At 36.7% G+C, this 67,801-nt stretch overlaps 1 protein-coding gene across 1 annotated transcript; it reads right to left on the reverse strand.

The window, feature by feature from the left end:
- Nucleotides 1–29,300: 29,300 nt before the first annotated feature.
- LOC131155550 (glutamate--tRNA ligase, chloroplastic/mitochondrial) lies at nucleotides 29,301–58,379 on the reverse strand. Its single transcript, XM_058108772.1, has 14 exons — nucleotides 58,067–58,379; nucleotides 57,218–57,509; nucleotides 56,817–56,935; nucleotides 44,592–44,713; nucleotides 43,303–43,485; nucleotides 34,865–34,983; nucleotides 34,662–34,710; nucleotides 34,424–34,525; nucleotides 34,250–34,352; nucleotides 34,063–34,126; nucleotides 33,577–33,691; nucleotides 31,555–31,655; nucleotides 29,735–29,891; nucleotides 29,301–29,593 (listed from the first exon to the last, which is right to left on the reverse strand). The coding sequence occupies exons 2-14, from the start codon at nucleotides 57,484–57,486 to the stop codon at nucleotides 29,363–29,365; spliced, it is 1,734 nt and encodes a 577-aa protein (XP_057964755.1). The 5' UTR covers nucleotides 57,487–57,509; nucleotides 58,067–58,379; the 3' UTR covers nucleotides 29,301–29,362.
- Nucleotides 58,380–67,801: the final 9,422 nt, after the last annotated feature.

Below are 67,801 nucleotides of genomic sequence, written 5' to 3' on the forward strand. Positions count from 1 at the left end.
GTGTATTCCCAAGAGGGGGTTGAATTGGGTATTTAAAAATTTATCTCCTAGGTCTAATTAACCAGCAGTAGTATTACACACACCTAGGGTCTTTCTATATAATAATAAACCCAAACAACACATGTACAACATATAATGAATTAAACATAAAGCATACATGTGCTAAAAATGAAGGCGCGAAAAATAAATTACGAAAATATAAAGTACACACATGATATGTTATCGGGATTCGGCCAATACTGCCTACATCTCCGCCTTGAGCCACAGCTCAAGGATTCCACTAGTTGCTCACTTTATGGGTGGAGCGACACCGTTTACAATACCGTACCAAGATGATGCACCTAGTTCTCTTAACCGGGTCTGAACCAGTCTGAGACTATTCACAGGGCTAGTCTCCCTCTTTTGATCATATGTTGGGAATACAACAAATAATCAAAATAAAAATTTTGTACAACCAAATATGCTTTTAATACAAGAAGATGTATACAACAATAAGCACAAATACACTCACGTATGATATGCAAATAGGCTCAATGTGAGAATGTGATTTTCACAAAAGTAATCTTTGTATAAATATGTATATGATGAGTGCTCAAAGATTTTATGCCCAAATAATAAATTTCTCAAAAAATATTTCTCTAAATAAAGTGCTGGAGAATCTAGGGTTTATGGCTCAAAAATATTTTTGCAAGTACAAGCAAATGAGCCTTTGAATCTTGCAATGGATGTTCAAGATCCACAAGTAAATAATATTAACTACCAAGAATATTGATCAAATGAAATATGTGGGAGAAACTTGAATAATACTCTCAAAATAGGATATGAAGGATAAATGCAATATGAGAGTAAGTAGATTTTTGTTTTGTGAAAAAAATGCCCCAAATAAATAAAACACTCTCTTGAAAATGATTTTTCAAAGTAATAACAAAGAGAGGATGAAAAAATAAGCTTAGAAAGATGAAAATATGATATCAAAATTTGAGAGGATTTTCAAACTAATCATCGTACTAATTTTGAGTTATGAGAGGGTATATATAGACTTTGGAAAATTTATGACCGTTGGGGACACGCTAGGTATTTTTGAAAATGACTAAACATGTTTAACGAAATTTAACCCTATTTAACTGCGGTAAAAATTTTCCCAACCCGAGAGGTTTGGTCGACCAGATTTGAAGCTTGGTCGACCAGATTACTAAGTTCAGTCGACCAAGGCAATTTTGAACTGAGGTTTTGTTCAACCATTTTTTAGGCGATTTTGAACCTCCGAGGTTTCATTGACCAGATTGAGTTCGGTTGACCAAACTTGGGTGTTCGGTCGACTAGGTCACTTTTCTACTATAAGTTCGATTAACCAAGATGTTGGGAGATTCCCATGTGCCAATTCGGTCGACCAGGGCGTTGACGTTCATTTTGAGGTCGATCGACCAAGTGGTCAACTTTTTGACCCTAAGGAGGTTCAGTCAACCAAAGCTACTATGTAGGTTCGGGTTCGGTCGACCAAGTAGTCAAACTGTTGACTCTAGCAAGTTCGGTTGACCGAAGCTTTTATATAACTTCGGGTTCGATCAACTAAGGCCATTCAAATTGTGCATTTAAGTGCGGATTTCTATCTTAAGTCGCCCCTTCTCACATAATTCTTATTTCTATGTTATAGGGGACTTTTCGTATGAAAAATTAGGACCTAAAGTCAATCTATGGTCTTTGAGCAAACCCTAAAAATCTAGCGTCGGTCGACCGAAGGATGCCCTACGGTCATTTGGTTCCCTATGGTCAATCTACGATCATGTTAAGCTTATCATTCATATCATGCATGTCATGAATTATTACAAACCAAATATAAAACAAAATGCATTAAAAATTAAAAATATAATTCTTATTCTTCATCTTTGCTCTACAGCCTTCTTGGAATATGCTAGATGATGTGAGCTTTCAAGTTCTATTATGTCTTCCATTTTTCCTTTCCTTATGTGTGTTGAAATTTAAGATTGTTCACATACTAATTACACACATAAGATACTGGTGTTTCATCAGCATCAAAACAGAGATCGGACTCAAAAAGTCAACATAAGCTTTTGATTCTCTTACAAAATAACCCATGTAAAAATGTTTTTGTTTCAAATTTTCCTTTCCATTAAAACCAAATCCTTCTTTATCAAGGGAATTTCTTTGTGCTCCAAGGAGCCTTTCAAAGTTACCCTGGTCCTCTGTGAAATTATAAATAATTTTAGAATTGTCTTTCAATTTTCTTTCCAATTCCTCAATTTTTAAATCCTTTTCTTTTATCACAGATGCATGGGACTCATTTTGTTTTTCAATAAGCTTTGAGATTTATTTTACTTTACATTTCAAATCAAAAATTTTCTTAGTTTTCTTCTCAAGCATTTTAAGAGTGTACAAGTATTCCTGTTGCAATTCAATATAATAAAGCATGCTATTTTCATTTTCAGAATCACTAGAATAATAAGATGATGCTGAGAAATATGATTGTACCTCAAGGTCATCATGTGCCATTAGACACAAATTGGCTACTTGATCATCACTGGACTCAGTGTCTGAACTGCTTGTGTTGTGCGTTACCCAACCGACTTTTAAAGCCTTCTTCTTTTTCTTAGAGGCTTTCTTTAGTTTAGGACATTCAGGCTTTATGTGTCCAACCTCTCTGCAGTTATAGCAAGTTGGTGGATCATCCTTTTGTTTCTTCTTACTTGACTCTCCCCTTTCTAACTTCGAGTTCCAGAATTTTCTATCAAACTTCTTATTCTTCTTTAAGAACTTTCCGAACATCTTTGTTAACAAGGTCATGTCATCTTCTGATTCTGAGTAACTTCCTTCACTAAAGCTGCTAGATGATGCCTTAAGAGCTGCAACTCTTTTTGCTTTATTCTACTCATTTTTCCACTCATTTATTGCTAGCCCATAAGTGATGAGTGAATCGATTAGTTCATCAACCCACATCTCTTTTAGACAAGAAATAAATCCTACGTGTGTGAAATTCCGTAAAAAAAGCCTAAAGATCAAAACTTTATTAATTAACTAAAGCATTCAACCTTAAAATTAAATGTAAACTAAACAATTGAACTTAACCCACGTAAACAAAAATTAAACTCAACCTAACAATAGTTTCACCGAAATCAAAATTGACTCATTAACAACTTAAGTAATAAACTAGAACACAATAATAACTAAGACAATTGGAACCCAACAATTATTTAAATTCACTAGAAAGATTTAAAAATAAATAAAAAATAATAAACCACACTTGAACAACCAAACTTAAATAAAACAAGTATTTAAATTTCAACAATGAAACCTTAAATAAAAATGAAATTAAAATCAAAATATAAATAACTTAAACAAAATCTTAAATTAAAAATAACTAAACTCAAATCCAAGTAAACATCAACTAAACAATTGAACTAAACATCAACCTTAAACAATTGAACTAAACTCAAATCCAAGTAAAGCATTCAACAAGGTATATTAAAATAAATTAAAACAACTAAATAAAAATGTGTGTGTGTGTGTGTGTGTGTGTGTGTGAGAGAGAGAGAGAGAGAGAGAGAGAGAGAGAGAGAGAGAGAGAGAGAGAGGGAGATGGGAGAAAAGCGGTCGTGTGGAGTAGGAATCTGCCGCTTGGAGCAGCAGGAACAGAAGCAGTAGTGGTCTTCTCTAGTTTGCAGCAGGTTGAAGGAGGAGCAGCAACAAGAGTGGAGGAGAGTAGTAGCAAAAAGAGTGGAGGAAGCTTTGTTTTCAACAATTGCAGCAGCTACGAAGGTTCTCAGCTGGTTGTAGAGCAGCAGTAGTAGAGGGCTTCGGCTGGTTGTTCAAGGGTTGGCAGCAAGAAGAAGGTGAGTATGGGTTCGGGTAGGTAGCAAGACAAGAGAGAGGGAGAGAAGTAAAGGACAAAGAGGAAGGGAAAGGGATAGGAAGAGTAAGAGAGCAGAGAGTGTGAGAGAAGAGGTCGGCTGGGCCGAAGGGTAAAAAAAAAGAAATATATAAGCCCCCCCCCCCCCCCCAAAGACCTACCAGTGCACAAGGATGAAGGACCCGGCTACATGGCTGGGTCAAATCAAGGTAATTTAATTTTTTTTCTCTTTTTTTTTCTTTTATTGTTTCTTCTTCTTTTCTTTTCTTTTCTTTTTTCTTTTTTTTTTTTTGTTTCTCAACGCACAAACATGATTTCGACCATACTAAAGCATGTGTCTCTCAAAACTTAAAATATGAAAGTCGTAGATAATTTTCTCAGCTTTCCACAGCATTTTGAATCGTCTCAACCAGAGCTCGGACGATAAAATTACGTATATATTACAAAGTGGTGTCGATTTTAGCTTCCAATAATTGTTCTGCGATAAAAAATATCAAAAATTCATAAATTACTCAATAAAACCCAAATATTATAAATAGGATACAATGTTAAATTATTGAGAGTAATTAGATATTTAATTAAAAATATACGCCTCAATGCATAGATTAAAACACCTAATTATGCAATTCAAGCGCGTAATCACACCCCTCAACTAATGTTTTACTAGTCTCTAACAAATAACATGAATGCAATCAAACTAGGAGAGTAGCAACTAAAATTCTCGTACTCTTTAAAACCACATGCCATAACGTTTTGCTAGTACTCAAGTAAGCCAAAAGCTAAGAAAACTACCAAACCCTATCTACCTCCTCTTTCACAGGAAACATGGTTGCATTTACCAAATGCAACAAGGCTTTAAACCCCTAGATCGATCCTAGTGGACGAGTTGTAGTCTCATGAGGGTTTCCAAGGCGATACCCACAAACACCAATTCCAATGAATATTCAATGAATGCACATGCAACACAAATATACCATTTCACATACAGGAATATCACTAGATTACACACAAGCTCATACAATTCACGCAATTCTAAAGCAAGTCATTCATGCAAGTTTCATCATTATGTAGCCATTAAGAACAGTATACTCAAGTGAAGTTAACTAGCAATACAAATACGAGTTAATGTAGTTATATAAATCCTAGTATAAACAAGCAAAATCTCGAGGTATGTGTAATGTGTATAACTCATTACACCCAAGATACCAGTGGACACCTACAGAATGGTCGTTTTGACTCAGCCTAACTGTCATACCCTCAAAAACACTCAAAAAAGATGGGTTCACTCGTCATATGTGAGGGGGAGTGCCGTGATCAAACATCCCACATATTGCAAGGAACAAATGCTAAATGTATGGAGTGGAATAGTCTGGAAAGGATCTAGCCTATTTGTGAGGTGTCAAGTCCTTCACCCTAGCATCTTCTCACCTATTCATCAAATCCAACCAAGACTACCCTAGATCAACTTATTCACAAACCAGGCGTGAATACATCTAAGACATTAAGCGATTGAAGAGTCCTCATATGTGGAGAACATGTGTCGTGTCCCTGTATTTTTTTTTTTTTTTTTTTTTTTTTGGAGCAGGTATTAATTTTTCACCCCATTCTGGTGCATTTCTATTTCTTTTTTCTCTTTTTTTCTGCTCATTCTTCAATTTCTTTCTTTTCATTGTCAATTACGACAATAATTACACTTCTTTTATTGTCTTCATACCACCAATGGGAATTAAACCCGAACATTAGTCTATGAACTAAGTCTATCTCTAGGGGTGGCTCAACCTTCATATCTTGAGTATGCTACAAGACCTAGGTTTCTATCTCTCCACTAGATGCCACTTCTAGGCTAGCACGTCAAAAACAGATACTAGTGTACAAACAAGAAAAGAGAATTAACTTTCATGAATTTTGATTTGATGTTAGCACTCAAAAGGACGATAAATAACTCAAGGATACCTCACAAGGTGTCATAGTCACCACGGGTGTTCTCCTAGTGCTCACAAGGAACCCTAAGTGCAATGAATCACGTAAATGTGTCTATATAGGCTCATAAGATATCATGTTAGTACAAGAGTTTATATAACCAAATTAACACGAATGAACTACCAATCAACCTTCATGAAGTTACAAAGTCATATAAAGAGAAACTACCCATAAATGACTCGAGTGTGTAATTCTTAGGTTATATGCAAGTATGTGAAGGGTATAAGTCAGTGTTAATCATGGCATAATCATTTATCTTCAATACTCTTTATTTCTTTCTTTTTGTCTTCTTTTTATTTAATATAAAACTCAGAAAGTGGACGTGCACAGTGTCATATTCAAATTATCATCCCCCCCCCCCCGCCTAACTAAAGTGCAACATTGTCCTCAATGTGAAAACGTAGGGGAAATAGAAAAAATGTGCACGAATGAACAAACTACTAAAAAAAAATACAGAAAATCACTACCAATTAATGCAACAGAAAAAGAAAAGAGAAATGCAAATAAAGAAAACAAATAAAATAAAAATAAAAATAAAAGTAATGAGAGAGAGAGAGAGAGATGTTAGAAAACTCCCCTAGGGTCTTGTAGAAGCAAGACTTTTTTATTTGGATCGAAGGGAGTCATGATAGGCTTGAGCTGCTATCCATTGACCATGAAGCTATTACCATTCTTTGGATCCACAATGTCCACTATGTCGTGAGGATGAATGTGTTCAACAATATACGAGCCACCCCATCGGGGCCTCAATTTCCCGGGAAGCATATGTAATCTAAAGTCACAGAGAAGATCTTTCTGATTTGGGAAAAGTTGTTTGTCCTTAATTTTATGCAGCAACTTCATTCACTTCTTCACTAAGCGAGTGTTATCATAAAATTTCCTTTTGGGTTCTTTAAGCTCACACACCGGCAAATTTCTCAAACCTATGGCATTATCAAGTGAAAATTTAATCTATTTTATAGCCCATAATGTAGAATACTGAATCTCAACAGGTACATGACATGCCTTACCATAAACCAACCTATAGGGAAACACCCCTAAGTTTGTATTGAATGCAATTTGGTAGGCACAGAGTGCATTAACTACTTTCTCAAAACCAGGCATTTCGATTAGGACAACTCGTCTTCTCAAGTATGATCTTGATCTCTACAAAGAACTGATGTTTATCCTGCGTTATCCTATGTTCTGGCATTCAATCTGTGGCAAGGTAGTTCACTATATCATCAAACCAAGGGCCGCATGACATGTCGATGATAGGATAGATGATGTCAGAATCTAACATCTTCAGCACTTCTTTCTTTACCACCTTCTTCACAGTTAGGTTCAATTTCCATTGCGCATCACAGACTGGTATTACATCTATCTCTGTGGACTGCCCCTCTGATTCAAGTAACTCTCTAATCAATGGAACTTTTTCATCAAATACCTCAGGTTTCTTGGGAGCTTCATTCTCAAATGCACCATCAGAACCAAATGGCGACAACAGTTCTAACATATCCAAGTCATCTACCACATCTACTGCATGTACCTCTGAATCATCACACTCAGTCGGCGTCTTATTAAACACGTTCATCTCCAATGTCATATTTCCAAACGTGAGCTTAAGTACTCTGCTTCAACAATTAATCAAGGCATTAGAAACAGCAAGGAATGGTCACCCAAGAATAACAGGGGCCTGATATATGGTGGAAACAGGCTACTGCATGTCCAGAACAACGAAGTCCACAGGGTAGTAAAATTTGTCAACTTGAACCAATACATCCTAAATAACGCCTAGTGGACCTTTTACAGATCTGTCTGCCAATTGTAGCATCATAGAAGTTTTCTTTAGCTCACCTAAACCCAACTGCTCATATATCAAATATGGGAGCAAGTTCACACTACTTCCCAAATCAAGTAAGGCTCTCCCAATACAAGATTTACCAATCATGATAGAAATCGTGGGGGAACCAGGATCTCTAAGCTTCTGAGGAGTCTGACTTAATATTAACACACTAACTTGCTTGGTCAAGAAATCTTTCTTCTTCACGTTCAATTTCCTTTTTACAATGCATAGGTCCTTTAGAAATTTTGCGTATGCAAGAACTTATTGTATGGCATCTAGAAGTGGAATGTTGATCTTCACTTGTTTAAAGATTTCTTGAATCTCAGTATGATACTTATTCTTCTAACCAGATGTCAACCTCTGAGGATAGGGTACCACAGGTTGATACTCCTTAACAGTCTCATCCTCCTTTTTATCTGACTTCTTTGAATCTGAGCATGCTTCGTCGGATTTTTCATTTCCCTCGTCTGTCTCAATTGCCTCTTCAGGTTTTGGAGTAACTGTTTGTTGATCAATGGACATTTCAGGATGGGAAACTTCTTTTCCACTTCTCAAGGTAATAACCGCATTTTCAATTTCAATAGAATCCCTTGAAACAATATGCACTAGTTGCTGTTGTTGCCAATATACCTAAGGATTAGGCTGATGTTGTGCAGGAAATTTCCCTTTTTCTAAGGTATTCAGCTGTGTACTTATCTTATTCATGGTGTCTCTCAGTTCACTGATGGCTTGAGTATTCTGACTGTTGGTCGTGATGTGAATCTGTATGAATTGTTGAAACATATTTTCCATCTACGTCATGCTATCATTAGAAGATTTCTTTAATGGAATAGGAGCTAAATTTGGTTGAAATCCCATAGGTGTGTAGTTCTAAGAGACCTGTTGCAGCTGATACTGCTGTTGAGGTGCTGCAACTAAGTGATGTAGCGGCTGCAGAGGTTGTAACGACATGCTTAATTTATCATATAATAAAACATATTTAATAATAAATCACCTGAACTCGTGGGTGGCGGGGTATGCCTGACATACACAACGGAAACCTAAGCAGCAGTAAATATAAATCACATTCTCATAATCACAAAATATATAATACCAAAGCTTACTACATTCCCAAAATACTGTATTTATATACAATCTCCAAATATAAAAAAATAGTTACATGTTTAGGAACCCATAAAAAAAAATTCCTATCCCTTGAACAAAACTTGCCCTCCAAGCAGGGTATTATCACACTATCTCAACGGCGGCCTCAATCTGCCGGTCTTTCTAGGTTTTCTAAAAATTATTTAATGCTAGGGGTGAGACACCTCTCAGTAAGGGAAAATAAACTAAATACAACTGTACGACAACATGAATATTTAATGCTAATATAGATATACAGTACATTTCGCATAACAGAAAACATTAATCATTTAATAACTACATAAACATATACTTTCATATTTCTAATAAATCATACTGTTCATAAATTGTCTGGTATAGCTAATAATATTGAAAATTTACCTAGGATGTATAGCTAGCTGATGTCATGTATTACCCCCCATGACGGGTTGTGCGGCTCGAAGGCTAGACCAGACAATGGTTGGCCAACCACTACAGAGTCAAAAAAATCTGTAAGTACGATGGGCTTGCCACACCCTGGTCTGGACTACCAGGTAGACGTCTACAACTCTACACTGAAAGTCACATCGACTATCCATCTCCCACCCCTTTGTGGGGTGGTTAGCACAAGTCTGAATATAATATTTGATCTGTACAGCTACAGTACCGTGCTCCTGTAACTGAACTGATTTATCATCCAGGTTTTGATAACATATAATACATGATAATATATTTGTCTAACATAAATAGATTGATAGCATTTTCTGAAATAACATACATACATATATGGCCTTGCACCAGTTTCTTTCATATCTGCGGCCTTTCATCGAACATTCATAAATATGGCCTTGCGCCGAAATCATACATATAACACGGCCTTACGCCTATTATCAATCACGGCCTCGCACCGAATATTTCATTCATATCATTCTAAATAAATAATTTGTTTATCATGTACTACATTTTTTCATAATCTCTAAAAATATGCTTTATTCGTAAAATTGTCATAACATAATACTTTTCATGTAAAATAATATTCATGCCACACAATGCTGAATAAACCATACATTCCATTCTAAAATCATAGTTCTTGACATTTCATACTAATATATATACATTTCAACATAATGGCAGTATTTTCCCAAATATGCATTTTCTTAGTAAGGTACAAAAATAATACATACTTTCCTGAACATAATTCTTTTAATTAATAATAATTTTCATGGAAAAAAATTACTGCTTTAGTTTATTTCCTTACCTGATACTAAAAAGAAACCCCCTAAAATACCGATTCTGCACTCGCAGGATTCCTTGTTCAACTCCCTGAAAATGACAACTCCCAGAACTAAACTTCAGTATTTTTTCATGAATAACACTTCCTATAACTATGGCAAAACCAAATTTTGCATAAAAAGTCTTACCTTAAACTAGGGATGAATTTCAACTCAGTCCCACCAACGATCCGCTCCAGCAGACTTGGAGAGAATTTCCCCAGAAGCGTCGTGGTGGCCTCAAATAGTCGATTCGGTGAACGACAGAGCCAAAATCGAAAAGAGAAGAAAGAGAAATCGTAGAGGAGAGAAAGAAGGTATTTTTCTTGATTTTTGTTGTGTAAAAACTGAGTTTTAGGCTATTTATACTATGGGATTTGTCGACGAGCCACATCAACTCGTCAACAAGATCAAGAGGCAATTCGTCGATGAACTCTTCCCTTCATCGACAAAATTCAGAGTTGCCCAAAACCTCCTCTCAGTATCTTCTCGTCGACCAAGCGCACCCTCGTCGACGAGCCCAAAGTGCAACGTCGTCGACGAAAGTAAGTCTGCTGCCACCTTTTCACTATTCCCATTTTCCTCTCTCTTAATTATTATTTAAATACCATTATTCCTTGGGTCATTACAGAGGTGGTGCATAAGATTGAGGAAATTTCTGAAACTATGAAGAAGATGGACCAGACTGATCGTTCCTCCATGATAAGTTTGGACGATTCCTCCATCCCGGATTATAAGTTTTTTAGAATGGCTAATTTTGAGATTTGTTGATCCAATTTACTGATTGCATCTGATTAGATCCATTCTCCTGCAATACTGGTAAAATCGGATAATCCTCCTTCGATTTCATAGCTTTCACTTTCTCTCACTCCATAACCTCTATTTTTTTAGACAAAATAGCAACAAGAACCTGTAAATTAGTTTCATCTTTGACCTCGTATCTACCTCCACTACTGATAGCTCTGAGAGGTTGTGCTGCCATTGGTGCCCAGTCATATCGTGTGTTCCATTGTTGGGCACTTTCAGCTAAATAATCAAAGAATGATATAGCCTAATCCGGTTCCTTGTTGAAGAACTTCCCGTTGCACATAGTCTAAACAAACTGTTTACATTCAAGGGTAAGTGCAGTATAAAAATAATTCACTAACCTCCAAGATTCGAATTTGTGATGTGGACATATATTCATCAAGTCCTTGAATCTCTCCCAGCAAGCTTGGAACGTCTCGTCACCTCTCTACATGAACTGACTGATCTGCTCCTGCAGGTATTGAGTTCTCTAAAAAAGAAAGAACTTATGTAATAACTCAAGCTACATTTCAGCCCAACTAGTAATAAAGTTAGGTTACAGAGAATTAAACCAAATTTTTGTCTTATCTTTCAAAGAAAAAGGAAACAAACGAAGTTTGATATACTCATCGGTTCCAGCCCTATTAATGAAAGTGGTACAAACCAACTCAAAATATGTCAAGTGCTGGTATGGACTCTCAGAATCCATCCTATGAAACTGGGGTATCACAGATAACATATCATGCTTAATTGTGAAGTTCGATGCATCTTATGGTAGCACAATGTAGGAAGGTGTAGATGTGCATGTAGGCTGTAGAAAATCCTGAAGTGTACGTGGTGCAGGTGTAGCCATAACTTCCTCAAAGAATTCTTCAAACAGATTACTCAAATCAATTTCAGAATCACTCGTAAAAGTAACAGAAGAACAATTAGATTTTGTACTCTATGTGTCACTACTGATGCTAAGTGAAATTTTGGACAGTCTATTCGAAATATCCTGACCCAAGGCATCAAACATCAATTCAAACAGCAGGAATTCACCAACACAGCAGCAAACAAGTATGATCAATTTTTTTCAAATTTTTCAATTTTTTATTATTCTTTTATTTTTTATTTTTTTCTATTTTTTTAATTTTTTTAATTAAAAATCAAAAATAATTGAAAAAACACAAATTTTGAAATTGAAGTTGGCACTCCCCGACAACGGTACCAAAAACTTGACTCACTCGAAAAATGAGTAGCTCGGAAGCTATCCCAAGTATAGGAGTTCAATCGTGTAATATTTAGGCCAAAGGCCAGATCGTCTCGTCAGGGAATGCAGTTTAATTCCAAATTTTACATAATTTCAATTAAAAAATAATAAACAAAAGATTTACTGAACACTGTTCAGATTCATATTTTCTGGGATGTTTGAGATTTTTGTGATTAAATTAAAACATAAAATAAGAACCTAATACGCGAAGAATAACAAGAAATGAATGGTGGTAATTAAGTCCTATTTAGACAAGAAATAAATCCTACATGTGAAATTTTCGATAAAAACCTAAAGATCAAAACTTTATTAATTAACTAAAGCATTCAACCTTAAAATTAAACATAAACTAAACAATTGAACTTAACCCACGTAAACAAAAATTAAACTCAACCTAACAATAGTTTCATCGAAATCAAAATTGACTCTTTTACAACTTAAGTAATAAACTAGAACACGATAATAACTAAGACATTTGGAACCCAACAATTATTTAAATTCTCTAGAAATATTTAAAAGAAATAAAAATAATAAACCACACTTGAACGACCAAACTTAAATAAAACAAGTATTTAAATTTCAACAATGAAACCTTAAATAAAAAAAAAATTAAAAATAACAATATAAATAACTTAAGCAAAATCTTAAATTAAAAATAACTAAAATCAAATCCAAGTAAACATCAACTAAACAATTGAACTAAACATCAACCTTAAACAATTGAACTAAACTCAAATCCAAGTAAAGCACTCAACAAGGTATATTAAATAAATTAAAACAACTAAATAAAAATGAAAGAGAGAGAGAGAGAGAGAGAGAGAGAGAGAGAGAGAGATGGGAGAAGAGCAAGTCGTGTGGAGCAGGAATCTGCAGCTTTGAGCAGCAGGAACAGCAGCAATAGTGGTCTTCTCGATTTGTGGCAAGTTAAAGGAGTAGCAGCAGCAAGAGTGGAGGAGAGCAGCAATAGCAAGAGTGGAGGAGGCTTCATTTGCAGCAGTTGTAGCAGCTACGGAGGTTCTTGGCTAGTTGCAGTGTAGAGTAGCAACAGAAGAGGGCTTCGACTAGTTGTTTACGAGTTGGCAGCAGGAAGAAGGTGAGTATGGGTTAGGGTAGGCAGCAAGACAAGAGAGAGGGAGAGAAGTAAGGGAGAGAGAGGAAGGGAAAGGGAAAGGAAGAGGAAGAGAGTAGGGAGCGTGAGAGAAGAGGCCGGCTAGGCCGAAGGATAAAAAAAGAGAAATATATAAGGCCTCCCCAAAGACCGACCAGCGCACAAGGATGAAGAACCCAGCTGCATGGTCGGGTCAAATCAAGGTAATTTTATTTTTTTTTTTTCTCTTTTTTTTTTTCTTTTCTTATTTCTTCTTCTTTTCCTTTCCTTTTTTTTTGTTTCTTAGCGCACAAACACGATTTCGACCTTACTGAAGCTCATTTATTTCAATACTTAAAATACAAAAGTTGTAGATAATTTCCTCATCTTTCCACAGCATTTTGAATCGTCTTGATCGGAGTTCGGACGAGAAAATTATGCACATATTACGAAGTGGTGTTGATTTTAGCTTCCAATAATTGCCTTGCAATAAAAAATAACAAAAATTCATAAATTACTCAATAAAACTCAAATATTATAAATAAAACACAACGTTAAATTATTGAGTGTAATTAGATATTTAATTAAAAATATACGTCTCAATGCATGAATTAAAAAACCTAATTACGCAATTTAAGCGTGCAATCACCTACTATATTTTACTCCCTTAGTGCCTTCATATGCTACTTCTAATTTTTCTCATATCTCTTTAGTAATTTTACAAGCCATCACCCTATTAAACTCATTAACATCTTGTGCACAGTATAGAAGGGTTATTGCAGAAGCATTTATTTGAACAGATTTCCAATCATCCTTTGTATATTCATCTTCAGTCTTAGGTACATTTACTTTATCAACTACTTTCATAGGAACATGATTTCTTTTAGAAACTATTCTCCACACCTTCCAATCAATATTTAAAAGATATATACTCATCCTTCGTTTCCAGTAGGTGTAATTTACACCACAAAAAATTGGTGGTCTAGTGGACGAGTGTCCCTCACCAAATGGGGTTACACTGATGTATGCCATTGTGATCTTATGCAAAAATAATGGTTAAGTCTATGTAACCTCTCTTTGATACCAAATTTGAATTTCGGTGTTAACCTAAGAGGGACGTGAATTAGATATTTTAAAAAATTAAGACCTTCAAGTTCTAATTTTTAAAACTTTCAATTACAAACTTGCAAGCTACTTACAACTAACTCAATGTTTTTCAATTAATCAATCAAATGAGTAATTTTGTCAATCAACCAATTCTTCCCAATTACTTTGCAGACCTACTATATATTCAAAACATTCACAATATTCACATAAATAAATATTACGCAAAAATTAAAAGAAGTTAAGGGTAAGAGAGATGCAAACACGATTTTATGAGGTTCAGCCAACCCGGCCTACGTCCTCGCCTTGAGCAACCCACTCAAGGATTCCAGTAGTCCTTGCTCCTTTAACTAGGATGGAGCTTCCCTTAAAATTCTGCCACTTACAAGAGACGTAGCTTTCCCCTCAACCCCGATTCACAACCCAAACTGTGAATACAATATAATGAATACAATTTTTCAAAACTCAAAATGCTTTAATCAAATAGTTTTTGCAATAACAGTATATTAACTCTTTGAATGAAAATCAAAACTTTAATATCAGCAAATATTCAACCTTTAGAAAAATCCATTCTCAAATAAATTTTTCAAGTAATAACACAAGGATTTTTCTTCTTAATAAAAATAGTATGTAGAAACCCGAACCCGAAAAATAAGGAAATAAATAAGAAAAGAAGAAAAGGAAATTTAAGAATGGAATTTTAGTAGGCTTCGTCGATGAATCCCCTATTTTTGTCGACGAAGGCCCTTCTGTGGTTCGTCGACAAAGTTCAGGGCGTCGTTGACGAAGAAATCCCGAACGACTGGAATTTCAGGTTTAGAGTTCATCGACGAATCCCTTTTTTTGTCGATGAACGTTCTTTTACAGTTCATTGACGAAGGCGTCATTTCATTGACGATGGTGACCAGGTCAATGGCTTATAAATAGGATTTTTGGTTGCTTACTCATTAAGAAACTTAAATTTTCTCTCTCTCTAACCCACGCCCTAACTCTCTCTTTCTCTACGATTTCTCACCATTCGTTTCCAGATTTGACGATCGGAAGTTACCATGAGGATCTATGAGAGATTCTCTACAAGTCTAACAGAGCGGATTGTTGATCTGAGCTTTTTAGGAACTACTCCAAAATTAGGGTAAGTGAGATATTTTAAGGCTTTATAGTTGTTTTGCAGTATAGGGGGCCCAGGAAATGTTAAATGAAGGATATTCTGGGGTTTGTGTTGATTTATCTAGGAAAATGTGATTTCAGGATTTTGAGTTGCAAACGTTGTAGGGCATGGATTTTGAGGTTTTCAATGGGCTTTCTTGTAAGCCAAGTAAAGGGATTATATTATGTCATCTTTTTGTGAAATATGGAGTATATGTTTTGGGGAAAATTATTACGGTTGGTTGATCATCACCTATTTTCTATTAAATATGTATTTTGAGTTAAATAAAACCCTCATGATGTTCAAACCCTGTTTCCAGCAATTTCTGTTTTTTTCCCAGTTAGGTTATTTTATTTTTGGTTAACAAATGAAAATTGTGTGGCATACAAATGGTTTTAAATGTCATATGTGAATAGAGTGTTTTAATTGATTTTGACATTGTATATCATATAACGGTCGGAGGCTAAGTTTTGATATAACGGCCGGAGGCCGAGTTTTGATATAACGGCTGGGGCCGAGTTTTGATATGACAGCTGAGGGCCGAGTTTGATATGATGGCTGGGGGACCGGGTTTTTATTGAATTACAATTTTATATGAAATGAGTTATAATACAGTTTTTATTACGTAAATTGTCATATATGATTCTAGAACCCCGTGGATTTGTGATATGTGATCATATGAGCACGGTACCGTAACTATACGTGGTAGTGAATGCAATCACATGGGTATGGAAGTGTGATAAGTCGATTGGAGACCTAGGCCGTCGTACTACTCCGAGGTTTTTGCCGAGGGGGCCAACCGTGGTATGCCAGGTGACCATAGGTAGGCGCAATCGTACTTCAATGATAGTTTTGACTCAGCTGCGGAACCGCCGGCTGCGAGTTGAGTCCAACCTTCGGGCGGCACAACCAGTCATAGGGGGAAGCATGTCGTATGAGTATGTGATAGCGTGACGACGCTACTTTGACAGTCCAAGTTGCATCTTTTATGCATATATGGGCAAATTTACTATAAATTGGCTATATTGAGCCTATCATTATTTTTGATAAATTATGTATCTTATGATAAACAGTATAGTACGGTTTTCTTTAAAATGCCATTTATATATATATATTTAAATGATGGAATTAAATTTCACACGAGAACCCATGCTAGTCACACACTGATGTTAATATAATTCGTTGTACTGAGAAGTGTCTCACCCCATTATACAAATGATTTTTTAGGTCCTTCGAGGAACTGTTCCTAGCTTGCCTCGGGGCGGGAATTGGATTTTTGGGAGAAGTTATCAGTGTTGGTGAGATACTAATTATCCTATTTTATTGCTTTAAGGATTATAATATGTAGACGGATAGTGGAATGTATATATTTGGGGAATAATTAGAACTTTAGTAAAGAATGTTGATGTTTTAGTAGTCTTTCGTTGTATGGTATTATTTCCAGTATTGGCAGGTGCACCCAAGATTCCCTGGTTAGGACGGGTTGTATTCCTTTATATCTGTGTATGTGTGGTATCAAAGAATGTTTATTTATTTTTCTAGCACTCCAGGCCCACCTGGCAGGTCGAGGCGCTACATAGTAGATATATGAGCATGAGAGATGAAAAATCTTTGAGATATGTATATATTGAAACAACACACCAATCACTTATTTATCAAACCTCAATCACCAAGGATTGCTTGCAAAATGTGTAGATAAAATCCCTTTGAAAAGTTAAGAAGATTTGCCTAAAGAGTATGAATGCAGTATAGTATTGGCAAAATCTTTGAATGGAGGCACACTTAGGTCAAGATATGAAAATAGGTCTCTAGAACTCTTGCTTCTTGTGTTTTTAGGGTTTTGGGAATGCTTAAATAATGTTCTCACCGTCAGATTAATTTCTGGTCATTGGATCATGGAGATTAAACGTTAATCTGTCAGTATTTTCGTTGAAATGTTGTTCTATGCCAGGAGATCGTCGACAAGAGAAACGCGTTCATCGACAAGTGATCAACATCAATATGAACATGAGTTCATCGACAAAAGCACTGTTTGAACTTTTTGGGCTCTCAGAATTTTATCGTCGACAAAATAGAACGTTCGTCACCGAGTGGCCTTCGTGCATTCATCGACAAGGCCATGGGGTTCGTCGACGAAGCCTCTAAAATTTGCCTCTAAAATTCATTCAACCTAGAACCAATGTAAATGAATCTTTCATGAAATGCATGAGTCCTAAGGTCTATATAGGGTATATTTGAGCTTCTAATTATATAATATGATATATGTAAATATATCCAATTCTAAATACCCATTCCAATTGAAGATCTTGAACTTGAAGCTTGCTTCTTCATCCTTTTACTCGTCTAGTTCCATGGATTGAACCAAGTGATATGTACTTTAGGTTCCTCATGGCTTCCATATCATGCTTACCATTCGTGCATTCTAAATCATGATCTTGTTCAAAAACTCAATTGCAAAGGTCAAATACCAAGTGATTTGTCATTATCAAAACAGGATTAAACTCATAGAGTCAACAGAATGTCTATTAATGCCGCTTCATAACTCATTTCCTAACTAAAGATTAGATTGAAAATTCTTTGTAAATATTTTTTTGCTTTATTTCACATACTCTCTCATATTGAAGCACACTTCATTCTCTTTCTCATATTCTTTGTTGAATCATTTTAGAAAGAGAGCATTGATTCCCTATCTTCACTTGCAAAATTATTGCAACTTGAAGATTGTGGTTGAATCAATATTTTAGGCATTTATTATATCATTCAAAGCACATACTCTCATTCATTCTTTACCTTTAAAATTAATTTTTGAGAGTAGCTTAAAGTTTCTCCCGATTATTTTTTGATAAATATTTTTGGAGAACCTTTTTTTTTTTCTAGCTGGTGAATCTTTTGCACATTCATTGTAAGATTCAAAAGCTCACTTGTTTTAACTAGAAAAAATCTTTTTAAGCTAAACACCCTTGCTTCCCTTGAACTATATTTTTGAATATCATTGTTAGGAATATTTCTTAAGGGTATAAGATGTTTGAAGTATTTGTTGCATATTTTTAAACCAAAGAACATACATATTCATTTGTGCAAAAATCCCTTTGAGAGCAAACCCTAAGTTCTCCTACACTTTTTATTGAAAAGCGTTCTTTGGAGAAATTTATTTGGGTTTAATTCTTTGTAGAGTTTATCATATATATCTTACTCAAAGATTGCAACAATTATATTGAGAAAAACATACACTCTACTAAGCTTTAAGGTCATATCATATGAGAGTGCATAGAGCTTCAATTTGTACATCCCTATTTATTTGACAAGCATTTCTTTGTACGAAAAATATTATCTGTTGTATTCCAGACGTGGCCTGAAGAGGGAGACTCACCCTATGAAGAGTCTCGGTTTGGCTCGAACCCAGTTAGGTGAGTTAGGATTTGCACTATCCTGTAAAGTGTGGACAGTTTGGCTCAATCTGGTAATTGAGCTGAGGTGTCTCCGCCTCGTAAGGATAATTGGTTGTGACTCAACCCCATAATTTGAGCTGAGGTGTCTCCGCATCGTAAGGAAAATTGGTTGTGGCTCAGCCCTATATTTGAGCTAAGGAGTCTCCACCCCGTAAGGAGAGTGTAAAAGGTGTCGCTTCGCCCGTTAAGTGAGCAAATAGTGGAGTCCTCTAGCTAGTTAGCTTGAGGCAAGGACGTAGGTTGGTTTGCCCGAACCTCAATAAAAATATCGTGTTCAATTTCTCTTTCCCTAAACTCTTTACTTTCAATCTTGTATGTATATGATTAAACTGGTTTGAATGTTTTATTTGCTTTAATTATCTGCATACATTAATATATATATGTGGGAACTGAAATTGCTTAAAAAAGTCATAGGTTGTGCTTTACTGATTTTGGATCTCTAAATAGAGATAAATTGACCTAGGAAGTTTTAAATTTCCAATTCATCCCCCCTTCCTCTTGAGATTATACCTAAACTCACATTTTCATTATTAATATTGTTTTTTTAATTTTTGTAGCAATAAATATTAATATTATTGTTATTGCAATTATTATTATTTGTTTATGTTTTCAAAATATTTTGTGTTATAAAATGATTTTGGCTCCATGTGAATAAAGAAGAATCCTAGTCTATATACGCTATACGATTCCATGGGAATGAAGATAAATTTCACCTTTTGCAAGAATCATATTACAACTTTACCCTTAATTCCACAAAACGATTTCATTCTTGAATTTGATTCAATTTCAAAACTGATTTCGCAAACCAAATAGAAAGTAATTGATTTATTGTGAAATTGATATGACATATATGATTTGAACCAGGAATCATAATAATTGTGATATACAAACTTCTTGTAAATGTGCATCAATAGAGACTTTAATGTGGATGATAGTATCATTGTTTGCATTAGACTAAATGTTATCCAAGAATTCCTTAAAAAAAGTTCATGCATGTGCCATCGGCTTTGTCTCCATCCTTGACGAACGTATACCTAATGTACTTATTTACTTAATTTTCCTAGTCATATGATCATTCATTTAGTTTTTAATGTGGAGGATTTGACACCTTATCGAGACACCTTTAACTCTCCTACATAGTCATCTATGGATTAACTTCTTTTCAAGGTAATTTTCGACAATATTTGGTTTAGTAAAGAGGTTACCTCGCTTTAGATGTTGTATGGCATGCTAGTGATGTTGTTCTTGAGAGTAGTTTTGAATTGTTAAGAATCATACTTATAGTTACACTCTTGAGAGTTGCATTCCTTTCAATCGAGGGAGTATAATTGAAGACCACCTACATCATCTAGGTCACCTATTCAGTATATTTATTTTCAACATAGACTTAGGAAACTATGCATGTATTAAATCTATTGAGATTTTTAAGCCAACCTTCCATACTTATCTAAACCCTTGCTACTATGAACTATCTTCTATTTAGCAACACACACTTGTTGTTATAGCTAAACTACAAGGACGATGAACTCGGCTTCTTCTGTCCAAGTAGAAACTAAATTTTGTAAGGTTGTAAAAATGTAAGCTCCTAAAATGCATCATGTTGTTGTTGCATAAATTAATGACGATCGTGCAATGCAGCAATTACGATGAACAATGCAAAAACACATAGATGATGGAAACAATAAACGACACAAAGATTTAACGTGGTTCGGTAGAATGCCTACGTCCACGAGAGCAAGCAGCGACTAAAATTCACCATTTATCAAAACCAGGGTTACAACATTGTTTTTATGCTAACCCTACACGTACAAAGGGATTAGAAAATTCCTCAAAAACCCTTGTATCAATCTCCAGAGTATTTGCCTCTGTCCCCAACCTATTGATCTTCCCAGTTCAAATTTCGAAAACAATGCTGAACAAAATTATTGACGGTTTTCCTTCACTAGAGAAAAACGTCGATGTACCTACATCAAGCCATCAATGGTTTTCTTCCTAATTTGGCTTCTACCTGAAACCGTCGATGTACCAAGTAAAATAGTCGACAGTTATTCTACAAACTAGCTCCCTTGTTTTCTTTAGTCTGCTTACTCTGCACATCTGTTCCACTCGATATAAGTCACATACTACAACAATCTCCACCTTGGTGAATATTCACCCCTTAGGAGAAAAGAAAACATAACCTAGAGCTCCACCTGGGATAATAAGTTGGTACGCCTCCCATCTAGCATCTGGAGACGTTAATCAAGTCCAAGCAGTACTTGAACTTGTCCGTGGTAATAGGCTTTGTCAACATGTCTGCTACATCCTCAAAAGTGTGAACTTTCTCAAGCAATAGTTCACCAGAAGAAACCAATTCCATGATCCTATGAAACCTCACATTTATGTGCTTGGTCCTCGCATGATACACCTAGTTCTTCGCCAAATAGATGATATTATGACTATCACAATGCAGCTGAACTCCACCTTACTGAATACCCAACTCCTTGACCCATCATGTAAACCACAACGCTTCCTTAGCAGCCTCAGCCATTGCCATACACTCTGATTCAGTAGTAAATAGTGTAACTAGAGACTGAACCATGGACCTCCAACAAATAGCCCTCCCCCCCCCCCCCAGGCGCAAGAGTGAATACATACCCTATGGTAGACCTCCTGTCCTCCAAGTCCCCTGCATAGTCTGCATCCACATATCACACAACTGAAGGATCACCCTGTTGTCTACCAAACATGATGTCATAGTCTGTAGTACCTCTTAAGTATCTGAAAATCCACTTAACTACATCATGTTGGCCTTACAAAACTTAAAATCTTGTTTTGATGATAACAAATCAAAGGAACTTAACATATTTGGTAAGTGAAGATATTTCAGGACTCAAGTATGTGAATATAAGGTCAAGTGCTCACAAGGATTATTTAAAACTTATACTCCAAATAAAGATGATCAAATGAAGCTTAAAAAGTATTAAAGCATGGATTCAAAGATGATCTAATAAAGCTTGAAGTATATTGAAGCATGAAGTTATAGATGAAACTTAAAACCAAATTCGAAATGAAGAATGGAAGTTACACATGAAGACTTACTACTTAGAGTGCTTAAGTTTAAGAAGTCTCATGTAAGTACTTCATTCAATTTCAATATGGATACATAAATCTCTTAAGTTAATTACTTGAACCTAAATACCTTTTAAAATACTTGGAAATCATTTTTATAAGGTCAAAAGTTATTTCAAAAAGGTTTAAATTATTTTTTGAATGAAAAGCACCAAAACAGGGTTTTTCCAAATTCTGTTCTTTTTTCTATATCCACATTGATGAGCATTTTTTCTCTATCAAACACTCCTTATCTTAAAAAGTATTCAACATGAAAGTTGTGAGATTTTTTCTTAACTTTCTATTGATATCAAGAACATTCAAATCGAAGTTGTATAGAAAAAGTTATGACCAAAATACTGAAAGATGGTCGAAGTTGTCAAGCGACTGAACAGCAACCCAAAAGGACTCAGGCAACTGACTCAGTGTTTCCAATCGACTGACTCCTTGCTGACTTTAAATTCTCTGTGTCTTTAACTATTCAAGCGACTGACTCTCTATTTCCAGTCGACTGACTCTTCGAAATTCAAATTTTTAAAACTAACGGGAAGTTTCCAAAATTAAGTTTTTGAATTCCAAATGTTATGAAAACTTGAGAAACACTCCAAGTCACTTGGGGAACACAAAATACACTTTCTAAGCTCTATAAATACCCACCAAGACAAAGGATTCAATACACCAAGTATCAAAATCAGCAATCAAGCTCTCTTTGCTTACATCTTTATAAAGCTCTCTTACTCAAACTCTTGTTGAAGTTTCTACTGAGAATTTGCTGATTTAAAGCCACGGTTCTTTGAGTTTCTACTAAGATTTTCCAAATCTAGAACCCCGATGATATTATCTTGAGCTTCATTCTTTCTATATTGATTTCTATTGAAGTATATTGTGCTAATAAATTGTACTAATCAGCTCTTGTAGAGAATGTCATTGTACACCATTTGTTTTTTTGTTTTTGTAATGATTCAGGATTGTTGGATCATTGGATTTGCAAGAAGATGAATTCTTGTGTAATCGAGCGTAGGGTATCGCTTGGAGAGGAGGGTTTTATCCTATTGAAAGAGTGGTGTAAAAGGTTTGCTCTGCCCGTAAAAGAGTGGTATAGTGGAATCTTTAAGTGTGTCGCCTAAGGCGAGGACGTAGGCAAGTATAGTCTAACCTCATAAAACTCACACCTCATTCTCTTCCTTACTCTCTTAAATTTTCTATTCATATTAACTGCGTGGTTGATTGTTTATTTTTCAGTTCATATACACTGCGTGATTTGGAAATAAACAAAGCTGAAAATTAATTTGATATTGGGATTGCGGAAACTGAAAGGGAGTACGTTGGTTAATCAAATCTTATTTCGAAAACCATAAGGGAGTACATTGATTGATTAACACCCAAGACTCAAAAATCATTAAAAGAAAATCAACAACGATCTTTAATCTTGAAAGTGATTGGTTTGAAATCTGAGTTTTGGAAAAGTGGTTGGAAATTTCTATTGTGTTTCATATTGAAAAATCAAGCGTATCTTGTGTATTAATAACAGGGCTTTTTTCAACTACATACATAAAAGTTGAATCTTGGAAGCATTGTTGAGATTGTGTTATTATTTCATATTGTGTTTCTTATCTTGGTTACCTTGGTTGGATTGATTGTTGGATAATTGCTGAAAGATTTCTTGACTAATCCATAAAGCATTCAAAGTAAGCATACTCATTCATTAAGGTTGATAACTAATTTAATCTTCCACTGTACTTATTATTGATAATCAATTTTATATGTGTAATTGTTAAAACTAAAGAGGATTGAGAAAGAGTTTGTTAAAAAAGATTTTAAGAAAATTTTAAAATCCCAATTCACTCCCCTCCCCCCCCCCCCCCCCTTTCTCCTATTGGAGTACACCTTCCTTTTTCACATCCTAATGTTGTCATCCCAGATTTGAAAGAAATTTGCTCACCACACTAACAGCTTGTGCCAAATCCTATCTTGTACAAATCATAGCATACGTCAAGCACCCCACTACACCAACATATGGAACCTTTGACATGTCTTGAACTTCATCATCTATATTATATTCGGGCACTGGGCGGTTGACAATCCAAAATGTTTTGCCAAAGGTGTACTCACGAGTTTTGCATTATCCATGTTGAACCTCTCCAACACCCTCTCCACATAGCTACGTTGAGATAACCACAATCTCCTAGAAGCTCTGTCCCTACGAATCTCCATCTCAAGAATCTTTTTGGCTGCACCCAAATCCTTCATGTCAAATTCTTTACTTAATATGGTTTTCAACTTGTTGACCTCAGTCATACTCTTTGCAACAATCAACATGTCATCCACATAAAGCAACAAAAAAATTAATGAACCATCATCAAGGCTCTTCACATAAACACAGCAATCATTCTCACATCTCTTGCAACCAATCTAGATCATGTAGGAGTCAAATAAAACTGCCTCGAAGACAGCTTCAACTCATAAAGTGATTTCCTCAATTTACATACCAAGTGTTCCTGTCCAGGATGACTGAACCCTTCTTGTTGTACCATGTAAATCATATCCTCCAAGTCACCATGGAGAAACCCTGCCTTTACAACCATCTGCTCTAAATGCATATCAAAATGCACTACCAGACCCAACACTACCCTGATGGAAGTGTGTCTGACCACAAGAGAGAAGATCTCATCATAATCAACCCATTTCCTCTACGAGTAACCCTTCGCTATTAGACAAGCCTTGAATTTTCCTCCTCCTTTTTTTGATACTATTTCTTTCTTCCTATACATCCATTTGCATCCTATCGCTCTCTTCTCCTCTGGAAGTTCCACCAACTCTCTTGTCTGGTTCTTATGCATCGACTTCATCTCCTCCACCATAGCACCTGTCCATTTAGTCTTCTCTTGGTTATGCACCGCCTCTTGAAAAGTAATAGAATCCCCACTACTAGTAATGAGTGCATAAGAAACCAAATCAACAAAACCATACCTAGAGGTGGTCTAATAGTGCGCCTAGGCCTGTCTATAGTTATACTATGATGCTGATGTTTTCCTGACCTAGGACTCCTTGCATTATGAACATTGTCATCCCTACCATGAGTCTCGAGCTTAACCTGCACCACATGTTCATTACTACTGCAATTTTCTAGCACCTTCTTCTCTTCTTCCTGAGTACACTACAACATGACTTTCTCATCAAAAACTACGTCTCTACTTATCACCACCTTGTTTGCCTTCGGATCCCACAACTTGAAACCTTTCACCCCTTTCTGATGCCCCGGAAAGACACACTATCTAGACTTTGCATCAAACTTTGATCTCTCCTCACTAGAAACATGCACGTAGGCTGGACAGCCAAACACTCAAACCAAAGTAGCTTACCGCGCTGCCTGCCCACACCTCCTTTGCTACTTTCTCGTCTAGTGCTACCCTTGGTGACCTATTAACTAAGAAACATGTCATATTCACTACCTCTACCCAGAAGCTCTTTGCAAGCCCTGCATTCAACGTGAGACACCGAGCTCTTTTAGCTATTGTTCTTTTCATCCTTTCTGGCACACCATTCTGTTGTGGTGTCTTGTGTACTGTGAAGTATCTCCTAATGTCATGCTGCTTATACAACTCCGTGAACTTTGAATTTGTGTACTCAGTACCATTATCAGACCTGAGGCATTTAATTTTCCTCCCTATTTGGTTTTCCAAATTAGTTTTCCACAACTTAAACTTAACAAGCGTCTCTGACTTGTGCCGCATGAAGTACACCCAGACCTTTCATAAGCAATCATCAATAAACTCATGAAATACATATCCTCTCTGTGATGCTACCCTTACTAGCCCCCCAACATCTGAATGAATATAATCAAGAATTCCCTTCGTCTTGTGTGTGCTTGTCTTGAACTGTACCCTATTATGTTTCACAATAACACAATACCCGCAAAAATTCAGCTTGAATGTTTTAACACCCTTCAAAAGATTTCTCTTATGAAGCTCCATCATCCCATGCTCACCCATATGCCCTAACCGCATATGCCACAAGACAATATTATCTAACTCAGACTCTATAACTGCAGCTCCACCTACAACTGTGGTACCTAACAGTGAATAGATATTTCTTGATAATTTCTGCCCCTTCATTGCTGTTAAGACACCTTTACTCTCCTTCATTACTGCACTTGCAAACTTGTAACTAAACCCATTATAATCTAAAGTGCTCAATCAAATCATATTCTTTCGTAAATTCGGCGCACGTCTAACATCACACAACGTTCTAACAACACCATCAAACATTTTAATTTTGATATTCCCTATTCTAACAACTTTGCATGATGCATCGTTACCCATCAGAACAGAACCAGAATTTACTAATCTATAGGTGTTAAACCAATCTTTATTGGGTGTCATGTGATAGGAGCATGTCGAATCCAAAATCCAAGAATCCGTGAGTTGATCTAAACCGGATGAAACAGAAAGTATATTCCCATCACCGCTCTCTGAGCCTGCTTCTTCCACTACATTCATCGATTTTGATGGACCCTCTTTATTCTCTGCATTCCACTTCTTCTTCTTTGAACAATCTAGTTTTATGTGCCATTTTTTCCGTACTTAAAACACCATATATCCTTCCTCTTCCTAGAATTTGACCGAGATTTTTTGTTACTCGGTCCGCTTCGAAATTTGCTTCTCCCACGTTCTTAGTTTACGCCTTACCACAAGCTCTTCACCTTGCAAATTCTTATCGCTGGCTTTCTTCCTCTGATGAAAACCTAAAAAAGCACTTGTGATGTCCTTTAATTCGAGAATTTCCTTTCCCCACATCAGAGTTGTAACCAAATTTTCATACATAGGAGACGAAGGTAGCAAATTCAGTAACATCAACGTCTTGTCTTCGTCTTCAAACTTTACATCAACTCGCTTTAAATCAATAATGATCTTATTGAACACAATAATGTGTTGGTTAAAATATGAAACCTCTGACATCTTAAGCTCATACAATTTCTGCTTCAGATGAAGCTTGTTCGTCAATGACTTGGACATATACCGACTTTTCAATTTCAACCAAACTACTGCCGGTGATTCTTCATCTATGACATGATACATCACGTCATCAGTCAGACAAAGTCTGATAGTCGTCATAGCTTTCACTTCCAATTCCTTCCAACTGATGTCGTTTATGCCTTCCGGCTACCTTCCATATAACGCCTTCACCATACCCTACTGTATTAACAAATCCTAGACCCTCCTCTGCCATAGTCCAAAATTTCCTGATCCCCGAACTTGACAATGTTGAACTTTGCAGAAGAAATCCCAACCATTGTAATCAATAGCTTATACCAATTGTTGTTGTTGCAAAAATTAATAACAATGGTGCAATGCAGCAATTAGGATGAACAATACAAAAACTTACACACAAATAATGAAAACAATAAACAACACAAAGATTTACCGTGGCTCAGGAGAATGCCTACATCTACGAGAGCAAGCTACGACACTATCTATCAAAACCAGGGTTACAACATTGTATTTATGTTAACCCTACATGTACAGAGGGATTAGAAAATTCCCAAATACCCTTGTATCAATCCTCAGAGTATTTGCCGCCGTATCCCCAACTTATTGATCTTCCCAGTTCAAATTTTAAAAACAACTCCGAACAAAACTGTCGATGGTTTCATCAAACCGTTGACAGTTTTCCTTCACTGGAGGAACCGTCGATGTTCCTACATCAAACCGTCGAAGGTTTTCTTCCTAATTTGTCTTCTGCCTGAAGTCGTTGTACTCAGTAAAACAATCAACAATTATTCTACAAACCAACTCCCTTATTTTCTTCAACCTGCTTACTTTGCACATGTGTTCCACTCGATATGAGGCACATACTACAACGCATCCCTAGTCCCGCACCACAGGCACATTGTCCTTGACATATTGGTCCAACAATCCGCTCAACTACGTTAGAAGTGGGCTTAATTTAAATCTCCAGCAAACCATGCCATGTTGAAAAGTGAAAACAACAAAAAGGACCTCAACCCCATGAACTTCTTGACTTACTCTCCCTTTAATCCTATACACTAAATGTACCAACTAAGCTAGCTCTCTAGCTCATTCTAAGTTAAACATAAACGTAGAAGTAAATTAAATCACAAAAAGTCCAAATCATAAGCTGGAAGGAATCAAGCTCAAACCAACCTATCTTCAACTCCTAACTTGGATCTAACTCTAGCTCCTTAACTCTCCCTCAATTACTCCCATATTTTCTCCCCATTCTCCACTAGAACATGCATTATTCTTTACAAAACTTTGAACAAACAAGAATATTGTATAATATCACCACATCCCTTTCTCTAGTCGCATATTGAAGGATTTCCCTTTGATCTAGATAATACGGGGAACATAAGCTTCTCTTATGGTAACAAATTGCTATGGCCAAACAAGAACCAAAAAGGAAAAAAGAGCTAAGAGAGGAGAGAGGAGAGAGGAGACAGCAAAAGCAAGAGCCCCATTTTCATTTTTGCAAGCCCACCCCTTATGTCTTCCTATTTGCGACATCTTGCCAAAGTCATATCTTTTATCCATCAAAATCAAAACCATATCATAGATTAGTTTATGAAGGATGAATATATATTGAGTAAATCAAGGGAACCTCATCTTACCACCCAACATGTCATGCCACAAAAAGTTTGGATATATCACCAATTGGGTTTCATTCCTTCCTTAATTTGTTGGAACAATTTCTTTCATTTATTTTAATTTTCTATACGTTATTTTTAATTGGCAATCATCACAATCCTTACAATATTAGTGTTATTGCTGTTCATGATTTTTTTTTTTTTTTTTTTTTAAATCATTAAAAATTTTCTACAATCACCAAAAAAAAAAACAAAAAATGCAAAGGAATGCATACATTTTCCCTGTTTCTCTTTTTCTTAAGCAAAAAAAGAATTAAGAACATAAACAAGCAAAGGACGAGAAAAAAAAAAAAATCTAAATCATGCATGCATCAATCAACATCCTTGCATAAGTTGTTAAAAGCATATGTTGAAGGTCTCAACAAAAGAAAAATGAATGGTATGCAAGACACAAATGGATCTTATTTTGCATACCGCTAGTACCCCGTTGCAATAGAGGATCTTATCACAATGCATTTGCTGAAGTAGGATCTTGGAACGAGTCAGAACCTTCATTAGCTAATGATGCATCATATATTCCAGCAGCTACAGACGAATGGAATGTGGCCCATGTGTACACGTGAACCACTCATCAATTGGGACAAATATCAAAAAAAAAATTCATGGAATTTGGCTAGATGTCTATCACTCGAACCTCATACACAACAAATGCTAGAAAATTATCTTAGACAGCATGCACTTGGAAAAAGTCACAGGAGCACATTTTCAATATCATATATAGCCGTGAAAAACTGTACGAACTCAATTAGATGCAATAGCAGTAGGTTCCAAGGGAGGCTGATCCCAATTTAATGCCTCCCATTCAACTTCCCTCAAAATTTTAAACCTTTCATCCAAAGACACAAATCCAGCTTGAGGAGAAACAATACCACAGGTTCCAGCTCTGTGAAGCAGAAGCATGCTAGCGCCCATATCTGGGCCATGAAGCTTTCCCGTTAGCAACACCCGGAGAGGCATGAAAAGTGATTTCCCCTGTCACAAGAATGGAAATGGGTAAAAATGTATCAGTTATGTGATCATGGACAAGATTTTTCATTATTATGCTTAATACCATCAAGACCAGATATAGTGAAAGACGTGTTATCATATCAATCCATCTCTGTTATAACCCACCTTGCGCTTCAGTGATTTGCCAAAGTTCTTCACCCACTTCTGCCACCCAGCATGGCCTCCTTCAAGTGCACCAAGGAGTTCACCACTGTCATGGGCAGCCAACAATCTGGCTGATATTTCAGAAAGTCCATCTTCTAATACTGCTTTACCCTCAGGACTGCAGGCAGTAACATTATCTTTATCACAAACAATCAAATGACTAAAGAAAAAAAAAAAACATCCAATGATATCATTACAAGGTCAAGAGTAACACAGCCAACAAGCAGAATCTGGGATTCATACAACCCTCTTAGATCTGAGACCCATACAACCACGTCCCACCATAGTCATCCAAACAAAATCTAAAACCACCACTTTACCTAAAAGCTTAAGCTGTTAGGTTGTGGGTCAACAATGTATATCAAGCCTTAATTAACACCACCCCACACATGCAGCCCGACAACAAAGATAAACAAACGATAAATAACACCCATAACAGGAAATGCAATAATTTTTAAACACCACACAATAAACACGGGCAACGAGACTAGAACCCATAACCACTTGGCAGCCATGGCTCTGATACCATGTTAAATAACCACTTTACCTAAAAGCTTAAATTGTTAGATTGTGGGCCAACAATGGTATATCAAGCCTTAACACAAATATTGCAGTTTTTCAAATGGATATCCTATAATGCCTTTGGAGAGTCAAAAATCAAATGAATGAAGCCAGTTTCATAGCAAAATAATACCCTCATTTTAGTGGCTTTGTTGTCTTCTGATGATTTTGTAACACATCACCAACTTTATAATCATGTAGACCAAGCTTTTATGGCCACCTGTCTTTTTTATTTAAAAAGAAACTTCATTCAGATAGCAAAGAACATACAAAAAAGACAATAAAAAACACAAAGCAGACAAAAAAATTTCCAAAAAAAATTACAAATTAGAAAGAAAATGAAAATATAAATCACATCAAGATAACCAGCCAATCACAGTGAAATCAATTGCATAATCTAATCAACAGGGTCCCAGGAGCAACTGCCAATGAATTCATTAAAATATTTGGCTGTATGCTAGTTCCTTTAAAAATACAAGAGCAAGCATTTTTTTCTAGATAGAATTTATGTTCTGTGGACAATATGAGTGGATGAATGACCAGAACTCTGCATTTTAAAAGGTTGGGTTTAAGCATTGCAATGGCTCAGCCCACCATCTATAGGGCCTGGTTTGTGTACCCTGGAAGTGTCAGAGTATAAGATCCCTTTGATCACATTGGAAGTCGTTATAATCACAACACAAACACCAACATTCCAGCCTTCAAAAGTACATTCAACCATAAGCAAACGTTACAAGCCCTACAATTACTGCTTGCTTTCATCTCAACTTTGTTTCAAGAGATTAAATAATAAACGAGATTCCCACAAATCTCTTCTAAATGAATTCCATATAACTAATAAAGGAAGCAACCAGTAAGCCACTTAAGCAGGATATCTAATGTCTAGGCCATGGGTAACTTTTATGTCCCAGCCAAAAGTAATGTATAGAAGATTTTCAATACTAAAATCAGACAATATAATTCTACCTCTTTAAAATATTTTAAAAAGACAAGAGTAGCCTCATAAAGCCAGTAAGAATGAAAATTTTTCTTTATATAAAAAAATTTAAAAAGAAAAGATTAGCATCATAGAGCCAGTAAGAACAAAAATTCTTTTTTATATAAAAATTAAAAAGAACATCAACCAAAATATAACCCCAACATAGAGAATCCCACCAACAAAAAAATGCCCTATGTAATCATAAAGCCAATAATTTAAGCTCAAGAAGTTCAAGAATCACCTCATTAAAGTCGTACGTAAGGGATATGAAAGCAAGTTTGATAGCGCTTTATCAGAATCTGTTATCAGGTCAATACCATCCTTGAGCAGCTCAATGGCTTCCTGTTCATACATAATAACTCAACAACCATTCTAGTGTGCTTCACTTTGCACATGTGCAAAAAAATAGAAATCAAAATCAAAGATCTGTTTTACAGTACTTTCACCATTATTTGTCATATTATTACTTTTATTTTTTTTGGATAAGAGAAAATATATTAACAGAATAACAAAGTGCAGAGGAGAATAAGATTTCCTCCATAGAACCAAAAGAAAAGATATAAACAGTTACAATAGAGCCGCACTCCAATCCCATTGAAAGCCAGGCGGCCATGTCCCCTGGAAAAACCCAAAAGAATGAGCCCAAAAAGGGAAGAAAAGACAACTCTCTCATAACATGCTGGGAAAGTTGTGTACTCCTTGAAGATTCTCCAATTCCTCTCTGCCCAAAGAGTCCACAAAGTATCAAAAACCACGTCTTCATAAAGCCTATCCTCCTGGATTTGCCAGAAATCCAAAAGCTCTGTAGCAGGAAATCCCCCACGACCTACAGAGCTACCTAAGCTTCACCAAAACACAAGGAATGTGCCAGATATAGTTTTCCACCTGTCAATGAAGAAAGGGGTGTGTATTTGTTTCATTGGATTCTTGACACATGAAATACAAATCAGGACCTAGGGCTTCATAGTGTCTTCTGCATTGAAAGTAGGTCATGCATATTAAGCCTATGGAGAACGGTAAAGATGAACCTGATCTTAAAAAGAGCCTTAACCTTCCAAATGATGGCTCCAAGAAAAAATGACTAAGAAAAATATTGGAGGAAGGAGTTCTAAGGAGATGAAGAAAAAAAGATTTTGTGGAAAAAAGGCCTGAAGACTCTCCAATCCAACATCTCTCAACCCTGTTAAAAAGAGCAAGTCTCCGGAACATTAAGCATGGTAGTGACACATCATCTCTTTCATTGAGATTCCTAAAAAAATGGAAATCCCAAGAAAACCCCACACCAAAGAAAAGAAAGAGCTTATTGGTGCACTATGAAGAGTGAAAATCATAAAAAGACAGGCACCATACTAACAAACTCTCGCCAACCCAAACATCCTCCCAAACCAAGCCCTATTGCCATAACCCATTTTGAAATGGATCAGAGGAAAGAACAAACAAGCAACCAATGAAACAAACCTTTAGGGGCTTGCATAAGAAACAATGCCATCACCTCTGGTGTCCCACCCATTCTGATGAGGCCCATACATAGTTTTCATCACCGTGTGCCACAGGGAATTAACTTTTAAGTGGTACCTCCACAACCATTTTCCAATTAGAGATAAGTTCTTAGAAAACACATTGCCAAGGACCAAACCCCTTCATATTTGGATATCCCAACGCTCTCCTAACCAACCATGTGATTATCTTATTGTCCCCAAACCTAGACCAAAGAAAGTAATACCACAGCCTCTCAAGAATCCTAGCAACACTCTTGGAGAACTCTAAAAAGAGAAGAAATAAATGAACAAGTTGGAAAGAAAGGTGCTAATGAGAACAATATGACCACCAAGATATTCATATTAAATTGACCATCAGGTATTAAAGTGGATCAAGAACTACACCTGGTTTCAAAAACTTGATTAACGGGGGGTCACCAACTTCCCTTGCAACCAACACACTGACTATGAGTTTGGTATGTTGAAATAGAATCAAATTTATCAATTGATTTCTTCATGTTTTCCTTTCAGATTTTTATTCATTCCATGCATGAACAAAACATGGCATAATTGTTTGAAGAAGCATCATCTAGGAACAACCAACCATTCTAGGGAAGCAAAAACTACATGAAAGCTCATTTAAAGAAAAAAAACTGATGCTCAACCAAAATACTGAGGCTTATTTTACCATTCCAATTTTTGTGGTCAATGCACAACATGTGCTGCCATCTGAAAACTTATAAACCAAAATACAACTCAATTGAAGTGCAGAAAAGATGCCTTACTACTAAAAACAGCCCCTTTGATTCTGTGAGGATACCAGTGCTCTTCCAGTGCTCCCCAATAAGTTTAGTCAACTCTTCTGGCGGAAGTATTTTCAGATGCTGACCATTCATCCACCTTTATTTTGTAGGAATATATAAAGGGAAAAGGAAAATTAGGAAAGAATTGAATGACAAGAACACCCTGTGGTCTACAAAAGAGTAGATAATAAATATCTCCAAATCATCAGCATCATCATTGATTCATCCCACATTTTGCAAACAAAACCCATCCTAAATCTACTATAGTCAAAGGATAAAATCCAAAGCAAATGAAGGAAATCAAGACCAAACCTTGGACTGAAAATAAATAACAAACAAAGAATGCATGATGCAACTGTAGACACTAAAACAATCTCTTGAGCTACTCCCACATGCAACGGAGAGGGGAGTGGGGTTGCCTAATAGAGGAGATGAAATTACAGGTTTTGCAGCATGTGTCATATTTACCTTAACTTGGTAGAATCAAAAATAGCACCACTTTTATTGACGCGAATAATAGAGAACTTTTCAACTGCAAATCACACACAAAAAAAATACTCACTATAAAGTTTGGCTGCATGAACACCAAAACATCTAAACATTTATGCGCATTAGCTGCTAAGCTCATGCACACATGTATGTGAGGATGACTAACCCAGTTGTTCGAGGGTAAAAAATTCATTTTCAGTGCCATCACCCCAACCCAGCAGTGCTAGGTAATTCACCATTGCCTGGGGCAGATACCCCAATTCCCTGAACTGTTAGCTGGTAATTATTAGAAGTTGGTTATCATAGCCTCACTTATGAACTACTATTAACTTCAAACTACCTGGCCCACAGACGTTGCACCATGCCGTTTCGATAGTTTACTCCTATCAGGTGCAAGAATTAAAGAAACATGTGCAAAGGCAGGCATTGGAAATCCAAGTGCCTGCAAAAGAAAGAGAGAAATTCCATAATCCACTTTTCCCACACTTCCCCAAATTTTTTAAAAAAATAAGAAACCTTGGAAGCAAGAAAAAACAAAAATAAATAAATATATGAGTGGTTGAAAAAGTGAAAGTTACCTTATATATTAATGCTTGCCTTAGAGTGTTTGGCAGATGCTCTTCAGCCCTGAGATGCAAGTGTCAGAAAATAAAATAAAATGGAATGATATAGATCCATTATGCGGCAACTGAATGAGTAAAAAGCATGGGAAGAAACTCAAGAAAAACATTGATATGGACAGACATAGCTGTTCTCTAAAGATGTTCAAGTAGATGTTTACCTAATAACATGGGAGATAGCCATGGTAGCATCATCAACCGTGACACAAAAGTTGTAGACAGGTTGTCCATTGCTCCTCATAATTACGAAATCTCCAAGTGTGTCCAGGTTCCAACTAACCTTCATGACACTATCAAACAAAATTAACACCTTTTATAGATTTTAAAATGGTGAAATAAAGTAAAATTGTAAACTGTTTTGACAGATGACTTGGTATCTCACAAAGTTTGTTAGTGTCATTACTTCAATTGTTGGGCCCACAGAACTCTAATGCCTTGACTTTTAAAGCAAAAATGAATATGAGGGCAGCTGTGTTTTTCTGAAGAACCCCAGCCCCCAGAATCATTATCAATTGTTGACTAGGTACTCAACAAACTGTGTTTTCACATAACCTCTTGGAAGGCATCCTCTATTGTTATGGAAAGAATGAACAGAACTCTCATTGAAAAATAACAAAATAAGATTAAACTTTAATCTTCACAGTTTTTTAGAAAGGCAAATTGTCAAATCAAATGGATATGATTGTGACCAGAGACTGAATCTGCTTTAAATGGTTTTGAGGTTATTCATAGAGAAGGTTCTGATTGTGACCAGAAACTAAATCCGGTTTAAATGGTTTTGTGGTTATTCATACAGAAGATTCTGCTAAAGCGATAATGAACCACAAGGTGTCAGAAAAACTATTGAGAAATCAGTTTAAAAATTAAAAAAATTGAAACTGTGGCCAAAGGATCAAAGCTAAATGGCATGTTGATCTAACCTTTCATGAGGCAACTCATGCATTTGCTGAGGAGGTTAAGGACTGGACTTTTAACATGTTCAGCAACATTCAAATAAGAAGCAGTTGCTCATGGTGAATTAGAATCAGACTCAAAAGGCTGAATCTAATTCTGCACCTTTTCTAATCAACCTAGACACAAGTTGAGAATGGGTGGTGCATGAGAGAGAGAGAGAGAGAGAGAGAGAGAAAGAGAGAGAGAAGGTTTAGAGTGAGAAGATGGAGAGAGAGGAAAGATTAAATAGAAAATAGAAAAAAGAAAAAACAAAGGAAGAGGAGGAAGATTAAAGAAGGGGGAAAAAAGAAAGAAGAAACAAAAAGGGAAGGAATGAAGGAGAAGGAAGAAAAAGAAAGAAAGAGGAAAATGAGAGGCAGAAGAACAAGGATGAGGAGAGACACAATAGATGCAAGGGACAGTGATGCAGGGGCAGTATGAAGGTTCTGCAGCCATGGGAGATATTACAAGAAATTGAAGAGAAGAAGGAGAGAGGAGATACAAGGGGGGGAACTCATGTTCACTTCTCAAATTCAAATTCAACAATAAATGCTTACAACATGGCTTTCACACACTATTTACATGAAAGCCTCTTCACATGAAATTACATATAAACCCCTAAAACTACATTACATTACAAACATACCCTAGAATACACAAATACTACAAACAAGCCCCCAACATACATAATTCTAATACAAGCAAGCAAAACACACATAATCAAACAACTAACTAGCTAAGCACATTTGGGATTAGGGCCCAATAAACCATTGACCCTATTCTTCGACATAGGCCTCCAAACTAGGTTAAAGTGATCCATCCAAATATCTGCTTCTCGTCCTACATCAATTCCCTCCTTCCGAAAAGAACTTGACTCTGTCGAGTTGGGGAATCATCAAATTCATGAGTAGAATCATCACCATTAAAATCTGAGACTTCTGGCTTAATTTCCTTAAATGATTATTCCGGCTTTCACACAACTCAAAAGTATAGGGACAGCAGCTATTCCACCATTTTTCTTGGTAGGAAATTCCATAGGCCTTTTACCTAAGGCAGCAACTTCAGTTGTTAGCCTATTCAAAGCAATGGTAATTGTCTCCAAGGCAGGTTCCATGTGTACCCTACCAGATAACAACATTCCACCTTTGTAGACAATACAACATTGGTCACCATGATGCAATTATATGATACAAAACACAAAGTTCATTTTCAATTATTTAAGAACAATCATCCAAGTCACCTTTAATCATGAGTATCACATAGAAATGAAAAATTCACTCAGAGAACTCACAAATGCAGCAATAAAACCTGATTTCCAATGCCGACAGCAGCAATTTCATGCTTCTCGAGCAAATCATCGTTCTTGCTTGCAATATCTTGTTGCCGGTCAAAATATTGTGGATAAAACCCAAAATATCGTGTCTAGAACCAATTTCTCGCGATTCTGGAAGCAATCTCATTTGCAGTCGCCAGAACATGCACTGCCGACAAGGGTCCTCCGACAATGATTTTTCAGGCAAAGGTAGATCAGGGGGTGGGGAATAGAGTGGTGGTGGCATTGTGTCAAAATAACTCCAGGAAGGCTGGATTTTGAAGGGGTTGGCGGCAGGGTAACCTAGTGGTGGCATGTGGTGCCACACGTGTGGTCAGATGGTGATGAAAATTTGAGAAGGGTTTCGAGGGGTTCTGATTTCAATGGATGGATGGTATTGAACAATGGTGTATAGAAAGCGGTGTTCGAAAAAATGGGAATATGGCTGGAATTTCAGGAAAAGTTGAGAACTGTTTTCTCTCTCTCTCTCTCTCTCTCTCTCTCTCTCTCTCTCTCTCTCTATTTTTAACAAATTCAACACACAGAAGATTCGGATAGAGAGAATGAAGGAAGAGAAACAGAGAGAGAAGAAGATAAAAAGTAAGAAGAAGAAGAAGAAGAAGAAGAAGCAGAGAGGGAAGGGAAGTCATAAAACTGTGAGGAGAAAAATGAAGAGAAGAAGGGCGAAAGGGAAGTATGCAGAATTGAAATGGAAGAATGAGACTCTGGTTGGGCTCTGATGCCAAATGATGCAGCGGCAGCATCAAGGTTCTGCAGCCATGGGAGAGATTAAAAGAAATTTAAGAGAGGAAGGAGGGTGGAGATACAAGTGGGAACTCACATTTACTTCAAATTCAAATTCATCAATAATTGCTTACAACATGGCTTTCACACATTATGAAATTACATATAAACCCCTAAAACTACATTATATTACAAACTCCTAGAATAAACAAATGCAACAAACAAGTCCCAAACATACATAATCCTAATACAAGAAAACTAAACACATAATTAAACAACTACGCACAGCTGGGTTTAGGACCCAATAACCCATCGACTCTATTCTTCAACATAGGCCTCCAAATTTGGTCGAAATGATCCATCCAAATACCTGTGGATAATCATAGGTATTCGTATTCTACTCATGATTTTGTATTAGTTTGTGGATATTTGTTTATTTCAGAAAATTTCAATTACTTTGTGGTTAATTTATGATTTTTGATTGCTACAGGATTATTATGTAATTGTTATTAGTTTCTCCTTCATCATTTCTTAGTTGCCAATACAGGCTTATGATGTAACAATAGTTAATTTCGGATAATTAATTGGCCTCACATTAATCCCTCTCATAACTCCATCAAACTCCCCTAGATAAGGAAAGCTCGACCTCAAGTTTTGAAATGGTGCAGTAGCAGCAACTCAACAATCTAGAACAACTTTAAACAACCAGAAAAATGAAGAACTGGCATAAATTGTATGGCATTCTCAAGCAGCATAGGAGAGTAGCAAAGAGGTCTTCCAACTAAAGATAACTCGAAAGCTTCAAATCAACCATATTGTGATCTGTGTACAACACTAATGACAATGCATAGATGCTTGAAGCTAATCAAAGTGAAGTCACATGCAAGCATAGAAGGCTCCAGCATCTTCAATAAAGCAACAGGTCCTCCAAACAAGAAATTAATTTAACACCAAATCTAGTGGCAAATTAAGTAAACATGTATTTGGTCCATATTGAAAATGACAGAAATATGTTCAACAAATTTGGTTAAAGAAGGTGTAGATGTGGAGAGAAAAGAAGTGGATGATGGGAGCATATATTCAATGAATGGAGAAGAAATCATCCCAAAGGGAATTTTAATAACAAGTTCAAAGACTAAGGAATCTTGAATGAAGTCCAGGATGACTAGTTATTGCCCATTCACCGGGTTAGGAGCGGCAAATTGTAGTCTAGAAATTAAGCCATTACTAAAAAGTCCAATCTCTGTAATTACAACTAATGTTGAATTTCATGCAAAGCCCTAGCTTCTAATTCTAGTGACAAGTCAACGTTTGTTTCTGGCCTAAAGAAACATCAACTATATCCAAGATTTTTCTTTTTTTTTTTTTCCCTTGATTGTAAAACAAATTTCATTAATAAGGAAAGAATTTATAAGGAGGGAGAATAAGACTTCTCCCAAAAAAATCTGGAACAAACCAGAAAAAAACTAGAACAACAAAACCCAGAAATCAAGCCAACCAGTTCTTCCAATCCCTATTTAAATCCTGAAAGATAGCTTCCTTGAAAATTCGAAACCCAACACACCATAAAGAAGTCAAAAGACTCAAAAAACTGAATCTTTTCCCACACCAAAGACAAATTCAACTATTCCTAGAAAAAATCCGCACGTTACGTTCCAACCATAAACCCCATAAAACTGCATACTTGGTACACTTCCAAAGAGCTGCCCTATCCTTCCTCCTTCCAAAGCCAGCAAAAGAAGTGCTTAACAAGTCCTCCACTGAACAGGGACATACCCAACTCTCTTCCATAAAACTGAACAGTTTATTCCAAATCCTCCATGCAAAATCACAATGCAAAAAGAGATGAAAGGCCATTTCGGAATTCCTATAACAGAGCATGCAAACATCTGGAGAGAGAACCTTCCAAGGTCTCCAAATCTACAGCAAGTTATTGGTATTAATGTTGCTAAGCACAACCAAAAAAGCAAACATTTTAATTTTTGGGGAAACTTTAACCTTACTAATAACTTGATAAAGAGGAAAGGGAGAGTTTGGATAGGTCAAAAATTCAAAGAATGATTTGCAAGAAAACACCCTCGGATGATCCAAACTACAAGAACGAACATCCTGCCTAAGGATTATTTGCAATTGTTCAATACGAATAACAAGGAAGACAACACCATCTCCTTATCATTTAGAGGTCTCCTAAATGAAGATTCCAAGAGACTCGAAAGCCACGCCCATTGTCCACAAAGAAAGAAATAAATTTTTTTGGCTCATAGCACAATCTAAAAAAACGAGAAAAAGAAGTGCAAAAAAAATTGTTCCCAAGCCATGGATCTTTCCAAAAATGAACCCAGGAACCCCTAGCCACTACAAATTTAGTGTGAGGGGTGAAAATAGAGTAAATCTATGAAACAGACCTCCACAAACTCCCCAAAGAACATCTCAAATTCATTAATCTCTCTCTCATTAAGATTTCTCCCAAAATGGAAGTTCCAAGAATGCCTACTTCTTGCAGGAAAAAAAAAAGCAGAAATAGGGGTATCATGAAGATTAGATAAGTTAACTGAAAAAAATCTAGAGAATGTAATAGCCAAAGGCATCTCACCCACTCAAAGGTCCTCCTAAAAATGAATCCCTTCCCCATTACCAACTGTATACTGGTCTTTGGGAAGGAAATAATCATAAATCTGATATACAAACTTCCAAGGACTCAAATAACTAATGGCAATTCCCACTTTAGCATCCCACTCATTTTGTAGTATTCCAGACTTGCTGTGAATTACCCTATGCCAAAGAGAGTTAGGTTATGGAGAGAAGCGCCATAACCATTTTTTTTTTTTACACAAAAGAAGATATCATTAATAGAAAAAAAAAAATTACAAGAGGGAGAATGAGAAATCTTCCAAGACAAACTGATACACTCCAAGACCAAACAAAAAACATAAAAATACCCAAGAAAAAAAAACATCATCAAGTCAGCATGTTCCTCCAATCTCTTTGAAACTCTTGAAAGCTTGCCATCTTAGAAAATCCATACCCAACACACCACAAAGAGGCCAAATACTTTTTCCTTTTTTTTTTTTTCCCCAAACCAGAATCTGGCTTAATTTTCTCCCAAAAAATATCCAAGTATTATGGTCCATCCATAAACCCTATAATATTGAGAAAAAGCCACACTTCCATAAAGTTGCCCTATCCTTTCTTCTACCAAAGCCTGTGAAGGATATTTCTAAAAAGTATTCCACCGATGGATGACAAATCCAGCTTTCTCTGGTAACGCTAAAAAGCATATTCCATATACTCCAAGCAAATTCACATTGCAAAAGAAGGTGAGAAGTTGTCTTAAGAGTTCTTGTAATAGAGCACACATATTGGGAGGGAGGGCCTTCATAGGTCTCCTAATTTGCAACAAGTTATTATTATATATCTTATTAAGCACAACCAACCAAGTGAAAGACTTTATTTTAGGGGGAACCTTAGCCTTCCAAATAGTTGAGTATAGCAAGAAAGAAGAGTTGGAACAAACCAAAAATTCAAAAAAAAAAATATGCTAGAAAACACTCCCAACTGGTTTAAAGTCCAAGAACAAACATCCCTCCCTGAAGAAAGGTTACTCCCACTCAATGACGATAACAAAGATGACAATTCCACCATCTCCCTATCATTCAGAGATCTCCTAAAATGAAGATTCCAGGAAACCAAAAGACTACTCAATTCACCAACAAAAATAAAAATGGCTTTATTTTGTTCAAAACTTATGTGAAAGAGACGAGGGAAACAGACAAGGGAAAGCACCATAACCATTTCCCTGCCAAAGACATGTTTTTGGACACCAAATTACCAATACCCAAGCTTCCCTTCCTTTCAGGCCTATGTTCAGTCTCCCAGCCTACAAGATGATCTCTACTACCCTCTTCCCCTCTCAACCATAAAAAATCCCTCATTAATTCTCAAGACTCCACACCAATCTCACAGGGTTTCTGAAAAGGAAAAGGTAATATAAGGGATGTAAGACAGGCAAGCGTAGGTTAGGGTAATATGACCCCTTAAAGTGAAGAATGCTCCTTTCCACCCATTCAGTCTCCTAGCCACTCTCTCAAAAACAGGGTCCCAAAGAGAATCAGCATTCAGATTACCACCTTGGGGGACACCTAAATAAGTAATAGGCCAAGTCAAAACAACACAACCAGCTAGCATACAAAGGGGTCCACATTAATACCAAGACCCACCAGGCCACTCTTAGAGAAATTAATTTTCAGCATGGACACTTTCTCAAACACATCGGCAACAAATTAGAGAAGCGGCCCATGTTATCTGATAGGAAGAGAATAGTATCATCTGTGAACTGAAGATGAAAATGATGCAATCCTAACCTACCTTAATCCCCTCCACCAACCCTCTATCTACACCTCTCTCAATCATCTTACTCAAGACATCAACCACAATAGTAAAGCAAAAGGGTGAAACCTGTTGGAATGTAATTTCGAAAATGCAAGGACCTTAAAGCCTTCCTATGGGTGACTTTCCATGGTATACTTCACTAATGCTCAATGACCAAGGACATAAGGTGAATGATAGAATCTGCATGCAATGTAATTTGCATAAAGAAACAATGACTATTACTTTGAGAGATTGTGATCATAACAAACACAACCGAAAGCAATTAATCCATGTCAATGGAATTCCTTCTTAAACATGGGACTGCGAGAATTCTTGTAGAATAACATTAAAGGTCCATTGGATTGGCTGGAACATCTAGGAATTAAGTGGCCCTTAACATTTGGGTTAACAGTTTGGATATTGCAGTTGTGGAGGAATACGTTGGTTTTTGATAACTTTAGTGTTGGAGGGGAGTGGGGACCCAGCACTCCAGCTTCTTGGAAGATCTCAAGAGATAGAGAAGTTCTTGATTGATAGGAGACACTGCCTCAGGCTTGAGCTGTATAAGAGCAATGGTTTGTCAGTTGGAGCCTTCCTTCCCACTTGGTGAAAATTAACATCAAAGAAACCTGCAAGGGTCCTTCGAAGGAAGCAGGTGCAGGAGGTCTAAATGCCAAAAGGGATTCCTAGGCTTGGTCCAGAACTTGGGAATTTGCTCTTCAACTCATGCAGAACAATGTTCATTTTGTGTAGTGCAGCTAGGGGCAAAGATTTCTCGGAAAATAACTGGGGAGAAAGATTGTCAACATGCAATTTCCATTATAATGGAAGACCGGAAACCTTCAAGCTCAAATACCCACCGACCCCCCGTGCAGTGCGATCCAGAAATTAACAACTTGGGACTTGATTGTGCATGTTCAAAATACCCATAGAGACAGAAATACTTGCACTGTTGCGCAAGCAAAGCATGCCCTGCTCTGCTAGTGTGGACTGACTTGGCTACCGAGTCCTTTGTCAGGCATTTACAATCATCTTTGCAATGATTTTAGTGGTGTAGCATTACCTAGATCGAGCGTTATTAGTTTTGGGCAAGGGCCTCATAGTTTAAAATACTTCCCTCCCCTTCATCACTCCACACCCGCTCACCTTCAGTGTGTGCAGAAAAGAAGAAAAGTAGAAATATAATAAGCAGTTTGTCAGTGATAATCACCAAAACAACAGAAATTAAAGAACAGAACTTACTTCGCCTCGAATAATGTCATCAATTTTCAGACTACCTTCCTTTCGAACACGAAATCGATATGTATAAGGAGTTCCCTTTGCAAGCTCTTCTTGTACTTCTTCATCTGTCGCACTAGCCCACTTGCCAGTATATATTGGAGGCAATTTCTTTTGCTTTGAAATCTCCTTCATTCTTTCTAGTTCCTAAAAAGAAAGGCAAAAAGAGACCTGCTATAAGTGCACCGTGCACCCAAGGTCTTAAATAAATTTCGATCCATCGAAAATTTTGATGGAAATTCCAATGTGGATGTCAATTTCAAATTCAAGTTTAAAAAATGATAGAAATCAACAGTAGAACATGGAATTCTTTAGGGAAAATTGAGAAGTTGTTGATGAGCATGATAATGCAAGATTTAGAGCTAAAATTTCATAAACAAAATATATCAATGACACATATATGATGTGTAAGGTCAAATAATGTAAAATAATAATCATATAAACATTCAATTAATATAAATTAAATTCATAAATTAGTTGAATATTATTGTTTTCAAATACAGATAATTTGGAGATAAATAGTCAAATAAAATGTTGCAGCTAATATCTCAGTTTCATTTTTTACACAATTTAAGTTTGAATGTTATAATACATATCCCTCTTTTAATAATATCTAGTTTCAATTTATTTAAAAAAAAAAGATTAATTAAGAGATAAATTTCAATTTGGGTTTGGAATTTAAATTTAAATTCAAGGAAATTTGACTTAGTTAAAATTTCAACAAAATTCATTAAAACTTCGAGATTTAGATAAATATTGGATCATTTGCAAATTTTTATAGAAATTTTGTAAGAAAAAAATCAACTACCATTTTGATTTAAAGGGTGGTGAAAATTGGAAATTTAGATTATTTTTGGAATTTAAACCTTGAGTACCTACATTTCTTGTTACAGGAGAGAAATATGGTTGCTCTCTGTGCAAAATAAATAAATAAATAACTGATAATGGCAATTTAAGCAACTAATCACTTTGCAATCTACAGAATAGTCCCCAACGCGTGCGTTCACTAGCCCTAACACAATATGGCAAAGCAGCACTCTGGCTCTCAATTCATCATTACAGAAAGCCCAAAAACATACTCAATTTCAACAGCAAACCAAATATATTTTAAAAACCATCCCTGCATTTATAGCTGCTATTGGATATTTATCCTCCCTGCCTTCCTTCGAAGTGATTATCTGCTAAGTGATTATCTGCTATTACAAGAACCTATTGCATAGGGGAAAACCAGCTTTATAGTCTAACAAGTTTACCTCATTAGAACAGAAGCAGCGATAAACATGACCAGATTTCAAAAGCTTATCAGCATATTGCTTGTACAGATAATTTCTTTCAGATTGTCGATATGGACCATAATCTCCACCAGCTCCTGGTCCTACAAATTACCACAATAATCACTAATGCTATTTTTTAGAAATTTAGTGATTTTTATTTTATGTAGAGACTTATATAAATTTCTCATCTGAACATATAATTTTAGACAGAAATTTTACAAAATTAACAACATGAAAAGAAATAACAACATAGTGATGTAAGACAAGAAGCAAGACCTTGGGAAGATCAATGTTGGAGAACAATTTAGAAGAATTGGGTCAAGGGATTGTTGGGCTTAGTTAGTAGTTAATTGTGTGTTTAGTTTAATTAGTATGGGGTACATGTATTTGAGGACTCATTTGTAATATTTGTGTATTTTAAGGGTATGTTTATAAACTAGTGTAGTTTTAGGGGTGAATATGTAATTTCATGTGTAGAGGCGTTCTTGTAAACAGTGTGTGAAAGCCATGCAGAAGTGGGCTGTTAAATTTGAAGTTTTTTTTATTTTTTGATAGAAAAAGAAATTCATTAGATAAAGAAAGAATGTACAATCAGAAGTATCTCCTTAACAAAATCTGGGAATCCCCAGGAAAACCAAAAAAAGAAAAAACACAAAAAGTAAAAGACAGCAAAAGAAAATCAACACACCCTAAGAAGAGACGTGTATTTCCCCTTGTATCTCCCCTCCCCCTATTGCCTTCTCCCTTCTTCCCCTTTCCTCCCTTTTATCACTCATGGCTGCTAGGGGTGTACAAATATTACCAAAAAACCCAAATCCGGCCTAAAGCCGAACCATTTCACCATTCAGTTCAGTTTTTCGGTTATGATTTCCAGTTTTTGGTTACGGTTTTGAGAATTTAAAATTTTTGGTTTTTGGTTTCAGTTTGTGTATAAACCAAACCGAAAAACCAAACTATTGATCAGTTATTCAAGTTAATATTAAAAATGCATGTTGTAATATTTATAAAAAAAGGAAAAGGAATATTTTACTTCTATCCTTAGTTTATGATTTTAAGTCTAGCTTTATGTCTTAGATGCATGGACTGTAAGGTCAAAACTCACATGGAATCTATTTTAAAAAGGAGAATCTTGCTCTTCTTTTTGTACCTTAACAATGTGGAACAATAATTTTCCCATATTGGAGTTGGAACCAAGCAACCAATGCTTCCTATGCATTTCAACTCAGTTGCTCCATTGCTTTGTCCCACATCGATTGTTTTGGTTAATAGAAATCCCTCCTCTATAAAGTTAAAGCTTGATATACATTGTTGGCCCACAACCTAACAGCTTAAGCTTTTAGGTAAAATGGTTATAGCTTAAGCTTTTAGGTAAAATGGTTATCTAACATATAAAAACCAAGGCTCTCTTTCCTTCTTCTCCAAGTTTGAGTGCAGTATTCCCTAATATATATGGGTGGGCTTATTGTAAAGCTCCATCAGCACTCTGATTGACTTTAATCGTGCTCATTGGCCCAACTCATGTTGGGGAATTTTTGGCCCAACTTTTATAATTCTCCACAGTGGTCAAAATGTTTAAAAACTGATTAACTAACCGAACCGACTGGTTAAACCAACAGTTTTGATTTTACTGAATCCATGGTTTTTGGTTCAGTTTTAGTTTAAAATTTTAAGAAGCAATTATTTTGGTTCAGTTATCGGTTTCCCCTTGCACTCTTCTCTCTCTCTCTCTCTTTGCTACTCTAAATCCCAATCCCAGATTTCATCCCCTTCAACCATACTCTGCCCTAAAATTTTAATCTAAAAAAAAAAAACAAAACAGTTCTTAACTTTTTTTTATGGGTAATAAGTTTATTGATATCAAAATGAACACCATATACACAAGGAGTATACATGGGGTAAACAAATCAAAAACAGAAATTACAAGAATCTAGTAACTCAAAAACAGAAGAAAATGATTGGTTTCGCAAAGCGGCCAACCAATCCATCAAAGTTGTAAAGAAAAATAGCTTCAGGTCTGAAACGGATCTTTCCTTATCTTCAAAACACCTACTATTTCTCTCCCTCCAAAGACACCACAATAAACAATGAGGAACTATCAACCAAACAAACCCATTTTGATAACGACCAAATCTGCCTTGCCAACATGCTAGAAGTCCCACTACAGATTGCGGCATAACCCAGCTCACTCCAAACAAATCCAACACCATAACCCACAAGTCCATTGCAACCGGACAATGAATAAAAAATGATCAACCGTCTCATTATTACACTTGCACATGTAGCACCAATCCAATATCCAAACCTTTCTTTTTCGTAAATTGTCAATTGTTAAGCATTTCCCTAAAGCAGCAGTCCAAACGAAAAAAGTTACTCTGGGTGGAATTTTCTGTTTCCAAATACTTTTCCAAGGAAAGCCACAATCTTTGGAGCCCATCAAAATACCATAATAACCTTTAACCAAGAAGCTCTTCTCTCTATCAGATTTCCAGCACATCTAATCCTCACCGAACCCCTTCACCGATGCACCATATATGGTATCCAAAAAACCAGTCAAGGCTTCTAATTCCCAAAGATGCATACCCCTAAAGAAACTTACATCCCAAAACAAGACTCCAATATCAAACTTCATAAGCTCAGCCACGCTAGCTTCTTTATCTTGGCAAAATCTGTACAAATCAGGATAGCTGATTGCAAGAGACGTCTCACCACACCAATGGTCTTGCCAAAATTTCACCTTAGACCCATTTCCAATATCATATAGAACGTGGCCAGAAAAAGAAGGCCATCCCCGACTAATATTTTTCCACAAGCCAACACCATGTGGACCATTAACAGGCCTAGTACACCAACTACCCCATCCACAGCCGTATTTCACCTCTATCACTTGCCTCCAAAAAGCAGCCTTCTCCATCCCAAATCTCCATGACCACTTCCCAAGCAAAGCTTCATTAAACTGTCTTACCTTCCTTATCCCCAAACCACCCGAAGAAATGGGAGAGCAAACAATATCCCATTTAACCAAATGGAATTTTGGTTCATCACCAATGCCACCCCATAAAAAATTCCTTTGAAGTTTCTCAATACAGTTAGCCACAGCAGCAGGAATAGGAAATAAAGATAGAAAGTAAGTGGGTAAATTAGATAGAGTGCTTTTAATTAACGTGACTCTACCTCCCTTAGATAAGTACAAACGTTTCCACCCTGCTAACCTTCGTTCTATCTTCTCCAAAATTGGGTTCCAAATTGTCTTATCCTTGACTTTGGCTCCCAAAGGAAGACCCAAATATTTCATAGGAAGATTACCATGTTTACAGCCAAGGACATGCAAGACTAAGTCAAAATTAAACACCATACCAGCAGGAACCAACTCTGACTTGCCCAAATTTATCTTTAAACCAGAGACTGCCTCAAACCACATAAGTATCACACAGAGAAACAAAATCTGATCCAGATCAGCGTCACAAAAAATTAGAGTATCGTCCGCAAAGAGAAGATGAGACACCACTAAAGCTCTTCCCTCTATATGCCCCACACCAAAGCCTGACACGTGACCATCATGGACAGCTTTATCCAACATTCTTCCCCAGGGCTTCCATAACCAAGACAAACAACAAAGGAGACAATGGGTCAACTTGTCTTAACCCCCTAGAGCTCTCCAAAAACCCACAAGGAGTGCCATTTATCAGAATGGAGAAACAAACTATAGATATACAATAAAGAAATCCACCGCCTCCATTTGGCAGAGAACCCACCCCGTTCTAGTAACTTCATAAGAAAACCCCAATTTATATGATCAAAAGCCTTCTCAACATCTAATTTGCAAAGTAGCCCTGGCACCCCAATTTTCAATCTACTATCAAGGCATTCATTAGCAATAAGTACAGGGTCAAGAACCTGCCTGTTCCTCACAAAAGCATTCTGTGAAGTTGAAATTATATCTTCCAAAACCGTGCAAAGTCTGGTGGCTAAAACCTTAGCAATGATCTTATAACCCATCCTCCCCCCCCCCCCCCCCCCTCAACAAGACTAATAGGGCGAAAATCCTTTACTTCAATTGCTTCATTTTTTTTAGGAATGAGAGTGATGAAAGTAGCACTCAGGCTTTTCTCAAACTGCCCTCTAGCAAAAAAAATGATGGAACACAGCCATAAGGTCAGGTTTGAGAATCCCCCAGCAAGCTTGGAAGAAAGCCATTGTAAATCCATTTGGTCCAGGCGATTTATCACCATTAAAATTTTGTATGACATCAAAATTTTCCGCCTCCTCAAATGGTCTATCTAGCCAATCTGCATTATCACCGGATATTCTTGGAAATACTAAGACTTCTGGGAATGATCGACTAACTTGTTGCTCAGAGTATAAATTCATGAAAAATTGAGTGACGTAATCAGCAATCATACCTTGATCGGAAGACAAGGCACCATCAACCACAAGGCTCTCAATACCATTATTTCTTCTATTAGAATTAGCCGTTCTATGGATAAATTTGGTATTTCCATCCCCCTCCTTCAAATGTAACACCCTAGACTTCCACCTCCAACTAAACTCTTCTAAAAGAGTAAGCTTTTCAATATTGGTGCGGAGAGTAGCTTGTTCTAACTTTTCCTCAGCTGTTAAAGGATGAGTTTCCTCTCTAACATCCAAGTCATTCAATTTATTCCAAAGTTGCTGTATCTTAACAGTGACATTCCCAAATTCCTCCTCATTCCACTTTTTTAAATCCAACTTCAAAGCAGCCAATTTCTTAGCTAGTATGAAACTAGGATTTCCTTGGAACGAATAGGATACCCACCACTCCTTCACTTTATCAATAAAGTTCTCCACCCTCAACCACATATTTTCAAAGCGAAAAGGAGTTCTACCTCTCCGATGACTCCCCCCCTCCAACAGAATTGGGTAGTGATCAGAAAGTATTTTGGACAGCCTTCTCTGTGAAAATTGAGTGAAGTGATCCACCAAGAACGGAGAGAAAAGAAACTGATCTATTCTAGAAGCGGAGGAAGAATTGGACTAGGTGTAAAGGCCTCCTTCCATAGATATATCCATCAGCCCATGAAAAGAGATAAAATCCGAAAATTCATGCATAGCCCGAGTATAACTTACAGCCCCTAGTCTTTCTGATGGGAAGTGGATTATATTAAAATCACCTCCTAGGCACCATGGCGAATCCCACCAACCAATTACGTCCCCAATTTTTCAAACACATATTTCCCGAAATATTCTCAAGACACCTCCCACACCATCATAATCAGAACCCCCTAAGACCTCTTCCCCTTAAATTTCGTCACCGTCTGACCACCAAAGAGCCCCTGTACACCAACCAAACATTCTCTAGCCAACAACCCATCAAAATCCCTAACTTCCTGCTCTTTTCTCATCACACCACCATTACCAATGCAATCCCCATCCCCTAATCTCCCTTCACCCCATGTTTCATCATCGGGCGCTCACCGCTGGCAACTCAGGTGCCGGAAACACGTGGGAAAAGTTGTTGGAGTACCCAAAAACTACCAGATTCACGAGAAATTGCTCCAGCCATGAGAATTTGGTGTTTTACCCTAAGATTTGATGCGCGATATTTTGGTTCCAGACATGATATTTTGTGAACAAGCATGATATTTTGCAAATGTGATAATTTGCTACAAAAAGTGAAAAATTGTCTCTGCCAACATTTAAAAAAATTATTATTATTATTATTATTGTTGTTGTTGTTGTTGCTGCAATTTGTTAGTTTCAAAGTGAATTTTGTTTCATCTCTACGTGATACTCAAGATTAAAGGTCACTTGAACATAGTACTTGAAAATTGAGACAAAAACTTGTGGTTTTACATGAATAGATTGAGAATTGCAGCCAAATTTTGTTAAGGACTTTTGGTGATATATAGTTGCAGTGTATATAAGGACAGGCCTTAGATCAACTGTAAGGTTGCTCCTTTGTGACTAATTGGTCATGAGTTCGAGTCCAAGAAAAGAGGCTCACATAAAAGTAGGTAAGGCTGTGCCCCTGCCCCTGCAAAGCAGGGTGCCTTGTGGCCCAGGGACGCCCTTTATAGTTGCAATGTATATATGCATAAGTCCAGCAATATAGAGACAAATCGTTGGGAAAAGGAATGCCATTTGCCATCCAATGGACATAATTCCAAGCTTTTTTCACACCTTTCCAAGTGTGGAAGAAATGTTTGCAAAATCATCATTGATGGAAGATGCGCTATGAATGTGGTTTCTAGAAATGGAGTCATTCATATGCAACTTCATCCAAAACCCCATCCAAAGCCTTAAAGGAATACCATTTATCATATGTTGGGCATAATGCCGAGCTTTTTCACTCCTTTCTCAAGTGTGGAAGAAATGTTAGCAAAATCATCATTGATGGAAAATGCCAGTCATTCACATGCAACTTCATCCGAAACCCAATTCAAAGCCATATCAACTATCTTGGGTTTATAACTTTATTTTACATGTTTGTGGAAGATGTTTGGTCCAAATGGGTGCATATATATGCTAATGTTTGACGTATCATACCTATGAATATTGGCCATGTACTCCTTCGGTTATCCTTGGTTGGACGATTTGGATGTGACTCAAGGACAGAACCCATGTCTTCCACTATAATGGTAAGATCATATTGAAGCCCACACTACCAAGACAAAGAATCTGTTAAGAGTTACTCAACTTGAAGACTGATGTAATCAGCAGTCTTTTATTTAATTTTCTGCTTCAATCAAGTGCTCCTATTTATGGGTGCTGGGGGAAAATTTTGTAATTGTAGTTGTTTTTGGTGGGGTTATAAAAGATTGGCACATGAGTTGGCGAGTTTGGCTAGGTAACATAACGGAAATGTATCGGACTGCAAATCCTGGAATAACGGTTCAAACCCATCCTTGGCCTCGGGGAGTGGCGAACAGCACGGAACTTGAATCAATCAAATGGCAAGAGGCCTTTAGAGGGGGTTATGTGCAAAATAGGACTTGGCTTCTCTTGGAAGCTTCATGCCTAGCATAAATACGAGTCTTCAGCCATTTTTCTAGGCAGGTTTTTAGCAATTTATCTTTGAGAACATCTTTCTACAGAGCTCAGTTCCAAACCAGCTAGGGTTGTGAAGGTTTGGAGGCTAGGGTTTTGAGGATTCAACCCTGCAGTGCCAGTGGCAGATTTAGGGGGGTGGGGGGTGGCTGCCCCCCAGCCCCACCCCAAGCTTCCAGCAAATTCTTTGTTTAACCCATAGTTTATGAGGCTATCTCTGCCAATTCCCAACCCCCCCCCCCCCCCCACCCTCTCACCAGCTCTCTCTCTCTTTCTCTCTCTCTCCACCTACCCCCCAAATTATACAATGCAATATATATACACATATATACTTATGTATATTTTGAGTAATTATAATTATAATGTAATATTATATTAATATAATAATATGCATATTTATTTTTAATTTGTAATGTAGACATGATGAATTGTTGTCTATTGTGGATTTGTGGTAGATTGATTATTTATAATTTTTTTCATATAATCATGTGCAAATTATGAATCATATCCTTAGCCTTAGAACCTATAGTTTTGGGGAATATAGATTTCGAGACTTGAATTTGGATTTGTGCTGGGTTTGAAATAAATTGAATACAATTTTATATTACATTTTTCTAAGTCTACACAAATTCAAATACAAATTTAAACTCCTGAAACTCATGCTCCCAAACATAGGGTAATTGGGTAAACGACATATGGTTGTCATTATACCAAATGGCTGTTAGACATACTTCAATTTTTATTTTTATTTTTATTTTTGTATTTTTCTTTGTGTATTGAATACAATTAGTTTGTTAATTAATAAATATAATAATAGTAGAACATGATTAATAACTTGTTTATTTATATGCTTTGGCCCCACAACTATAATTCCTAGATCCGCCACTGCGCAGTGCCTACCAATCCATGCATTGCAGTTAAAGGCGCAAGAGGCTAGCAGAAAGTCACTGTTACAGTTCTGAAACAGTTTCAAAACAGGTACTAAGCTAGGAATTAACCTTCTGTTGTGCAAAAAAAAAAAAAAAAACACTGCCCTATTTTTTTTGTTGTGCATAGAAACAGAAGTAATCTCTTTATTATTTAGCGGATTCAATGTCAGTAGTTATTTGAACCAAGAAACACTGTTGAAACATTGTTGAACACTATCCTGAACTCTAGTCTTCATTTTGAAATTTTCTTGTTTCCCTACACTTATTTGCATCAAATTGGCATCAGAGCAAGTTCATTCTTGTGGGTTCATGTCTGCAAGGGGTGGAAGAGGAAATAGGGGCCATAGAGGGAGATACAAGATTGTTGAGATGTTTGGAGAGCTGCAGATCGCATTGTACATGCTCAACAAAATTCCAAAGAGAATGGTGCACAGGTAAATATTTCAAAACTTGGTGGCAATATGGAAGCTAAAGAATTCTTGGACTGGGTTGATAGCATTAAGAGTTATTTCGAATGGAAAGATGTGCTCGAAGAGAGGAAAGTGAAGCTTGTGGGAGCAAACTCAGGGCACCTGCTTCGACTACGAGGAAACATTATCAAAATGATCATGAGAACAGGAGGAAAAGGAAAATCTGAAGATGAGAGAAGATGAAAGAGAAGCTGAAGGCTCAATTCCTACCCCTAGATCATGAGCAAACCTTGTACCAAAGGGTTCAAAACTTGAGGCAGCATAGGAAGTTAGTCAAAGAGTACACCCAAGAGCTTCATAGGCTTTCATTGAGGTGCAATCTTGCTGAAACCGACACCCAAAGGGCTGGTTGTAATGTAATTGATCTAAAAATGACCATACAAGACCAAGTAAGCTTGCAGCTTCCTTATAAGGTGAGTGATGCCTAACAGCTTGCACTAAAAGTTGAGTCACAACTTACCCTCAACGTGCCTAAGAAGCTTGGAATCGAACGCAGCAGTGGTGCATCAACTAGTAAGGCAGATGGCAGCCCTAGAGGTGGCCAGACAGCAGCCCCTATCTGTGCTAACCAACCAATCAGCAATAATATTGATAAAGCAGCCAAAGTAAACCAGGGGGAAACAGTGGTGAAATGCGGTAGATGCTTCAAGCATGGCCACAAGTCTAATGAGGTTCAAAGAGGGCCAAAGAGGGCTGATGGCAGAGTTAATCTTGCCAGGGATCCAGAGGCTGATGGTGACGAGAATTTTGCATTTCTTGAGGACTAAGAGCAGCAATTGGAAGCTGAAAAGAAGTGGCCGTTTTTTATCATTTCAAGGTCATTACTTTCTCCTCCAACCAGCAGCAAGGCTGCTTAAGAATATCTTTTGGACTAAATGTACAGCTGGTGGAAAGCTAAGCAACTAGGTAATTGATAGTGGGAGCAGTGAGAATCTGGTTTCTCAAGATATGTAGACAAGTTGTGATTTAAAACTGAAAGAAATCCACTACCATACTGGATTCTATGGCTTGGCAATGGAAATGAGGTAATCGTCTCTTCAAAATGCCTCATTAATTTCTCAATTAGTTTCTTTAAAGTATGTTTATTGCGATGTGGCTCCCATGGATGCATGTCACATTCTTCTTGGGCGGCCTCAGCAATATGACAGAGGCACAATCTATGATAATATCAAATTCCCAGCACTGGTACAGTTTGGGAATTAGTGATTTCCCTCCCCCAGTCATATGATTGTATGTATCTCTTAGGAGGATCTAATATGAGCGTTGATGTAACAAGCTGTTTGATAGGAAGGCCATTTGGTCTGTCCTTTTGATTGTACTGCTTAATCAGTGTGATGGGGTAGATGTCCCCTATGGTTGTCTGGGTATGCCCAGCAAATGTTGTATATATTCAGAGAGATTAATACATGTACCTTTACTGATCAAAAAAAAACTTGCACATTTTTTGTGAAAGATGGTGAGAAAAAGAGGAAGCTTGTGCTGAAACCGATGAAGGATGATTGGCTGCAAAAGACTTGTTTTAGACCAACATGCACAACAGGAAGAAAGCTTCATAAGTTAGTAACTGACAACAACAGCTGCAAAAATGTGCTGGATGAAGTAGTGGTGGAAAAATTGAAGCTTGAAGTGGTTGAACACCCACAGCCGTATCGCATTTTTTGGTCTAATAAAGGGAAGGAAGTATTTGTAACAACATGATGCCTGATCAATTTTTTTATTGGAATCTCTTATAAAGAATCCATTTAGCATGACATAGTACTGACGGAAACATAACATATTCTACTCGATCGCCCTTGGCAAAGAGACCAAAGGGTTGTTTTTCCATGATGAGCAGGCCAAGACCTACTTTTTCTATGTCAAAAATGGTGACAAAAAGAAGCTAGTTTCAAAGCCATGAAAGATGTTGATGTGCAAAGAAGGAGAAGGATGAAACGTAGGCCATTAGTTTTGATAAAACAATCCAACATGTCACTCAAAATGAGAAGGGCTTGATGGAATTTCCAGATGCCCCCTCAACTGAAAATCAAGTTATAGCACATGAAGCTCTTGATACATTTCTTCACCCTAGAGATATGAGTGCCTTTACAATAAAAGAAAATTAAGTCACTAGTGCTGGACCTATTCCCATGAATGATTGCCGCAATAATGAGGCTATGGACGGTCAGCATATTCTACAAGAAACTAATTCAAGAGTAAGACAGCAACAAAAGCATGTTTTGGAGTCCAAGAATGCTGGAAATGTGGAGGATGAAGCTCAAGGAAAATCTTCACAGGAGAACCAAAAAGAATCTGTTGAGCATTGCAAGTTTAGAAAGTATAAATTGAGAACTTGGTTTATGAACTGCAGTCATAGAGATGAATTTCAAACTAAATATTCAAAAATGGTTACTTGCAAAGGAGAAGGCGCGGCGAAAAGGGTAATCGAGATGCAGGAAATTAAAAGAAAAAATGATAATCACTTTAGATTTCTAGTCATGTGAAAAAGAAGCCTGACAACCAAAAGTCCTAGAGATAAGCAAACAGGAGCATATCATGAATGATGCCTAGATGTGTGAACCAAATTTATAAGGAAGTTGTTAATCAACATAGGCAGTTCAAGAAGTATCAGGTGGATGAGTAGGTTATGGTTGTCCTTCAAAAAGAGAGATTTCCGTGCTTACCACAAGTTGAAAGGTTGAAATATTGGCGTGCAAAATTGGTGACAAAGCCTATGAAGTTGAACTCCCTCAGGGCCTCATGGCTTGGATATATTACCAACCTTTAATGTGGCAGCTTTTGTGCCCATTCCATGGTGATAAACAAAGTGTTGAGCACAAGAATTCCACCAAAGCCACTTCTAAGCAAGGGAAAAAAAATTAAGGGACATAAGAGAGAGATCAAGACTAGGGCTGGAATTTATTTTAGATTCTTGGTAAAATGGGCCAGCAGACCTGATTATAAGAATTCATGGATCAGCAAGGAGGAATTCATGAAGATTGACCCCGACATGTGTCAGGCAGCCAAGATGAAAACTAGCATGGAGGCAAGTCCTTTATAAGAAGAGGGGAATCATACAATCAGCAGTCTACATTTAATTTTCTGCGACTATCAAGTGTTGCTATTTTGCGTGCTAAGGGTTCTTTTGTAATTGTAGTTATTATTTGTGGAATTTTAGAAGATAAGTGGCTTTTAGAGGAGGTTATGTGCAAAATAGGAGTTGGCCTCGCATGGAAACTTCAGGCCTAGGATAAATTGGAGTCTTCAGGCACTTTTCCAAGAAGATTTTTGGCATTTTTTCTCCAGGGCTCAACTCAACTCAAGACCAGCAAGGGTTGTAAAGATTTAGATGCTAGAGTTTTGATGATTAAACCCCACAGTGCCTACAAATCCCTCCATCGCAGCTAAAGGCACAAAAGGCTAGCAAAAAGCAGCTGTTAGCCAGTTACAGTTTTGAAATAGTGCCAAAACAGATACCAATCTAAGGATTAACTCACTCTTGCGCAAAAAAACAAACTGGCCTATTTTTTTATGTGCATAGAAATAGAAATAATCTCTTTACTATTTGAAGGATTCAATTTCGGTATTTTGTTTTTGAATTTCTCGTTCCATTTCTACACCTAATTGCATCAAAGATACAACAAAAGGAAGAAATCGCGTGTTTGAAGACATCTAAAGTGTTTCAAACATTCCTATTGTAGAGTTTGTCATCCCCAATGACTTCATTGATGCAATTCTCAATTCAAGTCTATAGTGCTATTGGTTTCAAAATGTAGAACAAATTCAAGCATAGAGTGAAGCAAAACCTTCATCCCAATCAAGCCCAAGCCAAGAAAGATCTTGCAACATGGCTTCCTCGGATTCCCTAGTAGACCTCTCCAAGTCAGTATCTTCAATTCGAAGAATGAATTTTCCACCTTTGGACCTGAAAGAATGAATCAATTCATTAAATAAATAAACTTAAATAAATATAATAAAAAAAACTATTAAAAGACTTAATGCCGATTAGTTTTCACATTTCAGTTTGAACTAGTTCAGTTTCATCCAAAAAACAATGGTAAAAGCAAAACCCGTTGAAAGGCACAAGCACAACAGCAAAAATGGTAAAAACGAATTGCATCGGAAGGGACAAACTGCTGCAAGAACAAAACACAAATAACATAATGATTAAAGGGAAAATGAGGAACAAAAAGGAAAAAGAAAGTACCTAGCAAACAAGTAATTGAAGAGGGCTGTTCGTGCACCTCCCACATGAAGATTTCCAGTGGGAGAAGGTGCAAAACGAACTCGAACTTCTCCTTCAGCCTTCTTCAGAGAACCAGAGATTGTAGATGCAGTGACAGTAAGATTTCTGTTGGTCCTCCGCCCGAATTCAAAGGCTGCATGCCTCCTATAACAATGAAGAGACGAGCAACGCCACAGTGGAGGAGCGACCTCCCTGATGCTCATCCATGGCGCTCCTACCAGTATCCCCATGTTTACCTCTTCTATTCTTTTTTCTGCAGCCAATGGCAGACCCAGAAATTTTCTTCAGCAAAGACAAAAAATATATGCAAATAAAAAACCATGAACATTTTCACATTTCCGAAAGCAAATAATTAAAATTAAATTTATAATTTATCGAGAATTGCATAAAATATACACTAATGAAATTATAATTTAATCATTCAACCTAACTTATTTTCCACTAATACATACATTAATGAAATTATAATTCAAGCAGTCAACCTAATTTATTTTCTACTATAGGCAATAGGCTAAATACAACTATATATCAATGCATAAAAACATAAAGTACATATTAACTGAAATTATGAAATTATAATTCAACAATTCAAGCCCCCAAAGTAAAGCAGTTAAGGCCTAAACCTAAATGGGTATTAGCTAAATGCCTATAAGTCCTAAATCTATAGATTATAGATCTCAAACCCCAAAGTAAAGTTTTCTACTTTCCTGTAAATCTGCACTCGTGTTGTGTGTGTGTGTGTGTGTGTGTGTGTGTGTGTGTCTTCGTGAGGGGAGAGAGAGAGAGATCAAAGAGACGGAGAGGAGAGACCTGCTCAGCTGGATGCTGCCGCCCGACGGCGCTCAGCTGAGCGGCTGGCCTAGACGCCTGTGGCTGTGGACTGCCTGAGCTTCCCGCAGCCTGCTTCTGCTGAGGCCGAAAGCTTGAAATTAGATAACGAAGCGCTTCCAGTAAAATAAAATGGCACCGGTTTTGTGTCTGACGTTCTGCAATCCGGTCCCTTCCTCACCGATTTGGCTCTACCAAATTAAGGCTTAGTTTGGCCTCTGCGATTTTTGAAGGAATTTTGATGAAATGAAGTTTTTCAAATTACTATAAAAATTATTTAATCTCTCTCAAAAGTAGGAAAAAAAAAGGTTAATATTAAGTATTTGATAAAAAAAAAAAGAATACAAAATAATATTATTATTAATATGGGCCCTAAATTTTTTATTTGAATTATGAAAAAAAATAAGAAAAAAAATATGGACGGGAGAGGTGAGTGGTAATTTATAACATTAAAAAATTATAAGGATATCCATATAATAAAATTATCCTCTAATAAAAAAAAGTTAGCATTTTACTTTTAAAAGTTTTAAATTCCTACCTTTTAAAAGTTTACGTTAAAAGTTAGCTTTTAAAAATTAGAAAACTTACTTATCAAACATGATAAACTCATTTTTTAGTTTTAAAAAAGAGAAGTTAAAAGTAAAAAATAGGAGTCAAACTCATTCAAAGGGTCATTTCGTATCATTGTCAAAAATTACAGAGACGAAAAAGTAAAAAAAAAATCAAAAAATTAAAAAGAGAAATTAAAAATTGAAATCCAACAACATGTTTGATTAATATTTTAAAAACTAAAATAAATTAAAAACTTAACCGAAATACTCATTTTCATCTTTAAATCAAATAATGTTATAAAAATATGACTAAAAAATAAAATTATAAAATAACACAAATTAAAAATATTATTGTTGTGTTTTGTAGCTCATATTTTTTAGATGATAACATACACAAGGAGAAAAACATAGTAAAATTAGCATGCTGGGGGGAAACCGTCGTCGGTTTCTCCATACCGTCAACGATTTTGGTTGAATTCCATAATGTTAGCTCTCGGTATTTATCCATCGAAGGAACTGTTGACCTTATAAGTCACACCCGGTTTTGATTATGACAAATACTCATTGTATCTAATGAGTGTTTGAGTTTTTGTGCAGGAGCTAAAAGTGTTAAGATCAAGATATACACAAAGCAAGTAAAGCCTGAAAACCAATCTCTATTCAATGTTGTAATATTTCATTTAATTGATTTGTAATAGTAACTAGGGCTCTGGTTTGTAATAAGCTCACACACATCACATGTATGATAATATGTAAGCTCAAAACAAACCGTGAGTGAGAAATGACCTTAGAAAGACCTTAAGGTTTTCCCTTCGATCGACCTTTTTCGATGTCTTCAAATTAGACCCCAAGTGACCCTAGGACACTCACACTTGCACCTATGTTTGTTAGGCACTTGAATAGGATTTTGTATGTTTCAAAACTGGACTGAAATGCACACATGGTGCACTTTCGGTCGACCAGTCAAATCAGTTCATTTTGGCCTAGTCGATCGAACCAGATTTGGGTCAATTGTTGACCAAGGTCCTGGTCGACCGTACCAGAATAGTTCAAAAAGCCCCGGTCAACCGAAACCCTCTCTAGTCAACATTTTGACCACCTGGTCGACCGAAACCCCCTGGGGTCAAAAGTTTGACCATCTAGTCGACCGAGACAAAAATGAACTCCAATTTCCTAGTCGACCGAGGGTCCTCAGGAAAATTCCCAACGGTCTGGTCGACCGAACCATATGAGACTTGGTCAACCAAACTTATTCTGGTTGACCAGACCTCTCGGGTTGCCCTAAGTTTTACCGCAGTTAAATATTTTTTAAATAGGGTTAAAATGCTTTAAACATTATTAAAATTTCCTAATAATACCCAATTGATCCCCAATGGTCATATTTTCTCCTATGCCTATATATATGAGATCATTTGAGAAAATTATATATGATTAACCACCTTGATTAGGAGAAATTCTCTGAAATTTCCAAATCTTATAATACTCATATTTGACCCTCCTACACTCATAATTACCTTCTCATACTGATTAAATCCTCTGTAAGTTGATTGAGTGTTAGCTTAAATAGGTTTGCTCTCCCATTCTTGATTGATTGATTCGATTTTTTACGAGAGCTAAACCTAAGTGTTCTTAGGGGGGCTTTTGCTAATAAGCATATCCTAAGAAGACTTGCTTAAGCTTTTGAGTATTGCATTTGTGTTGCAATATCTTAGGAAGCTTGTATTTGTCTTTGGGTTGCAAAATCATTTTCAAAACATACTCAAATATCTGATGTGATTTATATTGATATATTTGTGAAAAGATATTTGTGTTTGTGATAGTGATCTTTGTTGCAATATTCACTCAATCATACATTATTTGCCGAATACAAAGATTACACATCCTTTGTAAACCAAGCATATACATCATATGATACTTACATGCTTAAGATATTTTGTTGATTGAAGATACTTGAGACTTGACATCTTTATGTAAACTTATTTGCTGAACATCTTGTGATACAAAGATTGCTTGTTTGTCACTCTCACGTACGCATTACACAGATTGAAAATATCTTTGAGAGTTGAGCTGTTTAGACCACATTGAGCTTACATATTGAATCATATTGTAGTGTATGTTATTGCGCACATTTGGGTACATATCTGCTTTACAAGAAAGCACAATCACTGTACCATTCAATTATATACACATTTGTTATATTTCCAGGCACGGGCCTGAAGAGGGAGACTAGCCTTGGAATAGTCCCGAATTGGCTTAAACCCAGTTAGGAAAGCTAGGTGCGACGTCCTGTTAAGGCGTGTAGGTTGAGGTCAGCCCCGCTAATTGATCTGGTTAAGGTTGAGGTCAACCCTGTATTAATTTGACCTGGTTGTAATCGATGCCGCTCCACCCTTAAGTGAGCCATTAGTGGAATCCTCTGGCTTGCAAGCTAAAGGCGGGGACGTAGGCACAGTTGGCCGAACCCAGATAACATATCGTGTGCCTTGTTTATATTTCTATACTTTATATTTACCGCACATGTATGTTATGGTGTGAATGATGCGTTTGTTTTAATTTCCACATCATTTTTACCTACGCATTTGGAACTGCATAGAAAGACCCTAGGTTTGTGTAATACTGATTGTAGGATTAGTTGAACCTAGGAAGAAAGTTTAAAATTCCAATTCACCCCCCCTTTCTTGGGAATACACCTTTTCTAACAGAAATCGTCGATAGCTGACTGAACTTTGCTAAGACGGTTTGCTCTCGATATCTCAAACCATCGACGGTTTAGTTCTGGGCAGCGGGGCTGATTTCAAATTTTGAATTATGGACATTAAGTTGGTTGGGGTTGGCGGGAAACCCTCTGAGAACTTTATATATACACTGTTATGGGTGTATCTTCATTGTAAGATGATCATTGTAATTGTCTTTTGACACCAAGATAGTAAAGCACTTTGCCGATTGCTCCCATAGATGTAAGCATTGTCGAACCACATAATTTCTTGTATTGATTTATTTGTTTTCATATATATTGCATGGGTGTGTTTTGTATTTGGTTTTCATTGTTTGCTGTATTGATATTCCGCTGTGCTAATACAATTTATACTACAAATTGGTATCAAAGCAATTGTTGTAATGGCTTCGGGTACTTCATCTACGAAATTTGATGTTGTCAAATTTGATGCAATCAGAAATTTCAGTTTGTGGCAAATAAGGGTGAAGGATTTGCTTGTGCAGTAAGAGATGGTAAAGGCTTTGTATGGTGTTCAATCGGAAGGCATAGATGAGGCAAATTGGAAGGAATTAGAGGCAAAGATGGTGGCTAATATCAGATTGTGTCTTGCAGATGATGTGATGTATCACGTCATGGAAGAGGATTCTCCTGCGGTTGTATGGTAAAAGCTTGAAAACTAGTGCATGTCTAAGTCTCTTGCAAATAAATTCTTTCTTAAACAAAGGCTTTATTGGCTTAAGATGGTGGAGGGTTCGGATTTGAACCAGCACATCAATGCATTCAATCAAATCATAAGTGATTTAATGTGAGTTGATGTGAAATTTGAGGAAGATGACAAGGCGCTGATGCTACTGAATTTCTTACCAACGTCTCACAAGTATGAGAACTTGGTTACGACTCTGACATAGGGTAAAGAGACCCTAAATTTGGAAGAGGTGACAAGCGCGTTGTTGGGCTTTCATCAAAGCAAGAAAATTAGTGACTAATTTCACACGGTGAAGGACTTATGGTGAAGGGTGACCATGAATGTGGGAGAGGAAAATTCACAAATGAATCGAGTCAAAAATCTTGATCTCAGTCCAAGAAGAAAAAGGATATTCGTTGTTATAAGTGCGGTAAAAGGGGGCTCATAAAATCGGAGTGTCCGGATTAGAAGAAAGGAAATGCTGAAAAGCAAGAAGGCACTTCAAAATCAGAAAATGTAGTTCAAGAAGGAAATTCAGATTGTAGTGATGCGGACATACTTTCAGTTTTGTCAGGATTGGATCCCCTTATGGACTCTTGGACCCTAGACTCGGCATGTGTCTTATCACATGACTCCTAATAAGGAGTGGTTCAACACTTACATGTCAGTAAATTCAAAATTGATTCTTATGGGTAATGATATCTCTTATAAAATCATTAACATAGGAAGTGTAATAAATAAAATGTTTGATGGTGCTGTAAGAACTCTATGTGATATAAGACACATTCCAAACCTACAGAAGAGTGTAATTTCAATAGGCACTTTGGACTGTAATGGACTCTCTTACAAGTCCGAAAGTGGAGTTATGAAGGTGTGCAAAGGCAATCTAACGGTGATGAAAGGGTAAAAGTTAGATGAAAATACTTATGCATTGCAGGGCACTACAGTTGCAGATAGAGCTGTCACTGTAGATTCTGAATTTGATGACACCGTCTTGTGGAATATGCGGCTAGGGCATATGGGTGAACATGGCATGAAAGAACTTCACAAAAGGAAACTATTGAATGGCATGAAAACATGTAAGTTGAACTTCTACAAGTTTTGTGTTATTGGGAAGTAAAGCAGGGTGCAGTTTAAAACAACAATACACAAGACGGAAGGTATTATTGACTACATACACTTTAATGTTTAGGGACCGATGAGAGTAGAATCACAGGTAGGATATGTTATTTTGTGAGTTTTTTTTATGACTACTCACCGAAGGTCTTGGTATACTTTATGCGGCATAAGTTAGATATGTTTGCCAGGTTTAAGTTGTGGAAAGCTAAAGTGAAAAACCAAACCAGGAGGATAATTAAATACTTGAGGTTAGACAATGGGACCAAGATTTTCTGAGCAGCAGGGCATTAAGGAGACATTTTACTATTCGTCGGACACCTCAACAAAACGGTGTGGCTAAAAGGATGAACTAGACTCTAATTGAGAGAGCTTGGTCTCTCAGGCTAAATGCAGGGCTAGCTAAGAACTTTTGGGCAGAGGCAGTTAGTATGATTTGTTTCTTGGTAAACCGATCACCAAGGGCATCACTAAAGAGGAAAGTGGCAAACGAGATATGGACGGGAAATGTGGTAGAATACTCCGGATTCAGTTGTCCACCCTATGTACATATGTCTAGTGAGGAGAGATCGAAGCTTGATACAAAGTCTAGACACTACAATTTTTTGGGTATCAAAAGGGTGTGAAGGGGTTCAAGCTGTGGGATCTAATGACAAACAAGGTGATGATCAGTAGGGATGTAGTTTTTTATGAGAAAGCTATGGTGAAGCATACTCGAGAATTTGATTAAGAGAATTAGAAGCCATAAAACTGAAGTAGAGATGAGCATGTTGTGCAGGTGGAGTTAGAAGCTCAGGGCAACAATGATCTCGATCCCCTGGTTGCAGGGAGTTCTAACTCGGGAAACTAGCAAGTCGACAGTGCTCCTATACGGAGATCCATACGCACTATTAGATCACCACCCATGTAACGAATTGATTTTTAATGCCATTTTTTCCCCTTTATATATATATATATATAATTGTATAATTTCACTGCTCTGATACCTTCTAATAAAACCAAATCATCATCACGAACCAAATAGGGACTGTGGAATCTGGAACTCGGTAAACAACCTATGCAGCAAGGAGCAAAATACATACAACCACGTCAATATATATATACAATACCAGAGTGTCAGAATTTTTCCCGAAATATGCATACATGACCATTCCCAAAATTCCCTCATCTGAACCTAGGGACTACTCAAAAATGACTTCCCAAAATACTCACCCTACAGATAGGGCAGTACTGTAGTCCCCTCTATCTGCGAGTCTGATCTGTTCGCCTAACTAGATCACCTGAAAAATGTTAAATCACTGGGATGAGACAACGCTCAGTAAGACGAAATATGCTATTGCTAGTGTGTGGTAGATGAGTTTACATAATTGTAAAATATGATTTAGAAGTACTGCAAATAACAAAGTTTGAGAAAACGCGTATAAATAATGTACAATATAGCTCATACCTATGTTACTTAACATAAATTGTTTTTCAGGATTTTCTATTCATAATACTTTTAATATTCATATGTATGTCTATGGTTTTTGTAAATATGGATAGATATATATATATATATATATATATATAATAACTGAGAAAATCTCCCAGATGGATAAATGAAAGTCATGATTTAACCCCTTATGACAGGGTTGTGCGGCTCGCAGGTGGGACCTATCACTAGCTGGCCAACCAAGATAAGTCAACTGAACTCTAAAAGTCAGATCGACCTCCTCAAACCTAACTGACGGGGAGCCTATCCACAACATAGGCACGGTCGATTACTAAAAATCCACATACTATCTGAGTTATGTGGTTGCACTTTGAACTGAAAATAGTTACGGTACCGTGCTCTGCTGATTGAATCTGGTCCATTAGGGTCTGATACTATATAAATATATATATATATATATATATGTAACTATTATTTTTATTTTGATGTTCAACAATGATTTTGAAATAACCATAACACTACAAAACTGATCTGAATAATCTGAAAATCTAAATAACTGACTAAATATTTAATATCTGTATATCTGAATATCTGAGTATCTAAGTATTATGGTTCTGAAATCATGGTATTCTGAAGATACTGAAAATATATGTTTCTATACGTATATTGTAAATCATGGTATCTTGGAGATTCTATAAATCATGATTCTAAATACTCTGTAAAATTTCTATATGTATGTATATTGAAAATTTATCATTCTATAGAACATGTATATTCCCTAATATTTTCTGCCAATATACTATAAAACATGGTATTTGTAAAATGTATAAATATTGTACTAATATGTTACGAACTCATGCCACACAATTAAATAATTAGATTCACATGCTCTGAAATTTGTATTTTGCTATTATACTAATATTTTATGATCTGAATAATAATTTGGTAAAGCATATAATTTTCACTGATAACAATACTAAAAATTTCTAACATAGTATATTTCCCTTACCTGACTATCTGAGCACTAACTGCTATTTACAATCCCACGTGTGTGACATTTATAATTTCAACATCCTAAGATAATACACGTATAATTTCCCAACCAACCAACTGAATTCACCTAAATAATTATCACATGCATATTCTCCCCAAATCCATAGGTGCATAATTTATAGACTATAAACCATGTATCATTTTACTTGAGTTCTTGAAATATCTCTCACTGGGGTCCTCAACCCTTGCCTGCAGGGTCCCAAAACACCCTATTCCTAAAAGTATAATACCCTGATTTTACTTCACAAAACCCCAATATATTCTCATAAAATACAAAATTTGGGCTCAAATGAACTTGGTAAGCCTAACAATATCCAAATATTCTACTTACCCTGGTTTTGGGATGGTTCCCAAACTTCTCAAATCAACATTTCGCTCCAGCTATGTTGTAGAGAATCTCCCCAAAATCATCATGGTAGCTTTTGATCGTCAAACCGGGGAGAGACGGAGACGGATTTGTAGAGAGAAGTCAGAGGAACCGAGTTAGAGAGAGAGTAAAAATAGATAAAATGAAAATTTTTTTGCTGAAATTTCGTTTTACAGCTATATAGAGAGTGTTATCCTCGTGGCCTCGTCGACGAGTCCAAGCAGTAGTCTTGTCGATGAGGACGAATGCCCATTCCTCATCGACGAGATTTAGGCCCTGAAAATGACCCTCTCGGTAACTTCTCGTTGATGAGACGAATGTCCCCGTCTCGTCTCCCGTCGACGAGCCTAAGAAGGATGCTTGTCGACAAGCGCCCTGCGTTTGTCAATGAGACCTTGTAAGTTCCGCTTTAAAATTTTTTTATTTCTCTCTTTTATTTTATTATTTTATTACCATAATTCTTTGGGTCTCTATAACCTAGGTATAGATTTGATGATCTGGTATCTTATGCTTTCATTACCAGTTGCAAGGAGTCAGCTACTTTTCAAGAGGCAGTGCACGGCTAGGAGAAAAGTATGTGGATGGGTTCTATAATTGAGGAAATGGAGTCGCTGCATAGGAACTAGAATTGAGATTTAGTGGAGCTTCCAGATAGGAATAGGGGGATGGGTTGCAAATGGGTACATAGGAAGAAGGAAACAGTTTCAAAAAAGGAAGGAGAGAAATTCAAGACATGGTTACTTGCAAAAGGGTACTCACAAATAAAGGGAGTAGATTATGATGAAATATTCTCACATGTGGTCCGACACACTTCCATCAGGGCGGTCTTAGGATTAGTAGCTCACTATGAACTACATTTGGAACAAATGGATGTGAAGATGACATTTCTCCATAGTGACTTTGAGGAGCAGATCTATATGGTACAACCAGAAGGGTTCAGTCAACCTAGGTAAGAGCACTTAGTGTGCAAGTTAAAGAAGACTCTTTATGGGCTAAAACAATCTCCTAGGCAATGGTACAAGTGGTTTGATTCCTATATGATCCGGATAGGCTACAAGAGGTGTGAGTATGATTCCTGCGTGTATGTAATGAAGCTTGATGATGGTTCTCTCATTTTCTTATTGTTGTATGTTGATGACATGCTAATAGATGCAAAAGATTTAACTGAGGTAAATCAGTTAAAGAGTCTGTTACATAAAGAGTTTGACATGAAGGATCTTGGTCCATCTAAGAAGATACTTGGGATGGAGATTCACCGGGGCAGAACTGCAGAGAGGTTGTGGTTATCTTAGGACGGTTATGTGGAGAAGGTGTTGGAAAGGTTCAACATGGCTGATGCTAAACCGTTGGAAAGGTTCAACATGGCTGATGCTAAACCGGCATTTACACCTCTAGCGAGTCACTTTAAATTGTCTATTGCTGAATTCCCAAGGATGGATGATGATATTTGAGACATGTCAAAGGTCCCTTATGCTAACACCATGAGAAATTTAATGTATGTCATGGTGTGTACAAGATCAGACTTAGCACATACAATAAGTGTGGTGAGTAAGTTTCTATCTAATGGATTTTCATATACTTATAGGGCACTTCTAACTATGGTATCATGTTCGGCAAGTAACAAGATAATCCATCAGTTATGGGGTTTGTTGATGCTGATTATACAGGGGATATGTATGACAGAAGGTCTACAACGGGTTATGTATTCACCCTTGTAGGAGGAGCTATTTGTTGGAGGTCCATAGTACAATCCCTGGTAGCATTTTCTACAACTGAGTCTGAATATATGGCAATTGT

This window comes from Malania oleifera, chromosome 5 (genome assembly GCF_029873635.1).
Source record: "Malania oleifera isolate guangnan ecotype guangnan chromosome 5, ASM2987363v1, whole genome shotgun sequence".
NCBI lineage: Eukaryota > Viridiplantae > Streptophyta > Magnoliopsida > Santalales > Ximeniaceae > Malania > Malania oleifera.

Coding starts and splice junctions, on each gene's coding strand:
- LOC131155550 (XM_058108772.1), bottom strand. CDS start 57,486: ATGGGGATACTGGTAGGAGCGCCATGGATGAGCATCAGGGAGGTCGCT. Junction 56,936..57,217: donor TTCAATTACTTGTTTGCTAG/GTACTTTCTTTT, acceptor TCATTCTTTCAG/GTCCAAAGGTGGAAAATTCA. Junction 34,711..34,864: donor GCTATCTCCCATGTTATTAG/GTAAACATCTAC, acceptor CTTGCATCTCAG/GGCTGAAGAGCATCTGCCAA.